This window comes from Oncorhynchus kisutch, linkage group LG16 (genome assembly GCF_002021735.2).
Source record: "Oncorhynchus kisutch isolate 150728-3 linkage group LG16, Okis_V2, whole genome shotgun sequence".
Taxonomy (NCBI): domain Eukaryota; kingdom Metazoa; phylum Chordata; class Actinopteri; order Salmoniformes; family Salmonidae; genus Oncorhynchus; species Oncorhynchus kisutch.
In genome coordinates, this window is record NC_034189.2 from 40,487,273 (window position 1) to 40,558,643 (window position 71,371).

Genomic DNA, 71,371 nt, shown 5'->3' on the forward strand with positions numbered 1-71,371 from the left:
CAATTTTAAATCATTTATAAACATTTTGAAAAACGTGATTCCATTTTAAAATGATGGGGTCTTGTGTGTAGGCCAGGGACACAAAATCTAAACTTAATCACTTTTAAAGTCAGACTGCATCACAACAAAATGTGTAAAAAGTCAAGGGTTGTGAATATTTTCTGAACACAATGTATATCCCCAAAGCAAAGGGCCAAACGTACAACCATGCTAAATGTTGTTCCATTCTTGCAATTACATTTATATCCACTGGAGGGCACCATCAACACACTAATATTCACTGAGAATGACAGAGACAGACAGTCTTCTGTGTCATAATTATGGTTTTATTAAAATGTGAAAAAACATATAATAGAACACAAAATGTATTAACACACATTTATTACTTTGCTTACAAATGTTTTCTTCCTTCAATTTCTTAGTTAAGCTCTGTGCTTTGTGCTCTCTGGAGTAGCCATGTACTAATGATAACACAGCTATAAATGACTTATGTAAAATAAATAGTGAATAAATAGTAGCAAAGCAAACTAATATTCAAATGTGAAAATTAGATTTCATCGTCTAGGCCACAACATATCCAGGGCACTCATGCACACACAAACACACACACACCACAATTGTGTGTTTAAAGTGTTTTGAGAAGTACACAACTACATCCAGTGAGCACTAATAAGCCAAAATTGTCAAGGTTCATAAATGTACATTCAAATAAGACATTTGGTGCATTCAATAAGCTACAATGCAGTTATATAACAGTCTTGTTCAGAGATTATAAAGACATTCTCCCTGTATAAGCTATGGGGCTACACATTGGCAGCCTCCCAGGCTTTGACACAATGTCTGGAGTCCCTTTGCCAGCTGCTATGCATTTGGAATCTCTCTTTCTCTCTCTGTATCTCTTTCCTCACTTTCCCTTCTTCTCTCTGTTGTCTGACAGGCCCACTGATTCCAACACAAACAGATACATCCTCTCCCCTCCTCTCACTCCCCTCTCTACTATACTCCCCCTCGCTGGGGAAAGCTCTCTGTTTCCTCCCTCTTTCCAGTGCTTTACTCAATGGCCTCCATCTTAATGAAAACATGGACCAAGTTTCAAAGACCTACCTCTTGGTAAAACGATGTTTAAACTTCTACCTCTTGGTAAAACAATGTTTAAAGGCCTACCTCTTGGTAAAACGATGTTTAAACTTCTACCTCTTGGTAAAACGATGTTTAAACGCCTACCTCTTGGTAAAACGATGTTTAAACGCCTACCTCTTAGTAAAACAATGTTTAAACGCCTACCTCTTGGTAAAACAATGTTTAAAGGCCTACCTCTTAGTAAAACAATGTTTAAAGGCCTACCTCTTAGCAAAACAATGTTTAAAGGCCTACCTCTTAGTAAAACAATGTTTAAAGTCCTACCTCTTAGTAAAACAATGTTTAAAGTCCTACCTCTTAGTAAAACAATGTTTAAAGGCCTACCTCTTAGTAAAACAATGTTTAAAGGCCTACCTCTTAGTAAAACGATGTTTAAACGCCTACCTCTTAGTAAAACAATGTTTAAAGGCCTACCTCTTAGTAAAACAATGTTTAAAGGCCTACCTCTTAGTAAAACAATGTTTAAAGGCCTACTTCTTAGTAAAACTTACGGTATGTCTAATTATTTACATATTATCTTTGTGAGCCAATATGACCAGTTTCTCTGTCAAAGATCTTCATTGGTAGATAAAGGCAGTAATGCTAAAGTGATGCCACTTTATCTCCATGTTGTTGAGTAAGTTAGTGCACATCCCCAGAAGAGCTGTAAATTATTCCACTGGTCCTTTTAGGGCGAGTCAGTCACATCCCATGTCTGGGCAACTCCCTACTAACTAACTCATGTGCCAGGGTAGAGGGTACAAACTGCCTCCTGGCACTCTGTATAGAGAGTAAACACTCCTAAATGTAATCATCTTCCCGCTGTCCTGTAGGGAGCAGCTGTACAAGTAAAAACCATCATAGGACAACACAGTGCAGTCGGTGGGAGACAGTGGACCTGTCGGCCCGCCACTTGGTTTTCCTCTTCGTCTTCTGGCTCCTCTCTGGAATCTGTTGCCTGGGTGTGTGTGTGAGAGAGAGAGAGAGAGAGAGAGAGAGAGAGAGAGAGAGAGAGAGAGAGAGAGAGAGAGAGAGAGAGAGAGAGAGACTCTCATAGCATTTGTATCAAACAGACAAACCTTCTCTAAATAATCTGTGGCGGCAACATACCTGATTACCCTAACTAACTCGTGGAACGCCTTGTCAACATTCATGGCTGTGTCCTTAGCACTTGTTTCAATGTAAGCTATCTGTAAATGAAAAATCTCCGAATTTAGTATGGAGATCAAAACAATATCTGAAGATGATATACAGTATTTGTAAAGTTCACACATTCACTCACACTGTGTTTACTAGCCATCTCCCTCCCCTGATCACTGGGTATTTTACGTAAATGCAGCAGGTCCACTTTGTTGGCCACAAGAACCATAGGAAAGGATTCCCTAAAAAACAAGGAAAAGAATAATGAATGAATGAACGAATGAACGAATGAATGAATGGGCGGACTAATTAATGCACGAATAACTGAATGAATGAATGACTGTTGTCCTGGCCACGGCCACCAGTGGGAAGTTAAGTAGTAAATCCCACCGGTCCTTCACCCTGAGGATGAGTTGATGGAAGCGGTCCACATGTTCAAAGCTGGCCTTGTCTGTGACAGAGAACACGATGAGGAACCCATCCCCAGTCCTCATGTACTGTTCCCTCATGGCACTGAACTCCTCTTGTCCTGCTGTATCCAGAACTGCAGAGACATGCACGATCAGACAGGTCCCACATATAACATCTACACTGAGAACAGTATTATGAATGATCCTGGTTATTCATAAATATGTGTAACTGTGTGCTGATCCCGCAGATCTAACAATGGCTGCACAATAATATGATCCCTTTTTTCTCCTTATAACAGAACATTCCATCTTGTTCTTCAGTACATTGGAAAGATTATTTCGGGGAAAACGATATAGTACTTTGGCCAGGTTAAGAGGTTGGGCTTCTTATTTGTAATGTATGTGCTATCTATAAATCCATTTACCGTCCAATATGGCCCACTGGGCATCAATCTCAGTGTGTTTGAGGTAGGAGTCCTCGATAGTGGGGTCGTAATCAGGGACAAAGATCTTCTGAAAGAACTGAATGGTGAGAGCACTCTTCCCCACTCCCCCATCCCCCACCACTACCAGCTTATACGTGGGGAGATTGTCGCTGGGAACAGCACTCGTTGCCATAGTGACAGCCATGCTATACCTGGAACACAGAGGGAAGAGAGAAGATGGTGTATGTCTAAACTGATGCCATTTAGAATGGGCTTTTTGGCCCTCACTTGCTCTGGACAAAAATACCTGACAAAAATCACAAATGAAATGCCACAGGTAATAGTGTGGTAATAGAATACATCTTAAATGAATATTATAAAAGCAGAGATCCTTCTTTTTCACTGCAATGCATAGAAAACATGGTAATCCTAATGTCTTATCTTCCATTCCTTACATAGTCGCTTACTCACTGGGCATAAAACAGTATCATTCTTATGTTGGAATACCCACACCTTCTCACTGAAAACATCAATCACTCAAACAAGGCTGAGGTCTGTACTGTAGCAGTCTATCCCTCGTCTCCAGGATCTTCACTGACGTACTTAAGTCAGGGAATCACCCACCCACACACACACGCCATGAGTAAGCAAACCCAGCCTGCAGCTCCATACAATGGCACTGGCCTAACAGAATGAGGTCACACTGAGAGTTCTTCCTTCCTGCAGTCAACAATGGCGGGACGTGGATGGTTTCCTTTCTCAGTGGATACTGTAGCCTGTGTCCCTGGGCAAAGCAGGAAAGGGACCCAGATGCCCGTGGAACTTACAGGCCCTCCAGAACAATGTTGTAGCCAGAGAATGGGCCAAGGGCCGACCAACTCAAACAATTCTCAGTCAAACCTGAGGGCTGGGGGAGACCCTATTCTGTAGGGTACTTCTTTGGGTTCCAAGGGGTATCATATTCTCTAGGGCAGGGTTCCCCAACTGGTGGCCTGTGGGACAAATTTGGCCCACATGGGGGGATTTGTCCCCCAAAGTGTTCAGAGAACAACACATGTCTACAAATTATTTGCAATTATGTTCCAGCCTCCCACCCACCCGCTCAAGAAAAACATAGGCCCACGGCTGAATCTAGTTGATGATCCCTGCTCTAGGGTCATTATGAAAATACTGTTGTTGTTTTTTTCCAAAGTGTTCAAGATAGGCCTTTAAGTTCTTTTTCAGTTATATGTCATCAAAGGCTGTTCTAATGGCATATTATGTAGGCTTACCTGCAGAGCACAACCTGTTGATCAAGAGGACTAATGTATGCAGTCTGACATGGGTGATTCCTTATTTCTCAGACACATTTCGCGCACACATTCACCTCATTTGTGATCAGTCAGATCTGTGACTCATAAATCCCCATTCATCTGTGATTCACAAATCCCATAACCCCACTGAACAGTTTAGTTTTTATTGTGCCATATTCGACCCAATAACAAAGTTGAACGATTATTTGCTTAGGCATAACCAGTTAAAGTGGGATCCCGTATTGTAAAATGCCTCGCCATTCCATATTATTCCAAGGTATAATTTGACTTTCACACACATTTCAGTAGGATACAGCTAGTTGTGACTTTACATCTGAAAACACCAGACATCTCTAAGCAACGCAATCTGTCGTAGCCGATTAAATCAAAAAAGCTTACCCCAATATATTTACTGTAAAGTCGCCTGCATGAAGTCACATGTCTTGCCGTCTCATGTTGTAAAGCTTACTTCATTCAGATCTGTACATTTCTATCCAATCAATTTCATATCACAGCTGCTGGAAAGTCCAGCATCTGCCACAAAAATGTAACAGTTACTTTGCGTTGCAACAGCTGATACGATAGGTTTGCTCCAAGCGGGAGAAGGGGGGGGGGGGGGTCAACATTTCTTATCTTTTGAGCAAATAAGCCATTATTTTAATGATTATAGGTCACATTTAGAGATTTGTCGGGCTTAATTTAAGTGCTTAAATGATTGACTTCAATGTGTTAAGGTTTTTAGCCTGCCTGTTTTGGAGGATAAGTAAAACAATATTTGAACAGGAGCCCCCTGATGTAGAAATGGAGCATTCCACAATGTCTCAAGTCCAGATGTGATCATATAAAAAGTAATTTTCAACCAATGTATAGCCTATTGCTTATTTACAAAGTATCTATAAACTATCTACAAAAACGAATAAAGAACCATTTATTAACAACTTACAAACTCTCCATGAATAATTTTAAGTAGGCAACACCTTAATGTTACTTACGATTTACCTACAAGTGGGCAGTTCTAGATGAGGATGTACAATATCAGAGTTTATGCATTTCATTTTGAAACTATAGACGATATACCAGTTATTACCATTCATCTCAAATAGAAGTGGCATGAACATAGAATTGGCCACAAGATGGGAGTATAGGATATTTATTTGCAAAGGTAGATAAATGTTTAATAAGCGTTTAAAACACACAAACTACCTTTATGGAAAAATATTTGAAGTTACGTACAATCTAATAATAATAATAATAGTATTAATATTTGATATTTTTCCCATTTCTGACAATGTAGGCAGCACGCGCGTGCGTGTTGTGAAACTTGCGCCTCAAATGCCACGCCTACTAGTTTGACAGACATCACCCCCGTTCAAAAAAAAATCTGTTGTGGAGTTTACGCCATATTTCGTTGCTGCCCCATGGTTTATGCTGCACGGTTTAAATGATCAACGTCTTCAAACGAGGTTGTATTTGAATTTAAACTGCAGTTTGGGGACCGCGGAAAGGAAGTTCTATTTTTGTGTGGTCATACCTACCTGCTCGTGCTTGCCTTGCTCGCATTACAATGGTTGCGTCCTGTATTGACGTTTGCCTGGGTCCATCATCGCTGTGGTGCTGAAAAGAAACGAACCTGTGCGGCCGAAACGAACCTGTGTGGCCGTAGCGAGTGTATGCTGCTGCAAAGGATGAGGAGGTTTCTGTGGATCTGCAGCGGTTGAATTGCACCACCTCGCCCACTTATTGCTGTGTTCTTGATTTTATCCCTCAAAACCTGGACTCTACCGGCGCAGTTTATGAAGGTAACGTTAAGCAACCTGCATAATAATAACGTCATGCCATGGTTAGCTTGCTAGCTTGCATAGCACAGCTGTTGTAGCAAGTTAGCTAACTAGATGTTAATCTATCCAGAGACAGTATAGCTACACCTCTACGTTAGCTGATGCTAGTCTTAGTGACAGTGACAACTATTTGATGGCCTGGTGGTTGGCTTTCTAGCTAACTAACATCAATGTGTTGTTCTTTTTTCCCTGTCATATGCCAGTTGACAGCCATATGGGCTACACATATGGGCTACAGTTAACTAGAACAGAACAGAATAGAGTGTGCATTTCTAACCTATGGCAGGTTTTGGGAGAGGGAGGAGTAGGGAGTGTAGGCCAGGGGAGAAGGTAGAGGCTAAATATATGTCTTGGTCAATAGATGGATAAACCTGTTTCTTGAATCAGTACACAGAGAGACCCCAGTGATTCTGATTACAGGTAGGCTACACACTGGTTTAGCTGGTTGACATAATAAACTCCACTCGGATTTCATACAAGTCCTGTTTGCCTGTAATGCATTTATGACACGTATTCATGTTGTATTCATGCTGCTGGATGCAAGACCCAGTGCTCGGTTCCTATCACAAGAAATATGGAAGCTCTAGTCTAGTGCACTGAATGACTTCATAGAAACACTCGGCTTCTAATCTACCTGCTGCTACAAAGAAAGACTGAGTGAATAGAGCTTCGCCGAAATGGCATCGTCCCTGGAATCTATAGATTCCCCAGTGATGTCATCATGATATTTCCTTCTCTGCCTCCTTTGCTGACCATAGTGGAATATAGAGCTAGAGGAGCAGCCATTTGCTATCACACAATCTCAACTGTCTCTCTCTCTCTCTCTCTCTCTCTCTCTCGCTCTCTCGCTCTCTCTCTCTCTCTCTCTGATCAAGAGCTGCAGGGCTATAGTGGAAAATCAAGAGAAAGAGCAGAAAGGAGAGGATGATTGTATCCTCCATCTCTCTCTCTGTCTGTCTAAAGCAGCCTCACACTTTTAGAGACTGGGTCAGTTTTTGTTAAGTGCAAGGCTTTTGACAGTGCAGTGAATGAGAGTGATGGAGTACATGGGATTTGTTGGGGGAGAAGGGGGGTGTGTGCTGCAGACAACAGAAAAGTGTGTGGTAAATGACATAAAACACATATGTGCTCATGAAGCTCTAAAACAGGATGAGTCACTAGGGGGTCTACACTGTAGTGTCCCCACCGTGGTTGGGGGTGGTGAGTAAGTAGCTACACTGCTGCTGGGGCTAAATATTAGAATGAATGAGATCGATAGCAACAAACACCTCTGGAGCTTTAAGAATGGGAGAGAGAGGCAGGAAGGAAGGAATCCGGGAGAATGAAAATGGGGTTTTATCAATGGCAAAGTTCTCTAACCTCGAGCTCACAGCACTCGACAACATAATTGTGTTTGTTAGGTTGTTCATCATTATGCACAATTCTGTGTGGACATAATTGATAGCCTATGTTGCACAGGAGTGCAGGTGATTTTAATTTGCGACCCAAAAGCCTTTTCAGAGTAAATCTCTTGTGTCATGAACAATGTTGTTTAGATTTGTGCCCAGGGTTAAATGGCTTGTTAGCTACTGTTGGCTTTAGCCTCACAAAGCTAAGAAGGCTTGCTAGACCACGCACGGAAAAAACTGAGAATAGTGGAAAGAGAGAAAAAAAGAACGCATACGCTCTCTAGTGTCACGCATGAGTGTGTGATCTGTGATGCATGCTTAGCGCTCCACAGTTGATCTAATGATGGCAGCCCACCAAATGGCATCCTATTTCCTACATAGTGCACTACTTTTGACCAGAGCCCTATGGTGAATAGGGTGCCATTTGGGATACATCTGTGGTGACTGAGGTCTGCAGAGTGGAAGATCTGAGAGGAAGGGGAACTCCCTTTGTGTGTGGAACATAACCTATCTGGGTTGTGTTCAGTAGGCCACATTGTAGCAAAACGTGTTGAAACGAAAATGAGTGTTTGTTATAGAGGTCGATCGATTAATCGGAATGGCCGATTAATTAGGGCCGATTTCAAGTTTTCATAACAATCGGAAATCTGTATTTTTGGACACCGATTTGGCCGATTATTATTATTTTTTACACCTTTATTTCATATTTATTTAACTAGGCAAGCCTTATTTTCAATGACGGCCTAGGAACGGTGGGTTAACTGCCTCGTTCAGGGGCAGAACGACAGATTTTCACATTGTCAGCTCGGGGGATCCAATCTTGCAAACTTATAGTTAACTAGTCCAACGCTATAACCACCTGCCTCTCGTTGCACTCCACAAGGAGACTGACTGCCTGTTATGCAAATGCAGTAAGCCAAGTTAAGTTGCTAGCTAGTATTAAACTTATCTTATAAAAAACAATCAATCATAATCACTAGTTAACTACACATGGTTGATGATATTACTAGTTTATCTAGTGTGTCCTGCATTGCATATAATCGATGTGGTGCGTATCGTTGCTCCAATGTGTACCCAACCATGAACATCATTGCCTTTCTTAAAATCAATACACAGAAGTATATATTTTTAAACCTGCATATATAGCTAAAAGAAATCCAGGTTAGCAGGCAATATTAACCAGGTGAAATTGTGTCACTTCTCTTGCGTTCATTGCACGCAGTCAGTGTATATGCAACAGTTTGGGCCGCCTAATTTGCCAGAATTTTACGTAATTATGACATAACATTGAAGGTTGTTCAATGTAACAAGAATATTTAGACTTATGGATGCCACCCGTTAGATAAAATACGGAATGGTTCCGTATTTCACTGAAAGGATAAACGTCTTGTTTTCGAAATGATCGTTTCCGGATTCGACCATATTAATGACCTAAAGCTCATATTTCTGTGTGTTATTATGTTATAACTAAGTCTATGATTTGATAGATCAGTCTGCCTGAGCGGTGGTAGGCAGCAGTAGGCTCGTAAGCATTCATTCAAACAGCACTTTAGTTCGTTTTGCCAGCAGCTCTTCGTTGTGCATCAAGCATTGAGCTGTTTATGACTTCAAGCCTATCAACTCCCGAGATGAGGCTGGTGTAACCAAGGTGAAATGGCTAGCTAGTTAGCGGGGTGCGCGCTAATAGCATTTCAAACATCACTCACTCTGAGACTTGGAGTAGTTGTTCCCCTTGCTCTGCATGGGTAACGCTGCTTCGAGGGTGGCTGTTTTCGTTGTGTTCCTGGTTCGAGCCCAGGGAGGAGCCGAGGAGAGGGACGGAAGCTATACTGTTACACTGGCAATACTAAAGTGCCTATAAGAACATCCAATTCTCAAAGTTTAATGAAATACAAATGGTATAGAGAGAAATAGTCCTATAATTCCTATAATAACTACAACCTAAAACGTCTTACCTGGGAATATTGAAGACTCGTGTTAAAAGGAACCACCAGCTTTCATATGTTCTCATGTTCTGAGCAAGGAACTTAAACGTTAGCTTTCTTACATGGCACATATTGCACTTTTACTTTCTTCTCCAACACTTTGTTTTTGCATTATTTAAACCAAATTGAACATGTTTCATTATTTATTTGAGGCTAAATTGATTTTATTGATGTATTATATTAAGTTAAAATAAGTGTTCATTCAGTATTGTTGTAATTGTCTCTGCTTTCTGTTTTATAACCCATAGTGATTACTGTATCAGATAGGTAATGCTGTCCTGTTGAACTTGGTTTGAAAACACTAAAGACAACGGTAGGCCAATATATCACCTGATGGATCTGTAAAGCAATGTGTATCCTACTTTATTCAGGAGTTAGGTTACTAACTTCGGTCTAGGGCCTAGGAGTTGCATTGGGATTCAAGGTAGGCTAGTTCCTCTGCATTTGGCATGGTGTCTGTCTGGTCTCTGCACCCAGCTCCAGCAATTCAGAGCTGTGGCTCTATTACTGAAAGGTCACTCAGCCCCATAGACTCAGCCTATGATTTGGACTCTGTTATGGAGGGGGGGGGGGGGTGTTGGCAGGCGAGCCAGTTTGGAAGCGGGTTACACTGACACACAGTCTATCTGCTCCCATCCCTCAAGTTCATGGCTATTGGATGGGACCCACCCTCTACTCAAGGCTAACTGCCATGGCCATTCACTGCCAACTTTGTGTGGTTGTCCTGGATGCTATAGTGACAGAAATTGCAGTAAACGAACACAGTGACAGACAGTAAAGGTCAAAGTAGGTATTTATGGATCAGTATGTTAACTAGGATTCTGCTGTGACTGTTCCATGTGTTGACATCTGCACACTGTAGGTGATGTTTTTGGACTGCAACTTTGTTCAAAGGTTGTAAATAACCTTAGTCTTTTTCTTTCTTTCTTTTTACACCCTTTTTTCTCCCCAATTTCATGGTATGCAATTGTTAGTAGTTACAGTCTTGTCTCATCGCTGCAACTCCCGTACGGACTCGGGAGAGGCGAAGGTCGAGAGCCATGCTGTCAGGGCGTTTTATTAAACCAGCTCACAAATCACAGGACACTGGACTACAGCAGTAGCCACAAAACTCCACTCAGACACAGTCCAGGGAAAAAAACACCTGTTAAACATGAACTAAAGAAAACGCAACCCAAACTAACTGATAGTCAAACGAAAACAATCCCGCACAAAAACCCAAAGGAATACCCCCCCCCTAATGAACCAAAATGAAACCAGGTGAAACACAAAACAGACATAACCAAAAGAAAAGGAAAAAGGATCGGTGAATAACCTTAGTCCTGAGACTCGTTGGGACATTTGGCCTTTTTCTGTTGGTAAGCGATAGTAAACAAAAACGGTCATTTCCTGAATAGACTTGAATAGATAATAAGGTATGGTTCAAGCCAGGACAGCTCCACTCCCTAGATATTGTTTAGGCCTAGTTTGACCATTTCATTCAAGCATTCAGAACATGGAAAACATAGACAAAGTGCATGTGAACTGTTAAAAACACGTTTAAATAATGGGAATGATAAACATGATAGAATAATAGCTAGTAGGTTTTTGAAGCGTCTGATCCCTGATCCCCCTGCTTTAACCTCTCTCTAACTGTGAGAAGTTGAGACCCGTGACATGGTATTGACCCTTGTGGGCGTTCTGGGGATGGGGCCAGTGTGACAACACCGTACAGCACCTCAGCGTGTCTTTGTGTGTTGCACTGTGACATTCACAGGAACACCATTGTCACTGACAAAAGCCCTGCTGCTGGTGTGGCCATGGTTTATTTCGGGACCTTTCTGTGTGCAGTCAATGGATGATGTCATGCAGGGAAAAGGTCAAAGGTGATCTAGCCTATCCTAGTTGTTTTAAAACTCTTTCTATGTTTCTGCAGTCACTTTTCTCCCTAATATTTGATATGATTGTGAAATATGATTTTAATAATTATCACACTTCCCCTGTTATTACAACTTTATAACTCAGAATTAGGCCTAACAGCATCCATCCGAGCGTGCGTGTGGACTCTGGTAGGGACGTGAAGACTGCTAACCCTCCTGGGGAAGTCCTCTGTAGTGTGTGTAGCTCTCTTCCTCCCAGCGGTAGTGAACTGGGTCATGCCTCACTGAATCACTGAATCCTTTCATCGTACTGCAGCCTGACTGTGAGAGCGTAGACCATAAAGGATCAAGGGCCTTGGATCTGCTAGGGATCTCTTTCTAGACAATACTAGAATGAAGTATGACATCCTCAGCATCAGTCACAGATTTAAGGAGGAGTGTGTTGTCTTACTTGACTCAAATATGCCATTGCCGACTGTTTAAATAAAAAGTGGTATACTGGTGTTGAGGACGAGGCTAACCATTCGCCATTGCAGAATTTGTATTTTTTATTTAACTAGGCAAGTCAGTTGAGAACAAATTCCTACCCCAGCCAAACTCTCCCCTAACCCGGATGATGCTGGGCCAATTGTGCGCCGCCCTATGGGACTCCCGATCATGGCCGGGTTGTGATACAGCCCGGGATCGAACCAGGGTCTGTAGTGATGCCTCTAGCACTGAGATGCTGTGCTTTAGACCGCTGCACCACTCTGGAACAATGTAATGTATTTAAATGCAGTATAATAAAAGGTCCCTCACCCTGTTGTTTTCTTTCTCTGTGTTGCAGACCCAGTGTGGACAGTAATGACCTCACCCTTCCAGTTGCCAGCTGGCAGTAACTACAATGACCGAGCATCAGAGCTGGCACAAGACAGGCAGCACACAGAGGTGGTCTGTAATGTTCTTCTGCTGGATAACACAGTTCAAGCCTTCAAAGTTAACGTAAGTACTGTACTATACTACTCCCGGCATCTACACTGGCTGTACAGCCCTACATATCACCATAGAGAATGACTGGGTCAGGGCCTGCTCTCTCTTCTCTCAAGACCAGTTGTCTATCAATAGGCTACGCAGTAACCAAGTAGGCCTATAAAGATAAATGAGACTTTGTTTAAAGGGCAATTCTGCCGCTTTTCAACCTGTTGTTCATTACCTCCAGCACCATACCAGTGTCTACGTATGTGAGAACGGCACGATTCTATGATCTGTGGTTAAAAAATATATTTTTTAAATGCTTCTCTGTGACGCCTCAGGGTAGGATTAAAACTAAGAAGAATGGTGAATTTCAAAACCTGCAATGAGTTTCTAGCCAGAGGGAAGCTATTTTCTTGCTCCCCACAAATCTTATAGTGTTTTTTTTTTTTAAATGTAGAACTTTTTTACTTTATATATTTTTCTACATAATGTAGAAAAGCGCACATACAGTGCATTCGGAAAGTAATCAGACCACTTGACTTTTTCCACATTTTGTTACGTTACAGCCTCATTCTAAAATGGATTAAATAGTTTTTTTTTCGTAATCAGTCTACACACAATACCCCATAATGACAAAGAAAAAACAGGTCTTTAGTATTTTTGCATATAAAAAAAAATATAAAAAAATGAAATATCACATTTACATAACTATTCTGACACTTTACTCAGTACTTTGTTGAAGCACCTTTGGCAGCGATTACAGCCTCAATTCTTCTTCGGTATGACGCTACAAGCTCGGCACACCTTTATTTGGGGAAGTCATTAAACAGTCATTCTTCTCTGCAGAACTTCTCAAGCTCTGTCAGGTTGGATGGGTAGCGTTGCTGCACAGCTATTTCCAGGTCTCTCCAGAGATGTTTGATTGGGTTCAAGTCCGGGCTCTGGCTGGGCCACTCAAGAACATTTAGAGACTTATCCCAAAGCCACACCTGTATTGTCTTGGCTGTGTGCTTAGGGTCGTTGTCCTGTTGGAAGGTGAACCTTTGCCTCAGTCTGAGATCCTGAGCGCACTGGAGCAGGTTTTCATCAAGGATCTCTCTGTACCTTGGTGGTTCCAAACTTCTTCCATTTAAGAATGATGGAGGCCACTGTGTTCTTTGGTACCATTTCCCAGATCTGTGCCTTGACACAATCCTGTCTCTGAGCTCTACAGATAATTCCTTTGACCTCATGGCTTGGTTTTTACTCTGACATTCACTGTCAAATGTGGGACCTTATATAGACATGTGTGTGCCTTTCAAAATCATGTCCAATCAATTGAATTTACCAAAGGTTGACTCCAATCAAGTTGTAGAAACAGGATGAACCTGAGCTCAATTTCGAGTCTGATAGCAAAGAGTCTGAATACTTATGTAAATACGGTATTTCTGTTCTTTATTTTTAATAAATGTGACTCACCACCTAGATTTTGTCTGATGTAGCAACATTTGAATTTCATAAAAATAAATAAAAAATGTTTTACATTGGATAAAAATAGACTCAGATCTACAAAATCATACACAGCATTTATGAGGAACAATGGGAAAATAATTCTACTGTGAAAGTTTATCCACTTGTAAAGTCACTTTTGAGAAAAGGGCCTTTGAATGTTTTGATACCTACTGGAGAGCTCTCCTTTGTCTACACCCATTCAGCATTGTTCACACCCTCTTAAGCCAGGCCCACCTATCTCTTTAAGGATTCACATGAGGTCATGTGCTAAACACTAAAAGTGGTAGTATCTTACAACAAGGAAACATTCCAGGTTAACAGAAAGTGTCCAGATAAAAAAATATTTTATAAATATTAGATGATGCTTACCCAGATACACTTGTCTAAATTGATGGGTCGTGTGAAAGAAATGCTATAACCCCCAGCCATGTTCAGTGGTGGAATAAGTACTACATTGTCATACTTGCATGAAAGTGTAAATAATTTCAAATTCCGCATATTAAACCAGACGGCACAAATGTATTATAAGAAATAAATCATTTGACGGATAGTCAGGGGCACAATGTATTTAAGTATCAAAAGTAAAAGTATTTCATTTCAACTTCCTTATGTTAAGAAAACCAGACGGCACAATTGTATTATTTTTTGACAGATAGCCAAGGGGGACACTTCAACACTCAGACATCCATTTACAAACGAAGCATGTGTGTTTAGTGAGTCCTCCAGATCAGAGGCAGTATGATGACCAGGGATGTTCTCTTGATAAGTGTTTGAAATTGACCATTTTCTTGTCAAAATGTAAAGAGTACTTTTGGGTGTCAAGGAAAATGTATGGAGTAAAAAGTACATTATTTTATTCACAAATGTAGTGAAGTAAAAGTTGCCAAAAATACGAATAGTAAAGTAATGTAAAGTAAACTTCTTAAGTAGTGCTTTAATGTATTTTACCTTAAGGACTTTACATCACTGCCCAAATGCTTTCACACCAGTACATTAGAATACTTTATATACTGTTACACATGCACTTATCACATAGTATTCCATACATAAGTTAAGGCCATGCAACCTGAGTTGAAACCTGAGTGAGGTACACATGTACAGTACATATATTTAAGTGGTGGGCACTTAATACGGTCACATGATATTGTTGTGGAATGTCACAAAATCATGTTACGACCACACATACCAACAATATCAGCAACGGATGGCGTGTGTGTGTTAGGAGAGAGTCATGTGAATAGAGGCACTGCAGATAGTGCTGATAACTTGTCCGTCCGAACCATGCATCAACAAGGGAATCTATAGTCGGAGAACCTGTTTCTGTCCTGCCCTTGACTTTGGTGCAGGGCATGTGATGTCCATAGCCTCTTTGTCGCAAAACTCCCCGATCTTGTCAAAAATATAGTTTGTCTAGCTTTGTCCAATCCAGGTAGTGCTTTTACAGGCAGACTATCTATGGGAGGAAGGATGTCAGCGTTGCGCTTCAGCTGAAACCTGGTCCCGACAGTCTGAACGCCCCTTGGCGACAACACCAGGCTCCAGAGCACCGAAGGTGTAAAACAGCGAATAACAAAACAAATCTGAATACATTACAACCCTGCACAACATCAATTCACCTCCCAAGTTTAGAAAATAATAACCTCATACAAATAAGACATATTTTTACCTGAAGTGCTGGTACTGCTTGATCTGTGGCAGTGGCACTGAAGTACGGAGTCAGGTGTTGTTGCCAGCCATAACTTTCCACAAGCACCGTACCATCCTCCAGGCCAACCAGCTGTGGAATGTTGACCCCTGTCACTGTGCTGTCCTTCACAACACCAGCAATCTCAGACAAAGTGTTCACTCTGGCCTTTCTGAAGCGCTGCTTGATGCGGCTGAAGCACAAGTCAGGGGCAAACTTGGTGTGGCCTGTGATCAGGTAGTGAAGGTCCAGATTGTTGTGGAGCTTGTGCATGGTCCACCAGGCACAATAGAAGAGCACAAACTTGTTCTTGTTTTGGCCGCTGCAGTTATCACAATTCAGGTCCACGTGTTTTCCCAACTCCATAACTGGTGAAGAAATGGTGCATGTAGTTGATGACTGCGCTGCTGCCTTTGCTTGCTTGGGCCAGCTCTCGTTTTGATTACTGTACTGACTGGTGTGTTCTACTGAGGCTGAAAGCCAAATTCCAGATACAAATATTTTAGCATTATTATACAATAGATACGAAATGGCATTCTGAGAACATCACAGTTCATACAGGTAATGTTAGCTACTGTAGTTGCCCAGCCATCTAACGTCAGCTGGCTAGCTAACAGGAATGCGAAATGGCATTCTGAGAACATCACTACACACAGTTCATACAGGTAATGTTAGCTACTGTAGTTGCCCAGCCATCTAACGTCAGCTGGCTAGCTAACAGGAATGCGAAATGGCATTCTGAGAAAACATCACTAATGTTAAACACACTTCATATACGTACAGCTGAAGTCTGAAGTTTTACATACACCTTAGCCAAATACATTTAAACTCAGTTTTTCACAATTCCTGACATTTAATCCTAGTAAAAATTCCCTGTTTTAGATCAGTTAGAATCACCAATTTATTTTAAGAATGTGAAATGTCAGAATAATTATTTATTTTAGTTTTTATTTCTTTCATCATATTCCCAGTGGGTTAGACGTTTACATACACTCAATTAGTATTTGGTAGCATTTCCTTTAAATTGTTTAACTTGGGTGAAAGTCTTCCACAAGCTTCCCACAATAAGTTAGGTGAATTTTGTCCCATTCCTCCTGACAGAGCTGAGTCAGGTTTGTAGGCCTCCTTGCTCGCACACGCTTTTTCAGTTCTGCCCACAAATTTTCTATGGGATTGGGGTCAGAGCTTTGTGATGGCCAATCCAATACCTTGACTTTGTTGTCCTTAAGCCATTTTGCCACAACTTTGGAAGTATGCTTGGGGTCATTGTCCATTTGGAAGACCCATTTGTGACCAAGCTTTAACTTCCTGACTGATGTCTTGAGATGTTGCTTCAATATATCCACATAATTTTTCACCCTCATGATGCCATCTATTTTGTGAAGTGCACCAGTCTCTCCTGCAGCAAAGCACCCCCAGAATTTTTTTTAACCTTTATTTAACTAGGCAAGTCAGTTAAGAACAAATTCTTATTTTCTATGACGGCCTAGGAACAGTGGATTAACTGCCTGTTCAGGGGCAGAACGACAGATTTGTACCTTGTCAGCTCGGGATGAACTTGCAACCTTTTAGTTAGTAGTCCAACGCTCTAACCACTAGGCTACCCTGCCGCCCCAACATGATGCTGCCTCCCCTGTGCTTCACGGTTGGGATGGTGTGGTTTTAGTTGGGATGGTGTGCTGAGCGGCCTTTCAGGTTATGTCGATATAGGACTCGTTTTACTGTGGATATAGATACTTTTGTACCTGTTTCCTCCAGCATCTTCACAAGGTCCTTTGCTGTTGTTCTGGGATTGATTAGCACTTTTCGCACCAAAGTACGTTCGTCTCTAGGAGACAAAATGCGTCTCCTTCCTGAGCGGTATGACGGCTGCGTGGTCCCATGGTGTTTATACTTGCGTACTATTGTTTGTACAGATGAACGTGGTAGCATCAGGCATTTGGAAATTGCTCCCAAGGATGAACCAGACTTGTGGAGGTCTACAATTTTTGGTCTGAGGTCTTGGCTGATTTCCCCATGATATCAAGCAAAGAGGCTCTGAGTTAGGTAGGCCTTAAAATACATCCACAGGTACACCTCCATTTGACTCAAATTATGTAAATCAGAAGCTTCTAAGGCCAGGACATAATTTTCTGGAATTTTCCAAGCTGTTTAAATGCACAGTCAACTTAATGTATGTAAACTTCTGACCTACTGGAATTGTGATACAGTGAATTATAAGTGAAATAATCTGGCTGTAAACAATTGTTGGAAAAGTTACTTTTGACATGCACCAAGTAGATGTCCTAACCGACTTGACAAAACTATAGTATGTTAACAATGCATTTTTGGAGTGGTTGAAAAACTAGTTTAAATGACTCCAACCTAAGTGTATGTAAACTTCCAACTTCAACTCTAAGTTAATGTTAGCTAGCAAGCCAGCCACCTAACCTCAGCTAATGTTAGCTAGCAAGCCAGCCACCTAACCTCAGCTAATGTTAGCTAGCAAGCCAGCCACCTAACCTCAGCTAATGTTAGCTAGCAAGCCAGCCACCTAACCTCAGCTAATGTTAGCTAGCAAGCCAGCCACCTAACCTCAGCTAATGTTAGCTAGCAAGCCAGCCACCTAACCTCAGCTAATGTTAGCTAGCAAGCCAGCCACCTAACCTCAGCTAATGTTAGCTAGCAAGCCAGCCACCTAACCTCAGCTAATGTTAGCTAGGTAACAGCAAGCTGTAACTTGGGATCTTTTGTTTAGACATGTCACATTAACGTTAGCTAGCTAAAAAATTAACTATAGGGCCTCCCGGGTGGCGCAGTGGTCTAGGGCACTGCATCGCAGTGCTAGCTGTGCCACCAGAGGTTCTGGGTTTGTGCCCAGGCTCTGTCGCAGCCGGCCGCAACCGGGAGGTCCATGGGGCGATGCACAAATGGCCTAGCGTCACACAGCATTTCTTCTGACTGTTGGATGCGCGCTGTTAAGAAGCTGGTTGGGTTGTGTTTCGGAGGACACATGGCTTTCGATCTTTGTCTCTCCCGAGACCGTACGGGAGTTGTAGCGATGAGACAAGATAGTAACTACTAACAATTGCATACCACAAAATTGGGGATTAAAAAGGGGGTAAAAAAAAATATATATTAAATAAATAAATTACAAAAGGAACAACAGAGAGAGGAGGAGATGGAAACGCACTGTGGTGAGATATTCTGTATCTCACCACAGTGCTAAAGGTAATGTCACCCAATTTAATTATGAATATAAAAAATGAGAAAAGGGGGTAAAATAAGAAAAAAAAATAACTATAATCCCAATTCCATAGAGTAACGTTACTTGCAATACAAACCGATTGTCATAGAAAGCTAAAGTTAACCAAATACCATTAGGTTCAAACTCGAGCTGGCTAACTAACAGCAAGCCTAGCTTGCAATGAAAACAACTTTTGGACAAAATTAGAAACGTATAATATCTGAATCTGTAGCTAGATTCTTACCTGTATACATGGGTGAAAGCTTAATTTGCACAGCTTGTTTTGCCCATTGTGTTTCACACCGCCTGGGCAACGAAAGAGTGGCTTCGTAAGAAGCATTTCAAGGTCCTGGAGTGGCCTAGCCAGTCTCCAGATCTCAACCCCATAGAAAATCTTTGGAGGGAGTTGAAAGTCCGTGTTGCCCAGCAACAGCCCCAAAACATCACTGCTCTAGAGGAGATCTGCATGGAGGAATGGGCCAAAATACCAGCAACAGTGTGTGAAAACCTTGTGAAGATTGCCAACAAAGGCTATATAACAAAGTATTAAGATAAACTTTTGTTATCGACCAAATACTTATTTTCCACCATAATTTGCAAATCAATTCATTAAAAATCCTACAATGTGATTTTGTGGATGTTTTTTCTCATTTTGTCTGTCATAGTTGAAGTGTACCTATGATGAAAATTACAGGCCTCTCTCATCTTTTTAAGTGGGAGAACTTGCACAATTGGTGGCTGACTAAATACTTTTTTGCCCCACTGTATATCCAGTGCAGCAATGTTATTGGGAGCAGTAGCAACATAACATAAGAAAAAACTACAGTAGAAACTATTATTTACACATTACGAGCAGTTCATTTTATAGACCCAACATGCAACAGGTGGCTCCCTTTTTCTGTGGCTAAACCAACTAGGCTCATAATTTAACAATTGTATTCGTATTTACAGTTAACATGCACGTTTGATATTAAGGCACATGAAAGTTCACATATTTGAGAAGGCATTTCTGCCCAAAAAAATGCATTTTGATAAAAATAAAAAAAAAATCGTGTTCAAAAGGCTCTCCTGGGAAGTCGTGACTTGCGACATACGCCTAGTTTCCTGAATCGGGTCACAAATGTGCAAACATTTCTAAAAACCTGTTTTCACTCTGTCATTATCGGGTATTGTGTTTAGATTGATGAGGAAAAACATTTAATTTAATCCATTTTAGAATAAGGCTGTAACGTAACAAAATATGGAAAAAGTTAAGGCGTCTGAATACCTTCCGAATGCACCGTATATAGACACTGGTATTGTGCTGGAGATAATGAAAATTTGGCTGAAAAGTGATGGAGTTTCACTTTAAAATACAGATGCATTGTAGTAGTTGGGACCAAAGGAGCCTGGGTCATTTTAGATATCTGTCATTAATAGCAGCATAGCAGAGACATAGCAGAATGTCTGGCATTCTGGTTTAAACAGAGACTCCAGGGGTTACTAGCCAATGGAGTAAACACTTACACCAGGACTGAACTGCACACATCACAATGGCTTTTCCGAGCCAAGCGTGGGGGATATCTGGCCCGTGTGGTGTACTGTGGGGAACGGGGGCAGAGAGGCACAATGTTAATGCATTCCCCTCTGTGAGGTACTCTAATTACAACACACACACACACACACACACACATAGGACCTCAGTCTAACCCCCCGACCATCTCTGTTGCCCCGATACTCTTTGTTCTGTTATGGTTCAAATAAGTCTGCTCAGCTGCTGACCACTAATCCCCTGGTCATGAATTAAGATGAGTTCATTTCAGGGACTACAGAGTTGTCGTTATGGAGTCCTCTGTCTTTACTAGTGCCATGCGGGGCCGAACCAGGTCAGGGCTTCACTGCCAGTTAGGTGAATACAGGCCCTCATGTTTATGTGCATATGTGTTTGATTTACTTTGTTGGCGTTGATGTGGGTTCTATCCTCTGGGAACCATCCAGTGTGCACAGACACACATCATGTATAAACAGGTGAAGTCAGTACTGAATGACAACTGACAGCTCCATTATCATGTCCTCTGGCATTCTACCGCCATGCGGGTGCCACCTCCAATACTTGCACTGCACAGGGGATCTACAAGATAGGCATCTGTTTAACTTTTAGAGCTGGAGAATTTCAGTTAAGCCCCTTGTTAGCTGGTAGTTTGGTTCCCAACGTGGCTGCTGTGCATTAGCCTAGTGGCTGGACAGAGTATGACCTGATAGCTGCTGAACGCTATGGTTAGAGCTCATCTCCAGGTTGACACACAGCACTCTGATTTCACCCGTTGGCGCCACATAGACTTGTGTGTGGTGTTTAGGGCTGTTGCGGTTACCGTATATCCGCCACACAGGCAGTCATGAGTCATGACCGTTGTAAAATTCCATGTGACTCGTAATCTCCTCTCATGCACTCTGGACATGTTGTGGTAGTACCTAACTCGCTAACGGTCACATCAAACACTTATCATCAAAACAGCATGTGCTTTTAAAACTCGCCTCACTGTGATGATCAATTTGAAGAAAAGAGTTCAGCAGCAGGTTGAAACTGAGTGTGAAACATGGTCCTTGTGGATGTTCTTTCAAAGCCTAACAACGAAATGGACAGCACTTTCTAAGGTGATGATTCATTCAAAACACCCATATGCATATTAGAGCTTATGAATCAAAATAATAATTGTGCCGTTATACAATATAGCCTTCTGCATATTACGCATGGCAAAAAAACTAAACAGATTGAAGATGTCTTTGGTTTCATAATCGGTCTAGTCTTTACTGCAGAATTAAACACATTTGAGTAATCGCCTTTGAGTGTATCATTATGCATTCTGGGTGGTCTGGTTACCTTATGCTACACTCCAAAATTTCTATCCACGAGTCTGGGAGAGAACTTATAGCCCTAGGCGATGCTGTTGGTTCATTGATTGTGCAAACAGTTGTCGTGAATTTTGATTTTGAATGGCCTAGTAATAGGGCTTTAAAAAATAAAATAATAATTGGGTGACAAATTACCTTTTAGCTAGAGGTCGACCGATTAATCGGAATGGCCGATTAATTAGGGCCGATTTCAAGTTTTCACAACAATCGGAAATCGGTATTTTTAGACACCGATTTGGCAAAAAAAAAAAAGTTGTGTGTGTGTGTAAATCTTTTTTTTACATCTTTATTTAACTAGGCAAGTCAGTTAAGAACACGTTCTTATTTTAAATGACGGCCTAGGAACGGTTGGTTAACTGCCTTGTTCAGTGGCAGAACGACAGATATGTACCTTGTCAGCTCGGGGATTCAATCTTGCAACCTTACAGTTAACTAGTCCAACACTCTAACCACCTGCCTCTCATTGCACTCCACGAGGAGCCTGCCTGTTATGCGAATGCAGTAAGATGCCACGGTAAGTTGCTAGCTAGCATTAAACTTATCTTATAAAAAACAATCAATCAATTAATCATAATCACTAGTTAACTACACATGGTTGATGATATTACTAGTTAACCTCCAGGTTGCGGCAGGTTACGACAGATCCTGGGCGTGAACTCAGAGTCTGGTGGCACAGCTGGCGCTGCAGTACAGCGCCCTTAACCACTGCGCCACCTGGGAGGCCCTATTTCACTTAGTTTCCCAAATGAAGTACAGGGTAGCGGCAGGAACAGGGTTGGAAAGCCCAGGGCGGAATATCACCTGTCTCGCAGCGAGTGAAATAAGTGTTGTATTTATTTCTCAGCTGCTCATATTAAGCACAGCTCCGCTATAAAACCGAAGTAGCCTATCTGCGTGCATACGGATGCCCCCCCCCCCCCCACCTGTTCCTGCTCATTTGATAATGGGACAATCTAAATCAAAACTAATTTGACATATTTGTCAAAGGACAGGATAAAAAAATAGGATCACTCGATGAGAGAACAGCTGTGCAGCCTGAGGCAAGGAAAAGTGTGCAAGCTTCTTTTTTTTGCGACTTTGTGAAATCATCAATAGCCTATAGTCGCATCATATATGTTTTGATTTCTAAAACATTGAGGTTTGTATCATTCATAACTAAAGTTGCCAAATAACTCTAAATCTAGCATATAGGACTTTCAAATGATCTTTCAAATGATCACTTTTACACTCGACATAGCCACTTCATATGCGCACTCGCTCTGTAATGGGAATTACATCCTTCTTACTATTGCACGACAATAACCGTCTGACATCTTACTATTGCACGACAATAACCGTCTGACAAAATGTCATGACTGCCACAGCCCTAGTGGTATTTACAAATTTATGCAGATACTTAAAGGTTATTCATTTCCTCTACATTATTGATCACTTAATGCCAGTTACACAGTCAAACACAGTCATGGAAGTACTTCCGTTTCAGTGCATGGGGGCATAGTGAAGCTCACTGTTTCACTGAACAAGCCAGTCAACTGGTTGGTCCGGTTTCTTTACATTACTGAGAGATTGGCGTATGTAGTTAGGTGATTGAAACGTGCTCTTTCTGCTTTCCTGCCTGGTTGGCATTACAAGGTAGACTGTGATTGTGGAGCCTCAGTTGAGATTGAGAAGTATGGTGATCCTCAAGGCTCCATGTTCGGACCAATGGCCTTCCTACTACTAGTAGGGCGTCTGTTTGTCTTGTCCCGTCCCATGTATATGTCTCTTTCTTCGTATATATTTCGTATATATTTTTTCAAATCTCAATTTCCATCTACGGACTGAACATACTCTCCTGCAACCCGCCTCACCCAATGTGGTACAGATCTGCTATTTTCTACACTTTAGAACCGGAACCCCCATCAGAAGTTAGCCATCTAACTAGCTAGTAGTCAGTTAGCCACTCGTAGCAGTCATCACTGTTAACTCGGACATCAGCCAGCCTCAGCCCGGTCAATTCCTACCAGTCTGCACAGCGCGATATCAACCCAGAGCATATCGGACTGCTTTTTCTCTACCACATCTCCGGATTCCTACCGCAAGCTCTGAACCTTTACACCGGATCATAGCAGCTAGCTAGCTGCTATCCGAGTGGCTACTCCTGGCTAATGTCTCTATCCTGAAGCAAGCACCAGTTAGCCTGGAGCTAGCCTCGAGCTACGCCCATCTCCCTGCTAGCTGAACAGGTCCATCAGACAATTCTTGGGCTACAATACGTATTTTGCCAGTTGGCCTGGATCCCTTTTACTGCCGACACAGAGCCCCGCCGATCCATCACGACTGGTCTGCCGACGTAACCGTCCGACGGGGTTTCAACAGGCTCTTCCGTTGCGACGTCCCCAGAAGGACCATCTGCTTGCCTGCTATCCCCAGCCCGCTAGCTGTCTGAATCGCCGTGTGTCCAGCTCGCCTAGCTACTCACTGGAGCCTATGATCACTCAGCTACACATGCCTCTCCCTAATGTCAATATGCCTTGTCTATTGCTGTTTTGGTTAGTGAGTATTGTCTTATTTCACTGTAGAGCCTCCAGCCCTGCTCAATATGCCTTACCTAGCCATTTTGTTCCAGCCCCCACACATGCGGTGACCTCACCTGGCTTAAATGGTGCCTCTAGAGACAAAACTTCTCTCATCGTCACTCAATGCCTAGGTTTACCTCCACTGTATTCACATCCTAACATACCCTTATCTGTACATTATGCCTTGAATCTATTCTTCCACGACCAGAAATCTGCTCCTTTTACTCTCTGTTCCGAACGCACTAGACGACCAGTTCTTATAGCCTTTAGCCGTACCCTTATCCTACTCCTCCCCCAGCACTACTCCCATTCCCCAGGCGCTCTCATTTGTTAACTTCTGTAACTGTAAAAGCCTTGGTTTCATGCATGTTAACATGAGAAGCCTCCTCCCTAAGTTTGTTTTATTCACTGATTTAGCTGCTTTAGCACACTCCGCCAACCCCGGATGTCCTAGCCGTGTCTGAATCCTGGCTTAGGAAGGCCACCAAAAATCCTGAAATGTTCAACCCTAACTATAACATTTTCCGACAAAATAGAACTGCCGAAGGGGGCGGAGATAGCCTGCAGAGTTCTGTCATACTATCCAGGTCTGTGCCCAAACAATTCGAGCTTCTACTTTTAAAAATCCACCTTTCCAGAAACAAGTCTCTCACCGTTGCCGCTTGTTATAGACCCCCTTCAGCCCCCAGCTGTGCCCTGGAGACCATATGTGAATTGATTTCCCCCCACCTATCTTCAGAGTTTGTACTGTTAGGTGACCTAAACGGGGACATGCTTAACACCCCGGCCATCCTACAACCTAAGCCAACTTGCCATCTAAATACAACTCTGCTGTCTTCAACCAGGATCTCAGCAATCATTGCCTCATTGCCTGCATGCGTAATGGGTCCAGGGTCAAACGACCACCCCGCATCACTGTCAAACGCTCCCTAAAACACTTCAGCGAGCAGGCCTTTCTAATCGACCTGGCCCGGGTATCCTGGGAGGATATTGACCTCATCACATCAGTAGAGGATGCCTGGTTTCTCTTTAAAAGTGCTTTCCTCATTGTCTTAAATAAGCATGCCCTGTTCAAAAACTGTAGAACTAAGAACAGATATAGCCCTTGGTTCACCCCAGACTTGACTGCCCTTGACCAGCACAAAAACATCCTGTGGTGTTCTGCATTAGCATCAAATAAAGTCCATGGAGAATAAGAGCACCTCCTCCCAGCTTCCCACTGCACTGAGGATAGGAAACATTGTCACCACCGATAAATCTACGATAATCGATCATTTCAATAAGCATTTTTCTACGGCTGGCCATGCTTTCCACCTGGCTACCCCGACCCCAGCCAACATCTGAGCACCTTCTGCAGCAACTTGCCCAAGCCCCCCCCCCCCCCCGCTTCTCCATCACCCAAATCCAGACAGCTGATGTTCTGAAAGAGCTGCAAAATCTGGCTCCCTACAAATCAGCTGGGCTGGACAATTTGGATCCTCTCTTTCTAAAATTATCAGCCGAAATTGTTGCAACCCCTATTACTAGCCTATTCAACCTCTCTTTCTTATCGTCTGAGATCCCCAAAGATAGGAAAGCTGCGGCTGTCATCCCCATCTTCAAAGGTGGTGACACTCTAGATCCGAATTGTTATAGATCTATATCCATCCTGCCCTGCCTTTCTAAATTCTTCGAATTTACAGTACTGTGCAGCCGTCTTCATCGACCTGGCCAATGCTTTTGACTCTTTCAATCACCGCATTCTTATCGGCAGACTCAATAGCCTTGGCTTCTCAAATGACTGCCTCGCCTGGTTCACCAACTACTTATCAGATAGAGTTCAGTGTGTCAAATCGGAGGGCCTGTTGTCCGGACCTCTGGCAGTCTCTATGGGGGTGCCACAGGGTTCAATTCTCGGGCCGACTCTTTTCTCTGGATATATCAATGATGTCGCTCTTGCTGCTGGTGATTCTCTGATCCACCTCTACGCAGACGACACCATTCTGTATACATCTGGCCCTTCTTTGGACACTGTGCTAACAAACCTCCAAACGAGCTTCAATGCCATACAACACTCAATCCGAGTCCTCCAACTGCTTTTAAATGTAAGTAAAACTAAGTGCATGCTCTTCAACCGATTGCTGCCTGCACCCTCCCGCCCGACTAGCATCACTACTCTGGACGGTTCTAACTTAGAATATGTGGACATCTACAAATACCTAGGTGTCTGGTGAGACTGTAAACTCTCCTTCCAGACACATTAAGCATCTCCAATCCAAAATTAAATCTAGAATCGGCTTCCTATTTCGCAACAAAGCCTCCTTCACTCATGCCACCAAACATACCCTCGTAAAACTGACTATCCTACCGATCCTTAACTTCAGCGATGTCATTTATAAAATAGCCTCCAACACTCTACTCAGCAAACTGGATGTAGTCAATCACAGTGCCATCCGTTTTGTCACCAAAGCCCCATATACTACCCACCACTGCGACCTGTATGCTCTCGTTGGCTGGCCCTCACTACATATTCGTCGCCAAACCCACTGGCTCCAGGTCATCTATAAGTCTATGCTAGGTAAAGCCCCGCCTTATCTCAGCTCACTGGTCACCATAGCAACACCCACCCTTAGCACGTGCTCCAGCAGGTATATTTCACTGGTCACCCCCAAAGCCAACACTTACTTTGCCCGCCATTCCTTCCAGTTCTCTGCTGCCAATGACTGGAACGAATTGCAAAGATGACTGAAGCTGGAGTCTTATAGCTTACCGATCACACCCAACTACCTCATCCCCATATTGTTACTTATCCTCTTGCTCTTTTGCACCCCTATATCTCTACTTGCACATCTATCACTCCAGTGTTAATGCTAAATTGTCATTCTTTCACCTCCATGGCCTATTTATTGCCTTTATTGCCTCCCTAGTCTTCTACATTTGCACACACTGTACATATATGTTTCTATTGTGTTATTGACTGTACGTTTGTTTATGTGTAACTCTGTGTTGTTGTTTTTGTCGCACTGCTTTGCTTTAACTTGTTCTCAAATGGCCTACCTGGTTAATTTTTTTCATTTTATTTTTTACCTTTTATTTTTTACCTTTATTTAACTAGGCAAGTCAGTTAAGAACAAATTCTTATTTTCAATGACGGCTTAGGAACAGTGGGTTAACTGCCTTGTTCAGGGGCAGAACGACAGATTTTTTAACTTGTCAGCTCGGGGATTCAATCTTGAAACCTTTCGGATACAAGTCCAGCGCTCTAACCACTAGGCTACCTGCCGCCCCAATAAATAAATGAATAAATAAAGGTGAAATAAAAAATTACAAAAATAGTAGCCTAGTGGGTAGCCTATATGACATGGGCCAATCAAATCAGGCAAAGAGAAGTCACTGTGTGTAGTATAATTTGTGTTCCTTCCTTCTCCCAGCTCTCTGTAAATAATACATGGTCTGGTTCTGTGTTCCGGAAGCCTGTGGCTGCACATTGCCCTGACACTTCTAGAAAGCAGGCTGTGAGGCCTTGTTGTGAAACCCTTACAATGCCCAACCTCCAGTTAGAAACCCAGTAGGGTAAGCATTACACATACTTGCCCAACCTCCAGTTAGAAACCCAGTAGGGTAAGCATTACACGTACTTGCCCAACCTCCAGTTAGAAACCCAGTAGGGTAAGCATTACACATACTTGCCCAACCTCCAGTTAGAATCCCAGTAGGGTAGGCATTACGCATACTTGCCCAACCTCCAGTTAGAAACCCAGTAGGGTAAGCATTACACATACTTGCCCAACCTCCAGTTAGAAACCCAGTAGGGTAAGCATTACACATACTTGCCCAACCTCCAGTTAGAAACCCAGTAGGGTAAGCATTACACATACTTGCCCAACCTCCAGTTAGAATCCCAGTAGGGTAGGCATTACGCATACTTGCCCAACCTCCAGTTAGAAACCCAGTAGGGTAAGCATTACACATACTTGCCCAACCTCCAGTTAGAAACCCAGTAGGGTAAGCATTACACATACTTGCCCAACCTCCAGTTAGAAACCCAGTAGGGTAAGCATTACACATACTTGCCCAACCTCCAGTTAGAAACCCAGTAGGGTAAGCATTAAACATACTTGCCCAACCTCCAGTTAGAAACCCAGTAGGGTAAGCATTACACATACTTGTCCAACCTCCAGTTAGAAACCCAGTAGGGTAAGCATTACACATACTTGTCCAACCTCCAGTTAGAAACCCAGTAGGGTAAGCATTACACACACTTGTCCAACCTCTAGTTAGAAACCCAGTAGGGTAAGCATTACACATACTTGCCCAACCTCCAGTTAGAAACCCAGTAGGGTAAGCATTACACATACTTGCCCAACCTCCAGTTAGAAACCCAGTAGGGTAAGCATTACACATACTTGCCCAACCTCTAGTTAGAAACCCAGTAGGGTAAGCATTACACATACTTGTGTGATAGTTTTGCAATAACCCTCTATCAATTAAGTCTTTTTTTAGGCTACACTGTATTGGAGGTGTCAATCGCTTTGTGGCCAACACACTTCCCAGTCCTATATTGCTTCAGTCATCTGTGTTATGAGATAGTCATATATCTGTACTACAGAATTTTGACGGCCTTGTCTGGTTTCTCTCCCTGCAGAAGCACGATCAAGGACAGGTCCTGCTGGATGTAGTGTTCAAGCACCTGGAGCTGACGGAGAGCGACTACTTCGGCCTACAGCTGGCCAACGACTCCTCAGACAGTCAGGTGAGGCCTCTTATTGGAACCCGGAACCAAATCCTGCGTACGCTAGGTAACTAGCGAGCTGCTCGATTTGACTCGTTTATTTTCGATAGGCTGTCGCAAGAGATCAGGTGAGGCCATGAGATTGTGCACGTTGGACTACATTTGCGGTCGGGCGGCGCAGAATCACTGATCTGCAAATCAACTGGCTTTCGAAATGACTAATTATTATGTGATCAGGACTAGCGGATCTACTCAGAGCCCTGCTCTGGCTGATCCCCTCGAACACTCTGATTGGCAGCATAGCATCATCTCATGAATAGGCTCTCTCCAGCCCCGTCAGCAAACGGTGGCGTTTCTGCAGCAAACAGATTGAGATACTAAGACGATTATGGGTCATGGTCTGCAAACAATGGAGTTGAAACAGCGGCTAGAATAGTGTGTAGAGGCTGCGGATTGTGTTTCTGAAAGTTCACAACTACCAATGCAAATATTCATTTGTGACAGCAGAAATTCAGACTTTTATACATATACATATATATAACAGTTGGATTTCTATTCTGAACTTGCTCTAATGTTTTGAGTAAAAATGTATCTTCATTTTTTCATGGCCTATTTTCCCCCTTGTGTGTGAGGTTGTCTTCATCCATATTTTACAGAGGTGGCTGGATCCAACCAAACCCATAAGAAAGCAGTTAAAAAGTATGTTTGATACATTTGGAGTATTCTCCAGTATTTGCAATATTATATTTATCGCTCGTTTTAGTTCCATTTTAATCTGGTTGTTTGTTTTCCTTCAGGGGGGTCTCCACACAGTTTAAATTTTAGGGTTAAATTCTTTGTAACCGACCCCAATAAACTTCAGGAGGAGTATACAAGGTAAGTGCTTAATGGGTGGCATTGTGACAGAAATAGGCAGTACACAATAGGCCTTCGTCTATGCTACTCTCCATACAGTTTGATTATAAGGGGACTTAAAAGCTCTGTATTGATTTTGCTGTTTTGGGTCCCCTTTAGGTACCAGTACTTTTTGCAGATTAAACAGGACATACTTAGTGGAAGGTGAGTGTGGATTTGTATTTGGTTGGTTTATTCAAACATTTTTAACAATCCTCATGTGGTGAATTTGAGTTATAACTGATTCCTCGGCTCGCAGGCTGCCGTGTCCATACATCACAGCCGCTCTTCTTGCTTCATACGCTGTTCAGTGTAAGTACTTCAATTATTCCTCTCAGCTATTCAACTACAACTATACTACTGACTTATTGTCGCATAAACTCTGCCTGAAACCTGTAACTAACTGTACTAATGATAGAATATGTTCAATAGTGTATTTTCCCTATCACCCTCCTAATAGCCACCATGTGATTTCAAGCATTGAGAGTATGGGGGATCAGACTATTACAGTGGCTTGGAAACCCCAGACCGAAACACAACTCTAATACTACTTCATACTGTACTTGGCTTGTAAGGATGCTGCTTTCATGTAGCCTGGCTGTTTACACATTGACCCCAATACGCCACTGAGGGGGGAGGAGTAACAGCACAATCACCACAACTAGGCTGGCAGCAGGGCAGAAGAACACTGCTCATTGGTTGTTAGCTTAATAGGCTGACTGGCTGGCTGACTGGATGCCTGTGATAATTGGCTGACTGGATGGCTGGGATCACTGGCTGACTGGCTGGCTGACTCCCTCGTGGGGTTGTAGTAAACGTATCACGCTATGTGGGAGGTATAGAGGTCACAGGAGGAAATGGAAAGTGGCCATGGTGGTCTCACCACAATTACTGTAATAACAACAATAGAATGGAGGATATTTCACAAGTGCCAGTCTGTCTGTCAGTCACAATTCTGACCAGGATAGTTAGTGTATACTGGGCTATTACTGTTCATTTTCCCTCTGTGTTCACATACTGATATAGTTTCTATTTAAATGAAAGAGCGAGGCTCTTTATTAATTGATTCACATTATTGTGCTACGTACTTCTTAAAGTGCTTTGGAAATAGAGGCACTTAACCCCCAACTTCCACATGTCTGCTCCCTTTTCATTATGGACGACGGGATGTGTCCCAAATGGCACCCTGTTCCGTATATAGTGCACTATTTCTGACCAAAACCCTATGAGCCCTGGTCAAAAGTAGTGCACTATATAGGGAATAGGGTGCGATTTGGGAAGAGGGCAGACTGTTTATACAGTATGGAAACACTGAGACACTCAGCAGGAGGACTCGTCTCTCTTTCTCTCTTTTCTAAACATTGACATAAAAAAAAAGGCAAGTGTTCGGCTCCTCTCAAGCTGCAAAAGTCCTGCTTCTTTCCGTTTGCACACAAAGGAGAAGGTTGACCAGAAAATGAGTGAATGAATGGGAGCTGTGCAGGAGGGAGAGAAGGAGAGGATTAAAGGCCTCATTGTGCTCTATGTCACACACACACACACACACACTTACACACTCACACACTGTGTGCTTTGTGTTGTGTTGCAGCTGAGCTAGGGGACTACAGTCAGAACGAGAACTTGCCCGGCTACCTCTCCGAATACTCTTTCATCCCCAACGCACCACAAGACTTTGAGAAAGAGATTGCCAAACAGCATCAGCAACACAAGTAAGAAGCAATCTCTCAACTGATATTGTGTGAGTGTGTGGATACATTGGTGTAAAATGGGAAATGCACAGGAAATATCAAATAACTTGTAGATTAAACAGGGATGGACTCTGCTCATTCACTGCAGCTGAGGCTGAGGCGGCTCAGACTTTGTGCCCAGGTCAGAACAAGGGCTGTCATTGTTTATCCTCTCACGTAGATGGTAGGGTGGCCTACTCTCTGCTCTCTGAATGGCCTGTGTGGAGCCAACTAAAGTGTCTCTCGCTCTGTCTCCCTATCTCTCACTCTCACTCTTTTTCCTTTCAGGGGACTGCCTCCTGCCCAGTCAGAGTTCAATTATCTAAACACAGCACGGACGCTAGAGCTCTATGGAGTCGAATTGCACTATGCAAGGGTAAGTGTTCAAGTGTGAAATGGAGTGATGCAGGCATACTATGCTCCCCAATCAACCTCTGTTAAGTAGAACCCATCCATAGGGAGTCAGAAAGCTGGGCACCTTACAATCCTCCTTGTCCCTCTTTCCCCTCCTCCGTGACAGGATCAAAGCAACACAGAGATTTTAATCGGAGTGATGTCAACTGGGATTGTCACCTATAAGAACAGGGTACGAATCAATTGCTTTCCATGGTGAGTCAAATCAATTGAGAATGTTTCCATATTCAGCCACATTCTCCATATAGGGGAGCCATTGGATGGGACACACAGAACCTAAAGAGTATTATAAATTGGGTGGTCCGAGCCCTAAATGCTGATTGGCTGACAGCTGTGGTATATCAGACCGTATACCATGGGTATGACAAACCATGTATTTTTACTGCTCGAATTACATTGGTAACCAGTTTATAATAGCAATAAGGCACCTCGGGGGTTTGTGGTATAAGGTCAATATACCACGGCTAAGGGCTGTTTTCAGGCACTCCGCGTTGCATCGTGTCTAGGAACAGCCCTTAGCCGTGGTATATTGGCCTTACAAACAGTAGTAGCAAACATTGGATGAATAGCGTTTATGATGCTCTTCTTCTTTTCATGGCCCAGATTCAGCCATAACTTACTCTAGCTCTACTGTAAAGTGACAACATGAGCCCACTGTTTGATCTTGCCCTACTCCCTTTGATGGTATAGTACGGGGAGAGTTTATCTTCATGAAAAGAGACTTCTGCAGAAATGAGTAATAGTGTAATTGTGTCAGGTTGCGACAGTGCGGTCTATATTTAGATTCTCTCTCTGAGTCATGCTTTAAGGAACCGGGGAAATAGGCCAGCAGGCACAGTGGAACTTTAGAACACCTGAAAATGATTGGTTTCTGATTGAGGAACGGAGGGGATTCTTATGGATGATCACATGGTTCTCAAAGGGGAATATGTATACTATAAGCTTATCCAGTGGCTTCAGAATACTGGATACGGTCTCTGTTATGTAGGAAATAAAGGAGAGATTCCTTCCTATGGGTGGTAAAAGCTTATTTTTCTTTCTTTCAGGCTACAGATTGTAAAGATCTCGTTTAAATGTAGACAGTTTTTCATTCAACTCCGAAGAGAATTGGTAAGTATGTCCTAGTTTCAACCGTGATTGCATCCCTACTATTCTGCCCTACCAAGAAAAAAGGCAGTAACTGCTCATTTGGTTGAAAATGAGTTAATGTCATTTTTGCTACATGAAATACATGTTTAATCACGTGGACAAGTATCCTGCCTCTATTGTACTGTGTTTAGGAGAAAATGGGGGTCATGTTAGCAGTAAATGGATTAAGTTACTGTGAAACCAAGGTAAATAAAAGCCATTTCTCTCAGTTCCACGCTATGAGCAGCTACGACCTTTTTGCTTGGCAGTATTGTGCGAGCTCAAATTCTCTCTCATCATTATTCATGTTGGAGAATACATAATGCACGTTGTGTGTGTGTGTGCTAGGCTGGTCATATGAAACTAAATCTAAAAGGATTTGATCCCAACTAGGGTGTCTAGCTGCTCATAGCGTGTGGAAGACACACAAAAACACCTGGTTGAATAATGCAAGCCAAGGAGACCTTTGAAAGCAGTTGTACTGTACTTGATATCTAGATTAAATGATGTCATGTGCTATAATTCATGTATCCGAGTAGAGAAGTACTACAGTGCACACCATAGCGTCTGGCCTAGAAGAAGCCATCTCATGGCCACTATGCAAGTCGAAGGGTGATTTCTTCCTCTGTATCCGTGTTCTTTTAGCGAGATCTGTGTGACATCAGTAGATCATGTGTGATAATCACACACACCTACTGTACCATGCTTCATGCTGTACTGTACGCCTAAGTCTGCTGAGCCCACCACTGACCTCTCGCTCTCTCATCCTCTCTTTCTCTCGCTCGCCCTCTCTCTCTTGCCCTCTCCCTCGATCTCTCGCCCTCGCCCTCACCCTCTCTTTTTCTCTCTCTCTCTCCCTCCCTCTCCCTCCCTCTCCAGAATGAGAGCCGTGAGGCGCTGTTAGCCTTTAACATGGTGAACTACCGAGCCTGTAAGAACCTATGGAAGGCCTGTGTAGAGCACCACACCTTCTTCAGACTAGACCGACCCTTACCACCACAGAAGAACTTCTTTGCACATGTCTTCCAACTGGGCTCCAAGTACCGCTACTGGTGAGTGGGCCTGGGGAATGTGTCTCTGTTTCCCAAATGGCAACCTATTCCTTTTATAAAGTGCACTACTACTTTAGACCAGGCTGTGGTCAAACGGAGTGTACTATGTAGGGAATATGGTGCCATTTTGAAGTGCATAGTCTCTGGTGACGTTAGCCTTTAGCCGATTTGGTTCTTGGTGCTGAGGTTGCATATTAAAATGTGTTTTGAAAGAGAGTTAGTTATATAGTTGTGATCCCAGCAGGCAGAACTGGCTGTAATGATGGCGTTTCAACCAGCTTTTCCCGCTAAGATTGTGTTTGTTTGTCAATGTTTACAGGAGTATTGTGAGCGATAGTGTGTGTAACTGTATAGCTGATACCTGAAGGTGTCTAAACCTCACCAGAGAAAACAGTACACTCTTAGAAAAAGGGTTCTGCAGTTGTCCCCATTGAAGAACCCGTTTTGGTTCCATGTAGAACCCTCTGTGGAAAGAGTTCTACATGAAACCCCAAAAGGTTCTACCTAGAACCAAAATAGGTTCTTCAAAGAGTTCTCCTATGGGGAAAGCCGAAGAACCCTTTTTGGTTCTAGGTAGCATCTTTTTTTCTAAGAGTGTAGGCTACACATTACCTAATCCTTTCAATTTCCCCTGATTCACTCAGTTCAGATCCAGTCCTCCTATTTTGTGTTGCCCTCAGGATAACACCATCATAATTTTGCTGAAGCATATTTGCATTTTTGTACCAATCACGACGGTGCCATTTGACCCATTGTGCCGCGTATCACAGAAATCGTGTGGGCTGGTTTGCATAACACAGGAATATGTTTACTGTGCCTCCTACAACTGCCAGTAGAGACCCAAAGCTCCAGTCCACTCAGCTTTCCCAATGCCATGTCACGCCGTATGAGTGACTGACTAATAGTGTGACAGAGTGAAAAGAGCTGTGGTTTCACACACTGGGGCGTGTCCCTCTTAATACGTCCTGCTGGCTCACTACACACGTTTTTAAAATGTCTAAAAAGTAGGTAGTGCGACACTGTTCCCCTCTTACTCCAGGAAATGAAAGTGTGAGAGCAGAGGTTGGTGGTGAATGTTTTCCGTGTTTCTGTGTTATATGCAGTGGTAGGACAGAGGTGCAGTCTGTCCAGTACGGCAAGGAGAAGGGCATCAAGGACAGGGTGTTCGCCAGGTAAGACACATTCTGAAGCCCAAATGAAGTGACACTATTGCTTACTGATACTAAGAGAATGACGTCAGAAATGTGAGAACATGAAGAGACGGGGATGGAGGAATCTAACACTGAATAAGGAGCAAAAGTCTAATGAGTGGTAAACCGTTCTCATCCTGCTAAATTGAAATCTGATGAACATGTTACCTGCTGCAATCCAAACTATCAATAACAATGACCTCCATATCATCAACCCATCAGGTCTCCCAGTAAGCCCTTGGTGAGGAGGCCGATGGGTGGAGGGATGGACTGGGAGTCAGTCAGCCGGAACTCCAGAGCCTCTCTGTCTGACGACCGCCTGGAGACCCAGAGCCTCCCCACACGCTCCCCACCAGGCACCCCCAACCAGTGAGTAGCCCTAACCCGTAGTGTAAGCAAACAGTACATTCCTTAGTGTCAAATCCATGAGCGGGACTGAACAAGTGCACACTTCGGGGAGATGGAGGGGGAAGGAAATTGGGCTAAAGATGTAACCTACTGCTGAGGAGGAGGAGCGATGTCAAGTAACTCTAAATAACCTTGGATGACAGTACACTTGGGTACCTTACATGACCCTCCCTCCTCCTCTGTCCTCTTGTCTTCTGCAGGAACTCCAAGTTTGCACAAGAGCGCCTGCGGCCGTCCTCCGTGGGACACCTGCTGGATCATGTGATCTACTACGACCATGCCTCGCCCTGCCCGACCTTCACCAATCACAAGTCGGCCTCCTCAACCCAGGCCAACTCCATCAGCCTGGATTCTACCCCGTAAGTCTGTCTGCCACACACGCCCACGCACACACAGCCCTGAGGTCATTTCAAACCAAAACATCAGAGAAAAGACGAAACATGGACACCGTATCACTGCTCTTTTAATAAGCTTTAGGTATCGGCCTCGAGGCCTCCGTCAGCGTTGAGGCCGATACCTAAAGCTTATTAAAGAGCAGTGATACTATCAAGAGCAGTGATACTATCAAGAGCAGTGATACTATCAAGAGCAGTGATACTATCAAGAGCAGTGATACTATCAAGAGCAGTGTCCATGTTTCTTCTTCTTCCTCATCTTATTCAACTGTTACCATGCACCTGCAACAAAGATCAGCTCAGATGTGCCTTTTGAATTTTCAAACACAAAGAAAACAGGCCATGAGCATCTCTTTCATCGAGACTTGATCGTGTTGAATGTCCTCATACCGTAAATACACACACACACCGCCTTCTAATTTCTATGTCTTTACAAACCATTTGTTTTTATTATGCAAATACCCCGGGGCTGTAGCAAGCTCCGGCTGCCTGATGACTACAAAATAGGCCTCTTTCATGGCTGTCATTTAAGCGTCCATAATGAGGTCGGTGCTTGGCAGGCAGGCCGAAGCCAAAGCAGTAGGTTGGGGCTGCAGGCACATCACAATGGTGAATGCTTGTTATGTTAATAACACAGACAGAGTGGGCTGAACCATTGCAAATCTTCTCATAACATCAAGGAAATATGCCATTACCCCGTTTCTCTTTCACTCTTGTGAAGGATCATGACATTCTCTGAAAGAGCAGAATTCTTTGAAGTGGTTTGGCGTGTTTGTTTCGACTTGGATCGTTTTTTTTCTCTCTCTCTTCTCTCTCTCCTCTCTCTCGCTCGCTGTTTCCCTCTTTCTTTGGATAGGCACTTCCTCAGTGTACCTGTGCCTGTCGTTTTTGACCTTATCGCTCTCTGTGGTCCTCTGTGTATCTCTTTGTAGACTCCCTTTGAGGAGTCCATAGCGCTAGACGCTGTTTGTTTTGGTGAGTGCTGTCCCAACCAGTTAACCTCCACCAGGGTCAGCTCAGGGCTGCTCCGAAGCAGACAGCAGGCTAGACAACATGGATGCTCTCAAGCTGAGGGTAATATCCTGGTAGGACACACAGCGCCTCTCCAAGGGGCTAGTATGCTGTTCTCGTCCACAGGTTGAGGCTATAGCACTGAGCAATGTTAGGAAATAGGGGGAAGAGTTCCTATGACCTGAGAAAACCCTCTGCTCTGACTGAGCCCTGTAATGATTCAGTGGACACAGAAGATGATCATTGCCTTCTGAGAAATGGGGTCAGGTGAAAGGACCATATTCCATTGAGAGGTTAAGCTCTGGAACGTTGCAGTTTCCACTGTGTAGTTAATGTTGAGTCAGAGAGCTCTCGACTAAGCGTGTGTGTTTCCAGGTTCATATATAACCCTCAGAAAGGGGAAAGCACACGCGATAACACGCCTACACTGGGTTGAGGTTTGAATATATATTCTGGATTCGAATTTTGCCGCAAGGACTCATTTGGATTTGTCTGTGTCCAGGTCACCAGACTCGGCCGTCGACGGCCAGCCGCCCGCTCTTCCCCCTAAGCAGACCAGGAGGCCTCTGTCCAGCCAGTCCCAGTCCCACTCTCAGCAGGAGTTGGACAACCACATCAATGAGCTGTACGACACGCCTCTGTCAGAAGACAAGACTATGGTAGGAGAGAGACCTACGCGCGCACAGACGCACACTCGCGCGCGCACGCTGTCATTTCGTTTGACTAAAAATGTGTTTTGTGCTCTGTGTGTCTTCTCCCTCTCACAGCCCAATGGAGTGCTTCCTCATGACAATCTGGTGTTTATTAAAATGTGCCCCGATGAACAAGGACGATTTGGATTCAATGTGAAGGGTGGGCTGGACCAGAAGATGCCTGTGATCGTGTCCCGAGTAGCCCCGGGAACAGCGGTACGTGTCCTACTACCTGGGCCACCGCCACTGCCAAACCCCTGAACTTCTCAAATGACCTTCACAGGTAATGAATAATGAAAAACACACTGTTCTATTCTGTTTTAATGCCCTCCCCAGGCTGACCTGTGTGTTCCCCGGCTGAACGAGGGAGACCAGGTTGTCCTGATCAACGGTCAGGACATCTCAGAGCACACCCACGACCAGGTGGTCATGTTCATCAAGGCCAGCTGTGAGGAGAGCGACTCAGGAGAGCTGAACCTGCTGGTGAGACCCAACGGTGAGGAGAGAACAGAACAGCCCTATAACAGGCCTTGTGGTCCTTTACGGTCATTTATAATCCTTTGCGGTCCTCTGTAGCTCAGTTGGTAGAGCATGGCAATGCCAGGATAGTGGGTTTAATTCCCAGGACATAAAACATAATACATCAAAAAAATAAATGATGCCTGCATGTCTAAGTCACTTTGGATAAAAATCTTTTGCTAAATGGCACGTATAATTATTCGATTGTTTTACAGCAAAGTTTGTAAAACCATAGCTTGCCTGTCCCTGAAAGAAGAGGGAGTGAGGGACCATAGCTTGACTGTCCCTGAAAGAAGAGGGAGTGAGGGACCATAGCTTGCCTGTCCCTGAAACAAGAGGGAGTGAGGGACCATAGCTTGCCTGTCCCTGAAACAAGAGGGAGTGAGGGACCATAGCTTGCCTGTCCCTGAAACAAGAGGGAGTGAGGGACCATAGCTTGCCTGTCCCTGAAACAAGAGGGAGTGAGGGACCATAGCTTGCCTGTCCCTGAAACAAGAGGGAGTGAGGGACCATAGCTTGCCTGTCCCTGAAACAAGAGGGAGTGAGGGACCATAGCTTGCCTGTCCCTGAAACAAGAGGGAGTGAGGGACCATAGCTTGCCTGTCCTGTATTAGATCAATACAGATCCTCTATACTATAGGCATTGGTTTGATTAAAGCTGGAATCCTTTGCAGTGAAATGGCCACGACCGTGTTGGATATTACAACAACAAAGACATTACTTCAAACAACAAGCACTGTTTCATTCCCTCAGACACGCGTGATAGAGCAGCAGTGTGTTCTACGATTTATTTTTATTACGTTTCTGGACGCTCATCTCCTTTTCAAAACCAAAACAACAACAAATGCGCCTGGGGGCAGCCAGTGGTGCTGTCTCGCCTAATGCGGATCTCAGCTTTAAGGCAGAGCATCAGTCGGACAGTGTAATGTCCTGATGGCTGCTGCCTTTTTGCCGTTCCCTTTTCTCTGTTCTGCTGTCATCGTTGCTTAGTTTGTCTGAGCGCCTGTCACCTGCAATGGTTGTGCAATGTTCAATCACGCTGTCATCCTTCCTGTCGTTCCTCCAGCCATGTATGACCTGGTGGAGGAGGAGAAGCTGGAGGATGGAGATACGGAGTCTAACTACCAGTACTCCCCAGAGAGGGCTCCCCAGGACCAGCCTCAGGACCAGCCCCAGGACCAGCCAGACCACCACCCATCCTGCTGGAGAGACTCCATACTACAGCTGAAAGAAGGCTTGAGCACTGGGGCCGTACAGCAACAGTTTGATGTTAGTTCACATATGCTAGAAAATATAGTTTATGTTTAGCTTAAGTAGGGCTTGAGTACCTGGATGGTTGGTGTTTATTGGGATGAATCTTGTCCTGGAGGCAGAGCTGAGCGATTGGCCAGATGGGCCAGTTGCAGTCAGAATTGGCTATATTGTAAAAAATAAAAAGAAATAAAAAGTTTAAAAAAGGTTAGGCATAAGGTTAGTAGTGTGGCATTATTGTATATATTTTTTTGTAGGTAACGTTAGGTTTAAAATGAAGTTTTATGACTTTGTCGGTGACTTCCCCACAGACCTGCCTCCAATACATGAGTCATCCCAATAAAAGATTTAATTAATGAGGGTTGCAGGTAGCCTAGTGGTTAGAGCGACAAAGTGAAAAATCTGTTGATGTGCCAATGAGCAAGGACATTAACCCTAATTGCTCTGGGGTCGTCGTTGACAATGGCAGACCCTGGTCGTGACCTCACTCTCCGAGGGGTACCTCAAAGGGAGTTGGGATATGCAAGAAAACACATCAAATAGGACAAATATAAGCACCCACCAAATGATATTATAATTAAATGCCAACCTGCGAGTACTGGGTCCATACAGGCACAGTTTGATCAAAGATTTTTATAACTAACCCAAGACTGCTCCATTGGGAGCAAATTAAGCATAGTGGGTAGAACAAACAAGGAGGTGGGCAAAGACAAGCACGAGCTAGTGAGATCCTATTGGTGCATTTTAGCATGTATTTGCATAATTCCACTGGGGAACGCCTACTCTGTGAAGTGCTCATGTGTAATAACTCAATTTGCCTTTGCACTTCTAAACAATGCCATTTTTGGAAACGTTGGCAAAAGGGTAAAGTTCACAAACTTAGCCCTTCCGTAAACAGATTCTTGTTTTGGGAACAGAAAACTGTATGGAGATCAAATTCTTCTTCGATGAGAAAATCTACAGAATCTCACTCCATATTCTCCCACTGCTGGCCACCAGGCTTCCTCTCCTCACCATATTTGGTGGGGAGTGGAAATTACAACTAGATGCTTCAGATTTATACATCCAGTGTAACATCTGGTTCCTTGCTCTATCTGTGGTGTGATGTTAGTCCACTCATCATAACTATAGTAATGTGCTTGTTGTTCACATGGGCCAAATAACTAGCATTACCTCTGTGGCCTCATGGCCCCTGTGACTCCACTTTGATATTATTAAATACAGTTGGTTATTCAAAGTTTCCACTGGTTCGAGAAAGTATTTCACATTGCACATGGCTACTGATCAGATAGCATCTAAGTAATTTACCAGAAAGAGAGCGATGGAAGAGAGTAAAATAGAGAGATGAAAGGAAATATTGAAAGTCTATTGCTTCCTGTTATTGTTCCACACTGTCTTAAACATTTCCTGTTTGTGTTCCATTGATGGGTTATCAGTGAGAATGTGGTTTAGTGTAACGTAGAAACCAAGCTCATGTCAAGGCCCGGTCTGAACTTCAGTTAACTTATATTAATATTAACAAATGTTAACCATTGTTTGTTGTTGTGATGTTTCTCAGCAACTCTACCGGAAAAGGCCTGGATTGACAATGTCATGTGCCAAATTACCGCAGAACATTTCCAAAAATCGATATCGAGACATTTCACCGTGTGAGTATACTGAACCCTCAGAACTGACCTCTTCTGTCACATATGCTGTACTTCCTCATACAGTGACGTAAGTAAATGCCCTCTGTCTCACCTGCCACCCTTTTCTCTCTCTTCCTGTATCTGCTGTCTCAGATGATGCAACCAGGGTTATTCTGAAGGGCGAGGATGGGGACTATATTAATGCAAATTACATCAATGTGAGGGCCTTCTTCTTTTCTTGATACTCAACACTCTTTGATATATACGCCACAATCTTAGATTCTATTACCAAGACCGGACGCCTTCCTTCGACCTAGGTAATGAATATCTCACACAGACAAAAACACCACCCGGAAAGAGACAGACTAACTTTGCTTGATAGATACTCACTTCTTAAAGTGTGTGTACATAGACTGAAACATGGATTATGCTTACATATATGAATTTGCCAATATGCAGCTGTACGTATGTGTATATTTGCCAACCCATGCCATTCTCCTGACCCATAGATGGTGATTGCAGCGTCCAGTGCTGTAAACCGCTACATCGCGTGCCAGGGCCCGCTGCCCGCTACCTGCTCTGACTTCTGGAGGATGACTTGGGAACAGGGCTCCAACATGGTGGTCATGCTCACCACGCAGGTGGAGAGAGGACGGGTATGTCACATCCCCAAAAAGGGCTCGCTCTCTCCATTTTAGCCCCTTCCCAATGCTTGTGGTCTCGTTTTGGAATTTCTTGTGGTAACGTTTGAGGTGAAAATTAAAGACGTTTCCAATCCCCACAAAGACAATAGACAAACTATTCTTCCTCTTATCTCCAATGATCTTTTTGTTTCATTCCCAGGTGAAGTGTCATCAGTATTGGCCCAACTCTGGTGCCATCGCTACCCATGGGGACTTCCAGGTGTCCTGTGTGACAGAAGAAGGGAAAGCAGCATTTCTGGTCAGAGAGATAACTCTCACACACCTGGAGGCAAGGACCATTTCTTATATCGTCTCTCGTGGGCAGACTACGTAAACATCGAGCATCTGACCAAAATGACTTGAGATTTTATTTCTGGGTTAACCGAGATTACTTCTTGCACTTGGTGAAAACTGTATGAAAAAGTATAAAAACATAATCTTAAATTTGATTGATTATATTCAGAGTGAAGAGAGCAGGCCGCTGACTCAGATTCAGTACATGGCCTGGCCTGACCACGGTGTTCCAGACGACTACACTGACTTCCTGGACTTTGTCAGTCTGGTCCGCACAAAGAGGGAGGGCAAGGAGGAGCCGGTGATAGTACACTGCAGGTAAGGTCTAGTTCTTACGCAAAACACTGCATACACTAACAAGTAAGCTCTTATCCCCTCAACTAACATCTGTAAGCCATATCGCTGTTGAAACAGTTTTGAAGTAGGTCTAAGGCATTTTACGCAACATCTTTGAAGAATATAAGCCTTTGTACATCTGCCTCATAACCTGACTTAAAGAAAAACAGGTTCCCTTTTTCTTTGAATCAGACGTTAAGACACTTTGCATGTTGTTGTAGCAACAGTGATTGATGACGGTGTAAGTCGAGGGAATGAGGATTTGAATCCTCTTCTGTCATTGCTGCCATCTTCAGCCTCATCTCGCTCACCTCGTCCTCTGTGTCTCTGTGCAGCGCTGGGATTGGTCGGACTGGGGTGCTCATCACCATGGAAACAGCCATGTGTTTGATTGAGTGCAATCAGCCCGTGTATCCGTTGGATATCGTGAGGACAATGAGAGACCAGAGGGCCATGATGATCCAGACCCCGGTAATCTGATCTGTGATGCATAGAAATGAGACTAAGAGAACAGCGGAGGCTCTTACCGCAATAGACGGGATGGTTGTTTAGCAACAAAGCCGACACATGTGCAACTATGGGGCAAAACAGACGGGGTTGGCTTAGACCAGGGGTCTCCAAACTTTTCTAGCATGAGAGCTACTTTTAAAAGAATTGACATGTCGCGAGCTACACATTTTTTATTTTATAGCTTTCAAATAGGCACATTCTTCTCTACCATGCAACTATTCCCCGGATCCTTGGTGTACAAGATAAACTCAGCAAAAAAAGAAACGTCCCTTTTTCAGGACCCTGTCTTTCAAAGATAATTCGTAAAAATCCAAATAACTTCACAGGTATTCATTGTAAAGGGTTTTAACACTGTTTACCATGTTTGTTCAATGAACCATAAACAATTAATGAACATGCACCTGTGGATCGGTCATTAAGACACTAACAGCTTACAGACGGTATGCAATTAAGGTCACAGTTATGAAAACTTAGGACACTAAAGAAGCCTTTCTAATGACTCTGAAAAACACCAAAAGAAAGATGCCCAGGGTCCCTGCTCATCTACGTGAATGTGCCTTAGGCATGCTGCAAGGAGGCATGAGGACTGCAGATGTGGCCAGGGCAATAAATTGCAATGCCCGTACTGTGAGACGCCTAAGACAGCGCTACAGGGAGACAAGGCGGACAGCTGATCGTCCTCGCAATGGCAGACCACGTGTAACAACACCTGCACAGGATCGATACATCTGAACATCACACCTGCGGGACAGGTACAGGATGGCAACAACAACTGTCCGAGTTACACCAGGAACGCACAATCCCTCCATCAGTGCTCAGACTGTCCGCAATAGGCTGAGAGAGGCTGGACTGAGGGCTTGTAGGCCTGTTGTAAGGCAGGTTCTCACCAGACATCACTGGCAACAATGTCGCCTATGGGCACAAACCCGTCGCTGGACCAGACAGGACTGGCAAAAACTGCTCTTCACTGACAAGTCGCGGTTTTGTCTCACCAGAGATGATGGTCGGATTCGCGTTTATCGTCGAAGGAATGAGCGTTACACCAAGGCCTGTACTCTGGAGCGGGATCGATTTGGTGGAGGGTCCGTCATGGTCTGGTGCGTGGTGTGTCACAGCATCATCGGACTGAGCTTGTTGCGATTGCAAGCAATCTCCACGCTGTGCGTTACAGGGAAGACATCCTCCTCCCTCATGTGGTACCCTTCCTGCAGGCTCATCCTGACATGACCATCCAGCATGACAATGCCACCAGCCATACTGCTCGTTCTGTGCGTGATTTCCTGCAGGACAGGAAGGTCAGTGTTCTGCCATGGCCAGCGAAGAGCCCGGATCTCAATCCCATTGAGCATGTCTGGGACCTGTTGGATCGGAGGGTGAGGGCTAGGGCCATTCCCCCCAGAAATGTCCAGGAGCTTGCAGGTGCCTTGGTGGAAGAGTGGGGTAACATCTCACAGCAAGAACTGGCAAATCTAGTGCAGTCCATGAGGAGGAGATGCACTGCAGTACTTAATGCAGCTGGTGGCCACACCAGATACTGACTGTTACTTTTGATTTTGACCACCCCCCTTTGTTCAGGGACACATTATTCAATTTCTGTTAGTCACATGTCTGTGGAGCTTGTTCAGTTTATGTCTCAGTTGTTGAATCTTGTTATGTTCATACAAATATTTACAGAAAAAAAGTTTGCTGAAAATAAACGCAGTTGACAGTGAGAGGACGTTTCTTTTTTTGCTGAGTTTATGGATTATCTGTCAATATACCTGGTAATATACTGGTACATGAAAAATTCTACGGGGTCTGAATTTCATTTTCTCTGTGAATTTTTTTCTTCAGTTTTTAACTGTCAATATTACAATTATTCATAGACAAACAACAGAAATTCATTTCAATGCCTAAATCACATCCGAAGACAATTTGAGGTCTGGAAAAAAATACTAACAAATTTAGATTTTTGTGTATAATTCTAGCGCATCTATCAAGAGAGGAATGTGTTGGCCTAAGCTATGTTTCTGCTGTTTAGGCTGAATCTAGTTACTCTATGTCGTTGGTGTTATCAGTACTGTTCACTCTTATTTAACCTCGGGCTCTTTGCTCTGTTTGCTTCCAGAGCCAGTACAGGTTTGTCTGTGAGGCGATCCTCAAGGTGTACGAGGAGGAGCTGGTCAAACCCCTGACGCCCACAAAGCTCCTGACACCCGTAGAGTCTCTGACGCCTACAAAGCCCTTGACGACCTTAGAGCCCCTGACGCCCACAAAGCCCCTGACACCCGTAGAGTCTCTGACGCCTACAAAGCCCTTGACGACCTTAGAGCCCCTGACACCCACAAAGCCCCTGACACCCATAGAGTCTCTGACGTCTACAACGCCCTTGACGACCTTAGAGCCCCTGACACCCACAAAGCCCCTGACACCCGTAGAGTCTCTGACGTCTACAAAGCCCTTGACGACCTTAGAGCCCCTGACACCCACAAAGCCCCTGACACCCGTAGAGCCCCTGACACCCACAAAGCCCTTGACGACCTTAGAGCCCCTGACACCCATAAAGCCCCTGAAACCCATAGAGTCTCTGACGCCTACAAAGCCCTTGACGCCCTTAGAGCCCCTGACACCCACAAAGCCCCTGACACCCGTAGAGCCCCTGACACCCACAAAGCCCCTGACACCCACAAAGCCCCTGACACCCACAAAGCCCCTGACACCCACAAAGCCCCTGACACCCATAGAGCCCCTGACACCCGTAGAGCCCCTGACACCCGTAGAGCCCCTGACACCCACAAAGCCCCTGACACCCACAAAGCCAGAGGTAGAGACAGAGACAGAGTTGGCTTTAGACCTCCTGGGACTGACTGACTGACTGACTGATTGACTGACATACGGCTGCATATGGGCCTAAGCACCACCCTCTTCTTCCACAGCCTGTCTGTCTGTCTCCCATTGTCTCAGTCACAATAGTTTCTTCCCACATCTTGAGTCTGGCAAGAGAAACTAGTCACAACCATGGAGACAACTACCGACAACCACTCAAACTGGCCTGGGAGGGGAAACAAAGCACTGTTGCACTTTATGACGACAAAACGTGATACTTTGGAGAATTAACGAAAGAAGAAAAAAAAGAGCAGAAGTTACAATGATCAACTGGAATTTGGGATGTAAAGCAAGTGTGCCGGATCAAGAGAGAAGTGAGAAACAGAACAGTAGCTGGGTTGGATTATATTGCTGTAGTGTCATTACTTTCAGACAAACCTTCATAATGAACAGGACAACTCAATGGAAAGTGGACTGACATTTGTTTTCAGCCCGTCAGTGCGCCATCACCAAGTGTCATATCAGTGGTTTCTTCACAGACTAGTCTTTCTGTCTTTGATTACTCCATAGACTTAAGAGTCCATTTTCTTTTTTAAGTCAAAAACTATTTGTCGTCAACTGAAGATCCGTTCAGAAGTGGGTTGACCCTCTATGTAAGGTCCTGGTAAAGCGCTCTGACTTCTACTCTATGGTACTACTCATCATCTCATTATTCCCCTCATTTGAGGCTATAGGTTGTCTGATTGTTTCGATCAGATGGGCTTTTATATTTATTAGTCTGCAGATTGGAATCATCTCCCGTGCAAGTTATTACAGCTCCAAGTCCTTTGTGAAGGTGTTCCAAACCAGGGTAAAGGCAGGGTAGGTTAGGTGCAATGGATGCTGCTGAGGGGAGGACGGCTCATAATAATGGCTGGAGTGCAGTCACTGGCATGGTATCCACCACATGGAAAACCACATGTTTGATACCATTCCGTTGACTCTATTCCAGTCGTTGTTATGAGCCGTCCTCCACTCAGCAGCCTCCACTGGTTAGGAGAGGCATCCTGCCTCCTTAACCATCTCATTAGCTGATTACCTGTCATTGAGCTCGGCACTACGTGGTGGTGTTGTTGCAGTTTTTTTTTTTGAGGCAGCTATTCAACTTTGATTCAAGATGGCTCATCATGTGATGTTACATCGGTCTCTCCAAGATACTATACGACTAGCCCAAATCTGGGTAGTATTTTTATGCTGGTTTTATTATTGCTTGTAACAGAATGATCTTGCCATGCTGGATTGGGTTGGTACAGTACCTAGGTGGTTTATCAAGTGTCATTGCATCAGATTTTGAAATTTAATATGAGGTATTCAGAGCTCTCTGAATAAGAGTATTGTGGGTTTTGGTACCATGGTACTGTACATCAGGATTTTAGGCTGTTGGTGTACAGTACATACAGACGGTACATACATTACATAATAAGACTGAGCTTTCAGGACCAATAGGTTTTTAGCCTTGTGAGTAAAAAGAAATGTTTTCAAATGAACCATGTGTTGAAAAGGCTCAAGCTATAGATTTGCTTCTGATATTTTTTCTAAGAGACCCTTTTTGCTTCTTGGGAATGGACAGCACTTTTCAACTGAACATGTAGCATATTTGCTGCTATGCATGATTAGATTGTATATAATTTTATCAATTTTCGTTGGATATAGACACCACTATAGGACATGTAAGCTATATGGTGCCATCTAGATTTGTGTAATGTAACTAGTGTAAATGTACTATGTTATAAATTAAGGCTTAATGAAATTAAAATAATGTGAGACAAAGTTATTTTTATAAGAACAGAAAAGTTCAAAACTTTTCCACTGTAAAGTCCTTCTGGATTTAGAAAGTATTGTTATGGGAAAGCATTGCAATAGATGTATGCTGTGTAAAAGTCCTCTACTTAAGTCCAGTGGGGGCGGAAAGAGTTGGGACGGGCAACATGAAGCTCTGTACACTGACTAATAGATTAATGAATCACCATTAATACTGTTATTTTTTTGACAATTCTTCCCATGATTTCTGGTTGAATGAATGTGATTGTGCTTTTGAAATCAGAAAGCTGGCTTGGTTGGCTTGGTCAAACATGTCGCTGATACTTCTGCAGTGGGTTTACGCAGTACCTCGCTGACAATGTTTACAATGGTTCGTGAGTTAGTTTTGTGATTTAAAAAGGATGTGTATCTACTGAAAGTCTGTGTGTTTACAAAAGCTGTTGTGCGTTGGGGAACTTTGGCCCAATCAGATCGCTCACCCTCTGCATCCCAAATGGCACCCTATTCCCTATGTAGTGCACTACTTTTTGACTGGGCTCTGGCCCAAAGTTGTGCACTAGATAGGGAGCCATTTGGGACTTAGACTGTGTCTATCACTTCACCATGAAATAGACTGAGGCACTGGAATGTTTATTTTACCAGGTTGTCCCATTCAAGGTCCAACACCTCTTTTTCAAGGGAAACCTGGATCATATGTTTGGTTTTTAATGCGCAATGCTTTTCTACCTGATCATCGTCATCATCACTTAGTAATAGTACAACATTCTGCACAACTGTGATGTAAATATAAGCTTCATCTGTGAACTAGTGAAATATATTTCAAGATCAATCAGGACGATGTACAAATGTAATGTTTGTGGTGAAGCTGTACAGAAATTGAATGTATCCATATCAGTCTTTTAGTTGCTCGAAAACGTAAGGGATGTACAATTTGACTTTTGAGGGGAAATATTTTTCATACTACTGTGCTTGTAAATGCAGGTAAATATCAGATTCTCAATTGTGTCTCAATGGGCTCTGCCTGGTCTGCGCCATGCTCTGTGTTTTTGTTGTAAATAGGAGCCATATCATGTCAGTGAAGTGCCAATGTACTGTAAGTAAAGTCTCATTTCTGCTGTATTTTTTTGTTGACATGGTCCTTTCTTTCTATGCCTTGACTGTGAATATGTACCCAGCACCAACACTGCCTCGTTTGCCTTTCCACATTCACCATTCTAGATTCAACACTGCAGCAACAACCACCATAGAATCAACAACCATTGAATCAGAATTCTGCCCATTCTATTTCTACTGTATACAGTCTTTTCTATGATGTGGCAATAGTATGTATACAGTAACACTAATAGCCAGGTCAGATTAGGGCAGTCAGCTGGAAGGAGTGGAGTCAGGCTGTATCAGTCACACGCTCAGCACCCCCCTCTCTACTGTTGAGACACACCTAGTTGTCCATGTTCAGCAGAAGGAAACAAAAATTATTCTTGCCTTTCTATCAAGACTCTTTGCCTCCACCTAGTGTTCAGTTTCAGACTGCTATGGCTGATGATCCTGAGGCAAACAACTCAACTAGGCTACAGCAAAGATGTTGTATTGTATTCCTCTCTGACCGCAGGACATTATATTGGAAAAATCCTGACATCTACAGAGGCTATAGGTCTGATGAAGATGTGGCTTGTCTCTTATGCTGTGTTGAGTGACTTGAGTCAGTAGAGGGCTCTCTTGCCAAGCTAGAAGGGTCTTCAGAACTAGTTGAGGTTTCTCAGGCCATAGGTGTTGTAGAGTGTCAGTGAGATAGGATGTACTTGGGGGCGTGGGAAGAGGTTAGCCAGCCGTCAATGGGACATGCCATCCGTGTGCTACTGGATCTAAGGCTGACCTGGATCGTATGCACCAAACGGAAGAAAACAGGCTAAAACAGGGAGGAACTACCTAGACTTGTCCAATAAGAGAGGCTTTAGTTTGGTTTAGTTTTATGCAGCAAAAATGGTTTGCTACAATATGCACTAATGGATATGACCCTGTCCTGCTGCTTTGCAACAGTGTTAACAGACTGAAGGCCACATAAGGCCTCTGTCGGCCATTAATTCAAAGTCAAGTTGAACAGCACTGGAATGGTGTTTTACGACACTCATAAACATAAAACCTTTTGGTGCTCTGCTGCCCTCAAACACAAAGGCACTAGTCAAACCACACCAGCAACATCTGACAAGGACATAATTCCTTACCGCACTCTTTTCAAGCACATTTTGAACAGCACCTTTGACCTTGAATGACTGGCAACTGATAAGACAGACACTCAGGAGATGACAGACCCAGAAGTTGGACAGCAGGGTTGGGGTCAATTCCATTTAAATTTAGGATGTATAGGGGCTACTTTAAAACACTGAGCCCACTGCAAATTCATTACAAAAGAGAACTTTATTTGGCAACAAAAAAACAGTTTGAATATAACCCATAATAAGTGTGCATACAAACAGTAATTTAGGTTAATGCTTCAGTTTCAAGTGTAGAATTAGAAAGGCAACACTGAAACATTGACATTTTTGTGTTGAAAAAGTGCAGTCAACGTGTTCACAAAAAAAAGTACCTGTCTAAAGTTGACACCTACTCATTTCAGGGTTTCTTTATTTTTACTATTTACTACATTGTAGAATAATAATGAAGACATCAAAACTAGGAAATAATATTAACCAAAAAAAGCTGCATGAGGTAGTCACCTGGAATGCATTTCAATTAACAGGTGTGCCTTGTTTAAAAGTTTTTTTGTGGAATTTCCTTCCTTCTTAATGCGTCCTTCTCAGAGTTCAAGTAACCGACATCTCAACATCAACTGTTCAGAGGAGACTGCATGAATCAGGCCTTCATGGTCAAATTGCTGCAAAGAAACCACTACTAAAGGACACCAATAAGAAGAAGAGATTTGCTTGGGCTAAGAAACACGAGCAATGGACATTAGACCAGTGGAAATCAGTCCTTTGGTCTGATGAGGCCAACTTTGAGATTTTAGGTTCCAACCGCCGCGTCTTTGTGAGACGCAGAGTAGGCGAACGGATGATCTCCACATATGTGGTTCCCACCGTGAAGCATGGAGGTGGTGGTGTGATGTGACACTGTCTGATGTATTTCAAATTCAAAACACACTTAACCAGCATGGCTACCACACCATCCCATCTGGTTTGCGCTTAGTGGGACTATCATTTGTTTTTCAACAGGACAATGACCCAACACACCTCCAGGCTGTGTAAGAACTATTACACCAAGGAGAGTGATGAGTGCTGTATCAGATAACCAGGCCTCCATAATCCCCCAACCTCAACTCAATTGAGATGGTTTGGGATAAATTGGACCGCAGAGTGAAGGAAAAGCAGCCAACAAGTGCTCAGCATGTGGAAACTCCTTCAAGACTGTTGGAAAAGCATTCCAGGTGAAGATGGTTGAGAGAATGCCAAGAGTGTGCAAAGCTGTCATCAAGGCAAAGGGTGGCTACTTTGAAGAATCTAAAATATATTTGGATTTGTTTAACACTTTTTGGGTTACTACATGAATGAATGTGTCATTTCATAGTTTTGATGTCTTCACTATTATTCTACAATGTAGAAAATATGAAAAAGAAAGAAAAACCCTTGAATGAGTAGGTGTGTCCAAACTTTTGACTGGTTCTATATATCATGTGGATATAGTACATGTTGGATTGTACATGTGGATAATATGTTGGATTATGAATAAAGTGACTTAATAATCTGACTGATTTTCATGCAGTGGACCATAAATAAAAAAAATAGTGTAGTAGTGGAAGTAGGAATATAAAATTGATTGCAATGCAAACAGTAAGACATCAAACAGCATAGCCAATTTATCTTGGTGATGAGGCTACTTATTCCTACAAGTGAGTATCAAACCAAGGCCATATTTAAGTAGTGTGCGCGTGAGTGATTGTCTGCGATCATAACCTATATATTCACGATCAATGTTGAGGCACTTCATCTAAACAGTCCCCAACAGTGGCACAAAGGATGGTTTGCATAACTAACATAGGTTAGTGATAAGGCCACCCCTCTGACTGCCACAATGTGAGAGGTATTGTACATGGATTTGATATGCGTGTGTTAAAGGCAGAAGGCTCAGTTCAGTGGGAAGGATCTGTAGATCTGGGTTGTGTTCAGTAGACAAGAAACTGTAGAAAATGCTCCAAAGGGAGACATAAAATATTGTCCAATAAGAAACGCACCCCCCCCCCCCCCCCATTGCAAAAGGTTTCAAAACATTTTGTTACAGTATGTCCTAATGCCACTGTGCTGCGGAGGCTCTGGTCTGGTTTGGCTCTGTGTGTCTGACTGAAAGGTTTGGTCTAGATCAAAGCAGACAACATTTGAAAGCCTTCTTGATCTTGCCTTCTTTTCCACCCTTGTCTTTACTCTCTGACATTTTCTTTTTTCGCACCTCCCTCATAAGATCAAAGAACACCTGAAAAGAATGAAGTTATTATTTCAGCCATATAGTTATATTGAAAGTTGATTTACTGTAAAGGTTGTTTTTAAATCATGCTTGCTTGTCATTTCTGATATCCCATGTCTTGAAACATTTCCCCCCCCCCCCCCCCATCTAAAAATGTAGAAATCCTAAGTAAGAAATTACATGGTGTATTGTTTCTAGTCCTACTGTAGCGAAGTGCACCATATGTTTAAGTTTGGTTACATACCTTGTCAACGTTGGCTCGTGTCTTGGCTGAGGTCTCCACGTACTGCACCCCCCACTCCTCTGCCTTGGCCCGGACCTCGTCCAACGACACCTGCCTGCGGTCCTCCAGATCAGACTTGTTCCCCACCACCAACAGAGGGATGGTATCGTTCTCTGCTTTCACCCGCATAATCTGCTCCCTAGGAAGACCCGTATAATACATTAGTCCTGATGAAGAACCAGTTGGATCTAAACACTGTTGGGGTGTAATTAGCAGTGTGGAGCTGTATTTTTAGGTCTGGGCATTTACATCTAAAAAAGACCCACGAGCACCAACATGAAGTACATAGGAGCATATCAAATGAGGTGTCAAATGAAAGCTTAGGGTCTACTTTTTTATTTTATGGCATAAGTAAAGGCCTTGATTTCTGGATAAACAGATGGGGGAAAAGTATCAGAAATACATCAAAACACAATGTTGCCGTAAAGACGCCTGCCAACTAATATTAACACGTTTATTGCCTTGTGATTACATGACCAAAAACACATCTTTACACACCACTTGACTTACAGCCTGAATTGAACATTTATTTAATTGAGATTTAATGTCACTGGCCTACACACAATACCCCCTAAATGTCAACGTGGAATTGTTTTTAGAAATTAACAAATTAATAAAAAATGAAAAGCTAAAAAGTGTGGAATACTTATTGACTCAATCCCTTTGTTATGGCAAGTCTAAATAAGTTCAGGAGTAAACATGTGCTTAACAAGTCCCAAAATAATTTGCATGGACTCACTCTGTGTGCAATAGTGTTTAACGGGATTTCTGAATGACTACCTCATCTCTATACCCCACACATACAATTATCTGTAAGATCACTAAGTCAAGCAGTGAATTTCAAACACTGAATCAACCAACGGCCAGGGTGAATAGAAGGAAGCCTGTACAAAATACAAATATTCTAAAACATGCATTCGGTTTGCAACAAGGCACTAAAGTAAAACGGCAAAGAATGTGGCAAAGCAATTCACTTTTTGTCCTGAATACAAAGTGTCATATTTGGGGCAAATCCAATACAACACATTACAGAGTACCATTTTCAAGCATAGTGGTGGCTGCATCATTTTAATGGGTATGCTTGTAACATTAAGAGGTTGTTCAGGATTAAAGAAATACATGGAATGGAGCTAAGCACAGGGCAAAAGCCTAGAGGAAAACCTGGTTCAGTCTGCTTTCCACCAAACACTGGGAGATGAATTCACCTTTTAGCAGGACAATAACTTAAAACACAAGGCCAAATCTACACTGGAGTTGCTTATCAAGAAGACAGTGAATGTTCCTGAATGGCTTAAAGTTTATATAAAGCACTAAATGTTCTAACTATATACAAGTATATAGCCAGAATATGTCCTGGTCAGGTCATGTGGTCCTGGCCTTATATTGTACATGGGTAAGGCATAGCCTGTTATTTGTCAGTTGATCATGCGTTTGATGTACTATAAATCGGCCTATCAGAGTGGACGTACCGGAACTCTGAGGTGGCGGTGAACGACTCATGTTCGGTGATGGAGAAGACTAGCAGGAAGCCCTCTCCGCTCCGGAAGTAGTTGTCTCTGATGGCAGCATAGTCCTCCTGTCCAGCTGTGTCGAGGATGTCGATCTGGACCTCCTCTCCATCCAGCACCACCTTCTTCCTGTAGCTGTCTGCCTTGGTGGGCTCGTAATCCTCCACAAACTAGGAGAAGGGAAGGAGTGAGGAAGGGAATTATTTTATTTACAGAATCGTAAACTCTTTTCAATGGAAAAGCAGCATTGGAGGTTTGAGTGGTGGCTTGCCCAAGTCTCTTTAGCCTGGGCATCCAGACCACATTCTACAAAGGGAGCAATGTACGGAGTCTGGTAAGGACCAGACTTATCGCGCTTACCTCATCATACATGAACTGCAGAGTGAGGGCTGACTTGCCGACACCGCCACTTCCCACCATGATCACCTTGTGCAGCACCAGAGAGCTCTGGTTCTTACTCTTTCCGGTAGACATCTTTGGATTTGGACACTGTCTGCAGCTACTATACTAACAGAAACCACCTCCACCAGAACTTCCTACAGTTGGACACAAACATGTCAATTAGCCAATAAAACTAACACATTAAAACATATTTTAAAAGTTGCAAAAAAAAGTGTCCAGAAAAAGAAGGCATGGTTTTGTATATGCATGTACATCTAATGTCAAAACAGATCCACATGGACCTAAAAGGTTGACAAAAACAGCCCATCTCAAAATGGCAGCTGACTGAAACATAGGCTGACCCCTATAATTTCATTAATGAGTTCAGTAGTGGTGTGGCAGCCTTCTAGGGCAAAATGATGTAGGCCTAGCCTACTGCATTCAGTACACACCTTCACAGCCAATAGGTTGGGAAATGAAGCAAACATGTGCCTAGCCAAGTACCTCCTCCACAGAGTTGAGTGCGGACAGCATTTTTTAAATGAGCCTCCGACTCGCTATGCAGTCGCTACGTAAAAAAAGTGTGTTTGTCCTCTGTTGAAGCGTGTCTTTGTTTGCTGAGCACCCCCCCCCCCCCCCCCAACATTTAACATTTTTATGGAGCAACATTTAAAATGTTTATAGAGTAGAGACATCCCAAGGACCCCAGATAGCAAGGACCATAGTTAAAATAATCTGAAGGAATGATATCAGTAGATCATGAAATTGATGTATAAATCAAGCATACAACAACAAGAGTGGAAAGCAGAAGAAGAAAAGTGTGTGAGAACCTCATGTCATCAACTGAATGAAGGCATCATGTCTAGTGTAGCTGCTGCAAAATGTAATGAGGATCCAAATATGAATTATAAAAAATATATATATAAACAATGTATTCCTACAAGACCAGAGAAAACTTTCCCACAATGTAATAGGCCTTATTGTTATTAGTTCCAAAACAGAAACTAAAAGCATAATAAAACACTGTTCTCCGGAACTATAAGACCAGAACTTCCCCATAGCCAAAAGTTATTTTAAATACAATGCAGCTAAATACATGCCTCTTTTAAGTGCCCTAACTACTGCCCCAAAATCCAACTTTGGCAGAACTTATGTTTGGGGGGGGACATTATACCGTTGCCGTGTTTTGTATCACATTCCAAAGATAAAACTGTCATGTCTCCCCTTTCCCCAGTGAAAATTGCACCCCTGCCAAAATCAAAATAGATTTATTTTTAATTTGATTTTAGAGTTCTGATACTTTCTTCCTGCTACTTTTCTAGACCCGCCACTTTCTCTCAAGGAGCAGCTCTCGATTGGATATATACAAATTAGAACACTGTGGTCAACCGAATATTGGATGAGAATCTGTCAATCAAAAGACGTTAGCGCAAACTTCGGTATGTTTGACCAAGATCAAATATAAATCAAACCCCGCTTTCTGATATCGATTTCCACTTGAACATACTTCTACAAAAGTGCATTGAGATAGCAAACGTCTCACCTCGTAATGCGTTTGGTGTATTTCTTGGCTGTTATCCGGTATACACCATGGGAACGCTGAAGTAGAGGACAAGATTCACTTACCAGCCGCAAATGCGGATATTTTGACCACTCCCGGACGTCGTGTGAAAAAAACGTTCTATGAACAGGATGTGATGTCATATGGAATTGTGCCATCAAAGACAGTACAATATGAACAAGATGGGCTAAGACGGTTTCTCTCCGATAACACTTGTAGGCGATGTCATGGCGACGTTGAATAACTGATGCCGAGGTAAAAACCAAATCATGGTGTCAGTGATTTTCACATCGGAAAGTCGGAGCTCTAGAAAGAGGCCCGAGTTCCCGAGTTGGAAATCCAAGTAGTATGACTGTTCGAATGGCATGCGCCATTTTTGAAGACTGCATGTAAAAAAACAACAACTAATATTTAGAAACTTGGCGCTCACCATACATATGCATTTTTCCCTTTATAAAATCAAACCGGCCCCGAAACTGTGCGCAGGTGAACTAGCATTAAAACTCTGCCTGAAAAACGCCCATCATTCAACTTTTATTGTGACAATTATGCCTTTGTTTGCTGCATGCTTTTGATGTATAGAGTAGAGGAGACGGGATGGTTGTAACACTTTTCACCTTTTCGTCAGTTTCTCAGAGATTGTTTATGGAGGTCTATTTGAAACTTGACACAAACAACCTTCAGCTGTCCTTTACAAATTGGTGTGGTTATTATATATGTCAATCAAATTACAAATGCACGGTGTTGTCTTAAATACAAATCGTGAAGTGTTACAATTTACCCAATGGTCTAGGTTAGTAACAGTGCTTGGGGTGAATTGTAACAGAATGAAAAGTGCATAAATCATGACATGCGACTAATTATTAAACACCTTTATTGAGAACATGAGAGCAACGTTGCCATGTTTAACATTTTGTATGGCAGAGATAATAATACACTTAAATAATCAAATGTATTATTTTACCCTCTAAATTGTATTTCTCAACCGTACAACAACTAGGCTAAACTAAACACCTACACCTGAATGTTTGTGGTGTGTGTCTGTGAGACTTTTTTAACCAGTGCCTGCTTGATGGGTGTATCTGTCAAAATCACAGTTTTTCTCCTCTTCCTACCCCTTGTTGTAATTTTCCGGGGCCCTGTTTTTGGGAAGGGGCGTACATCAACTGGATTGATATTAGAAGGGTAACAAGGTGTTTCCCAGCCACAGCCTGATACATGTGGGGAGTTGTCCTCTGAGGTGACTGGAGAGGTGGCCTGGAAGGCAGCTGGAGAGGTGGCCTGGAAGGCAGCTGGAGAGGTGGCCTGGAAGGCAGTTGGAGAAGTGGCCTGGAAGGCAGTTGGAGAAGTGGCCTGGAAGGCAGTTGGAGAAGTGGCCTGGAAGGCAGTTGGAGAAGTGGCCTGGAAGGCAGTTGGAGAAGTGGCCTGGAAGGCAGTTGGAGAAGTGGCCTGGAAGGCAGTTGGAGAAGTGGCCTGGAAGACAGTTGGAGAAGTGGCCTGGAAGGCAGTTGGAGAAGTGGCCTGGAAGGCAGTTGGAGAAGTGGCCTGGAAGGCAGTTGGAGAAGTGGCCTGGAAGGCAGTTGGAGAAGTGGCCTGGAAAGCAGTTGGAGAAGTGGCCTGGAAAGCAGTTGGAGAAGTGGCCTGGAAGGCTGTTGGAGAAGTGGCCTGGAAGACAGTTGGAGAAGTGGCCTGGAAAGCAGTTGGAGAAGTGGCCTGGAAGGCTGTTGGAGAAGTGGCCTGGAAGACAGTTGGAGAAGTGGCCTGGAAGGCTGTTGGAGAAGTGGCCTGGAAGGCAGTTTGAGAGGTAGCCTGGAATGCAGCTGGAGAGGTGGCCTGGATGTCCGCTGAAGAGGTGGCCTGGAAGTCAGGTGGCAAGACCAGTGTGTCAGCTGGAGCAGGACGACCAGTGATAAGTGAGTGTGCAAAGTCACATTCCTGAAATATATCAGGGTTGTATGGCCAAATGCCAGTGCACCTGAACCCAGCCAGTACATTGGTGGGTGTTGTGGCACCTGTTATGACAAGGTCTGGAATGTTATATATGGTCAGTTGGAGAGCTGGCCTGGAAGGCAGTTGGAGAGGTGGCCTGGAAAGCAGTAGGAGAGTTGAACAGGGAGGCAGCTGGAGGGGTGACCTGGGAGGCAGCTGAAGAGGTAACCTGGGAGGCAGCTGAAGAGGTAACCTGGGAGGCAGCTGGAGAGGTGACTTGGGAGGCAGCTGGAGAGGTGACCTGGGAGGCAGCTGGAGAGGTGGCCTGGATAGTTGTGGGCACAGTGGGAAAATTGGCCTGAGGTGAGCTGGGAGGCAGCTGGCAAAAACCAGTGTGTCAGCTGGAGCAGGACGGTCAGTGATAAGTGAGGGTGCAAAGTCACATTCCTGAAATAGTCACATTCCTGAAATATATCAGGGTTGTATGGCCAAATGCCAGTGCATCTGAACCCAGCCAGTATATAGGAGAGTGTTGTGTCACCTGTTTTGACAAGGCCTGGAATGTCACATATGGTCAGTTGGAGAACTGGCCTGGAAGACAGTTGGAGAGGTGGCCTGGAAAGCAGTTGGAGAGATGAACTGGAAAGCAGTTGGGGAGAGGTGTCCTGGCAGTCAGCCGGAGAGGTGGCCTGGCAGTCAGCCGGAGAGGTGGCCTGGCAGTCAGCCGGAGAGGTGGCCTGGCAGTCAGCCGGAGAGGTGGCCTGGCAGTCAGCCGGAGAGGTGGCCTGGCAGTCAGCCGGAGAGGTGGCCTGGCAGTCAGCCGGAGAGGTGGCCTGGCAGTCAGCCGGAGAGGTGGCCTGGCAGTCAGCCGGAGAGGTGCCCTGGAAGGCAGATGGAGAGCAGGCCTGGGAGGCATCTGGAGGTGTGGCCTGGGAGGCAGTTGGAGAGGGGCCTGGAAGGCAGTAGTAGAGGTGTCCTGGAAGGCAGCTGGAGAGGTGGGTGGGAAGGCAGCTGGAGAGTTGGCCAGGAAGGTAGCTGGAGAGGTGGCTTGGATAGCTGTGGGTACAGTGGGCACAGTAGCCTGAGAGGTCTCTGAAGAGGTGACCTGGGAGGCAGCTGGCAAGACCAACTTGTCAGCTGGAGCAGTTCTATCAGTGACAAGTGAGGGTGCAAAGTCACATTCCTGAAATATATCAGGGTTGTATGGCCAAATGCCAGTGCACCTGAACCCAGCCAGTACATCGGTGGGTGTTGTGGCACCTGTTTTGACAAGGCCTGGAATGTTATATATGGTCAGTTGGAGAGGTGGCCTGGAAAGCTGTGGGCACAGTGGGCAAATTGGCCTAAGGGGTGTCTGAAGAGGTGAGCTGGGAGGCAGCTGGCAAAACCAGTGTGTCAGCTGGAGCAGGACGGTCAGTGATAAGTGAGGGTGCACAGTCACATTCCTGAAATAGTCACATTCCTGAAATATATCAGGGTTGTATGGCCAAATGCCAGTGCATCTGAACCCAGCCAGTATATAGGTGAGTGTTGTGTCACCTGTTTTGACAAGGCCTGGAATGTCACATATGGTCAGTTGGACAGCTGGCCTGGAAGACAGTTGGAGAGGTGGCCTGGAAAGCAGTTGGAGAGATGAACTCGAAAGCAGTTGGAGAGGTGGCCTGGCAGTCAGCTCGAGAGGTGGCCTGGCAGTCAGCTGGAGAGGTGGCCTGGAAGGCAGCTGGAGAGGAGGCCTGGAAGGCAGCTGGAAAGGTGGCCTGGAAGGCAGCTGGAGAAGTGGCCTGGAAAGCAGTTGGAGAGATGAACTGGAAAGCAGTTGGAGAGATGAACTGGAAAGCAGTTGGAGAGGTGGCCTGGCAGTCAGCTCGAGAGGTGGCCTGGCAGTCAGCTCGAGAGGTGGCCTGGAAGGCAGCTGGAGAGGAGGCCTGGAAGGCAGCTGGAGAGGTGGCCTGGAAGGCAGCTGGAGAGGTGGCCTGGAAGGCAGCTGGAGAGGTGGCCTGGCAGTCAGCTCGAGAGGTGGCCTGGAAGGCAGCTGGAGAGGAGGCCTGGAAGGCAGCTGGAGAGGTGGCCTGGAAGGCAGCTGGAGAGGTGGCCTGGAAGGCGGGTGGAGAGATGGCCTGGAAGGCAGCTGGAGAACAAATCAAATGTATTTATATAGCCCTTCTTACATCAGCTGATATCTCAAAGTGCTGTACAGAAACCCAGCCTAAAACCCCAAACAGCAAGCAATGCAGGTGTAGAAGCACGGTGGCTAGGAAAAACTCCCTAGAAAGGCCAGAACCTAGGAAGAAACCTAGAGAGGAACCAGGCTATGAGGGGTGGCCAGTCCTCTTTTGGCTGTGCCGGGTGGAGATTATAACAGAACATGACCAAGATGGTAAAATGTTCATAAATGACCAGCATGGTCAAATAATAATAATCATAGTAGTTGCCGAGGGTGCAGCAAGTCAGCACCTCAGGAGTAAATGTCAGTTGGCTTTTCATAGCCGATCATTAAGAGTATCTCTACCGGTACTGCTGTCTCTAGAGAGTTGAAAACAGCAGGTCTGGGTCAGGTAGCACGTCCGGTGAACAGGTCAGGGTTCCATAGCCGCAGGCAGAACAGTTGAAACTGGAGCAGCAGCACGGCCAGGAGGACTGGGGACAGCAAGGAGTCATCATGCCAGGTAGTCCTGAGGCATGGTCCTAGGGCTCAGGTCCCCCGAGAGAGAGAAAGAGAGAATTAGAGAGAGCATAGTTAAATTCACACAGGACACCGGATAAGACAGGAGAAGTACTCCAGATATAACAAACTGACCGCTTCAAAAAGAAGAAAAAAACAATTGCAAAATGTTGTGGACCTGTAAACAGATCGTTTGAATTCAAACTTATCTTCCATTTACTTTTCCCCAAACCTAAATATCCTGCACTGCCGCGAATTCTGAAACGTTGTCTAGCATGCTCGATAAAATGTAAAACCTACTAGGCCGACTTACAGTGGTATCTTACACTCTTCAAAGCAAAATATCAACTGCCTGTTCATCTGTTAGATTCCACTGTAGGCTATATTATAAACCACGCTCCCTTTTGGATGCATAGAGCAAAATACTGGAAATAATAGTCTACCTAATAGGCCCAATTAAATGAGAGATGCGCATTGTAATTTGTTGTAGGTTAAAACTTCTTCTGTAACATGAACCTATCATGGCCAGGAAAGGTGGGGTGGAATTTATTCTGCATGAAAATATGTATTATGTTTATAAATTAAATGTTTACTTGAGGCATTTGAAATTACAGTAGGATTTTCAGATATACAGTAGCCTAGCCTAAAAAAAACGTACATGGAAAAGGTGAACCGCCTGTTCTACCATTAAACTGCGCTCCGAATCGGATCGCATGGAGTAAAATTGGCTACTTGAAATCGAATTACTACTATAAAGTGGGTCCACGTTGTTGGCTAAGGGGGAACGTCCCTCCCACATTCTGAAATTGCATTTTTGTCCCCAGGTTTTATCATTGGAATGTAATACAAAACGAGGCAGCAGGGTGCTTTAGGACCATGCGGACGCCTCAGAGCGGTCGGTAGGGTGTTTGGAGTGTTAATCAGACTGTCTGTGGGGTACTTCGTGACTATGAAACTGTCAGTCAGAAAATGTGAGGAATTTATTCTGCAATGATCATTGGAAATACCTATTTTAGAATGCAAAGTTGCAGAAAAATTGATCTTCACTCTTCGAAATACTCGGCTGCTTGCTTGCAAGGCAATACTTCATCCATCCACTAGAAACTGTGCGTACGCATGGTCTAACTTTGCGAAAGCTAAGAACATTCGCAGATCAAGTTCAGTTTCTTTTGGCGCACACATGTTTTTGGGAGCCTATATATTTGGTATATAGGCCTACGCAACGTTTATAAATTAGGCCTCATGGGTAATTGCAATTAACTACAGGTAGAAACAGAATCCAAAAGTGTTTCTGCCCTCCAGGACCTTAATTGCACAGACTTGCGTTTGACAAATACATCGGCTTATATATTATTATTGTTATTATTACAGATATTATTATCTATAGGCCTATAGGCCTATGACAATTAGAAACGGATGAAAAAGTTTTAATTTATCACACATAATTACCTAATTAATTACCTAATTACACAGTCATTGTGCATTGTTTTCCCTCAATAAATCAAATTTCATGATTTATGCTGTAAATTAATGTTTTATTGTTCAACTGTTAGATAGATATGCCTATATAGGCTATGGCTCAGGCCTATCGGTTTATTGCCTTGCCTGGCTGCAGATTGTTAAAAAAAAATGTGTACGATTCATGCAATGTGTAGTTGCAATATTTAGAAGAAGGGTGGCAGCATTTAACAACTTTCAACTTGATCTTTTTGTTATAGTGTTGGGAGAGCGCACATAAAACAATTGCTGGGCATTCACAAATGACTGTGTTGCCAATGTTCGGTAAAACGTATTATGTGATATATGTATTAGACTTATATTTCACTCATATTTGAGTGACGACAAAACAGAGCTCTGACTTGAATTGGTCAATGTTTTTGTATCACTTAACATAATAAAAGTGATGCCTTGGCAGGGTCACCTTTTGGCGCTTTAATTTTTATTACCTTGGTGTTGTTTCCAATTCACCCAGTGTTTGGGAGATGCTTATGGTCGCCATGCTGTCATGCGTAAGCCACAACAAGAAAGGCTTGTCAAAAATCTGTCGGTACCATTTTTATTTTATTTTTTTCGTTTGGAGCATCTATAGGGAACGCGTTTCATATTTGTTTGATGCATGAAAAGGCAACAACAACTAAAAACAGTACATTTGGATAGCATGTGTTGATGGTCATGTTTATATTAAAACATGGTCTTGTCTAGGCTATTAGACATACAGGCTTCATAAGGAACATATCAAATGTTAATTCATTATATAATTGAAGTTTATTGATGTAATCCTGGTTCTTATTTCTAAAGTAGATAGTTTCCACTGTAAAGATAGCCTATGCTAATGATTCTATATATTGTGCGCAAATCAATCCATTATGTATATTCTATGTATTGTGCGCAAGTCATCAGGCAGTCTGGTAAACAATTGGTTACTTCAATTCGTATTATAATTTTTTTTAAATCTCTCCTAATTCGTTTTGCATGGGCCATAAGCATTTTCTCTGGACAGGAGAGCTAAGGAGGATAGTTTACCTTAAACCTACGCATAATCTCCTACCAAATACTAGGAGTCTGTCTAGTTGGTGGGACGTCCCACGTGGTTTCAACTCCCTGTATAAAAACTTTCAGTCTATGGAGGACTCCTAAATCGACATAGCAAGAGAAAGGTTCGTACGATCGTTAGACCTCTTTGTGCTCAAGTATACCAGGGCAATTTCATATCGGGAATTCGAATCCAATTAAGGTGCATTTTAACAAGGATACACAGGAACAAAAACTGAAGGAATAAGTCCAAAGCAAATGACAAACTGGATGCTACAATATGCGATAAGTTATTATTTGACCGACCCTTCAGCTTTTTCCATTTATGGAATATCCTGATTTGTGTTTATCAACCAATGGGTGATTTTCCTTTCGTTTAGTTTGTCCTCTTCTATTCGTTTCTAAATGATGATTATTGCGAATTGCAGTTCAATTAAACCATGGCATGATACGTCAGGCATTGAACTGAAACTCAATTGACGGATAATGGTAGCCTACTGATTTTTAAATTGTGTTACCTTGAAAGGGTGAAGCAAAGGCATTGAGACAAGCAGAACGGACTTGACTCCCAATGTGCCCCTGAAGTGAAGTCAACTGAGTGACAGACACCGGGAATGAAAACAGACACGAAATAAGGGGAATATTTCAAAGTTACGGTGAATGGAATAGTTAATTCCATCAAAATGCGTCTGAATTGAGTGAAATATTTATTATTGCTTGGACTCCTTACAAAGTATACGGACCAACGGGATTCTACAACATTATCTTTTCATTCGAAATCGTATTTTCTTAAAAACGCCAAGTGAATAGCCTACATTTGACAGAAATATTGTGCATACATTTTTATAGTAGAAAACGAATTATTGCACTACAAATATCACGACTTTTCTTCTTCATAAAGAAAATGATTAACTGTATAATCAAAGTGGCATTATTTGTGGTTTGCGTGCTGTCTGTCCGCTGCAAAGAAGCGGCGCCGGGATCCTTGAACCCTTTGCAGGGAATGGAGACGCAAACCGTAGCTCAGGAAACGTGTTCTTCGTGTGGCATCGGTCAGCCCGAAGAATCGGGACAGGTGGACATTGACTTTCTGGAGACGGTGAAAAGGCATATCTTGAGCAGGTTACAGATGAGGGTAAGACCCAACATCACCCATCCTATCCCGAAGGCGGCGATGGTGACTGCGCTTCGGAAACTACACGCGGGTAAAGTGCGCGAGGATGGGAGAGTAGAAATCCCGAATCTGGATGGACACGCGACCAGCAATGCCAATGACGTGCTGGAGGAAAGCTCGGAGATAATCAGTTTCGCAGAGACAGGTGTGTAATTATTGTATATTACAGGCAAGCTACCGTTTACTCTATTGTATTAGGGAAAAAATGAACAAATAAAACCACTTTTACGCAAAGACCAAGCTGGGTATGGTGCCTAAGGTTTGGACTAAACATTAGACCAAGGTGATGCATCATTCCCGGCCCCGCTAAGAGCAGAACTGCTCTGTGATTTGAAAATACATTCACAAATTCCTCACAGTAGGCATAGTAGTTCCCTACTTTCTAAATATTGTATATTTATATTTAAAGGGTAGGGAGCATGAAACCAGAAATCAACTGATGCGGGTTCCATGCATACAGGAAAAGTCAGTCAAATAGCTTGAAATATAAAACTAAACAAAACCAAATGTTGTTTCTGTTTATCATTTATAGATGTTTTAAATTATTATTTTTCCCAATCTATTCTGCAAACACTTTGGGTTATTTGGTAACCCAGCGCTGGTTAACTAGTGGACAGAACACATGTTTGGTTATTTTGACCCAGCCAGTTGGGTTGGGTGAATAACCCAACATGTTGGTTTGTTGGGATTACCCAAACATGGGTTAATTTAACCATCAGTTGGGTATTTTTTACTCGCATGCTGGGTGGACCAAGCAGCTTGGCCTTTTTGAATGTAATCCTTAGGTCATTTTCAGGAGGCGTGTCTTATTAGGGGCGTGGCTTTCAGCTACATCTTATTGGCCACCCATGAGTTTAGATTATTAGGATCCCCATTAGCTATTGTCATGGCTAGAAGGATCCAGATTTTTGTCAAATTAACAGTTGACATTTTTTGGTGTTTGTTTGTGTTTGTTATATTTGATAACATCACAACTATGCTACTCCAGCCATTACCACGAGCCCATCCTCCCTGATTATTGTGCCACCAACTTCTTGTGGTCCACATAGAAACCTACAAATACATGACAAAGTATAGAACAGTAATAGACAAGAACAACATAAAATATTACATGAAATAAATAAAAAAAATAGTTGTGTGTGTATATATAGGAAAGCAAACCAAGATTCAACAAAAACACTATTTACATATACATATCAATATTCTTATGTACAGTACAGTTAAATTAGATCTTTAGAAATAGGAGAAGTGTTGTGATACAATTATGTTTTTTAAATCTGTTTTTAAAGTTAGACTTGCTTTTTGCCTGTGTAACCTCTGGTGGAAGAGCATTCCATGATGACATGGCTCTAAACATACTGTAACTGACCGATGCATTCAATCTGTTTTTGGTTTGGGTACTGTAAGAGACCAATAGTTGCGTGTCTGGTGCGGTACAGTTGAAGTCTGAAGTTTACATACACCTTAGCCAAATACATTTAAACTCAGTTTTCACCATTCCTGATATTTAATCCAAGTAAAAATTCCCTGTCTTAAGGTCAGTTAGGATCACCACTTTATTTTAAGAATGTGAAATGTCAGAATAATAGGAGAGAGAATGATTTATTTCAGCTTTTATTTCTTTCATCACATTCCCAGTGGGTCAGAAGTTTACATGCACTCAATTAGTATTTGGTAGCATTGCCTTTAAATTGTTTAACTTGGGTCAAATGTTTTGGGTAGCCTTCTACAAGCTTCCCACAATAATTTGGGTGAATTTTGGCCCATTCCTCCTGACACAGCTGGTGTAACTGAGTCAGGTTTGTAGGCCTCCTTGCTCGCACACGCTTTTTCAGTTTTGCCCACACATTTTCTATGGGATTGAGGTCAGGGCTTTGTGATAGCCACTCCAATATGCTTGGGGTCATTGTCCATTTGGAAGATGCATTTGCGACCATGCTTTAACTTCCTGATTGATGTCTTGAGATGTTGCTTCAATATATCCACATAATTCTCCGTCCTCATGATGCCATCTATTTTGTGAAGTGCACCAGTCCCTCCTGCAGCAAAGCACCCCCACAACATGATGCTGCCACCCCCGTGCTTCATGTTTGGGATGGTGTTCTTCGGCTTGCAACCCTCCCCCCTTTTTCTTCAAACATTATGATGGTCATTATGGCCAAACAGTTCTATTTTTGTTTCATCATACCAGAGGACATTTCTCCAAAAAGTACAGTCTTTCTCCCCATGTGTAGTTACAAAGTGTAGTTTGGCTTTTTTAATGGCGGTTTTGGAGCAGTGGCTTCTTCCTTGCTGAGCGGCCTTTCAGGTTATGTCGATATAGGACTCATTTTACTGTGGATATAGATACTTTTGTACCTGTTTCCTCCAGCATCTTCACAAGGTCCTTTGCTGTTGTTCTGGGATTGATTTGCACTTTTCACACCAAAGTATGTTCATCTCGAGGAGACCGAACGCGTCTCCTTCCTGAGCAGTATGACGGCTGCGTGGTACCATGGTGTTTATACTGGCCTACTATTGTTTGTACAGATGAACGTGGTACCTTCAGGCGTTTGGAAATTGCTCCCAAGAATGAACCAGACTTGTGGAGGTCTATCATTTTTTTTCTGAGGTCTTGGATGATTTCTTTAGATTTTCCAATGATGTCAAGCAAAGAGGCACTGAGTTTGAAGGTAGGCCTTGAAATACATCCACAGGTACACCTCCAATTGACTCAAATGATATCAATTAGCCTATCAGATGCTTCTAAAGCCATGACATAATTTTCTGGAATTTTCCAAGCTGTTTAAAGGCTCAGTCAACTTAGTGTATGTAAACTTCAGACTCACTGGAATTGTGAAACGGTGAATTATAAGTGAAATAATCTGTCTGTAAACAATTGTTGGAAAAAATACTTGTGTCATACATAAAGTAGATGTCCTAACCGACTTGCCAAAACTATAGTTTGTTAACAATACATTTTTGGAGTGGTTGAAAAACAAGTTTTAATGACTCCAACCTAAGTGTATGTAAACTTCAGACATCAACTGTAGTCACAGTAAGATGCTTCATCTTGAGAGGACAACTGTTAGTATCAGAGACCTTATCTAACATCATAAATGACATTCCTGTTCATCATACTGCAAATATATATATATTTCTAGATTTTTTAAATATATTTATTTTTATTTTTTATTATTATATATTATAATAAGGTATACCACCTTATTGTGTCCCAACAATGGGATTTACAGTGGCTTTTAGGGAACACTTCTATAAGCATCATTAAAGCTACAAAGAAGTCCATGTTTAACCATAGCATGTGATAGCTATTCAACAGAACAGATGAACAAGAATGACATTTGCTCAGGTGGCTAAAAATAACTATCTGAATGCCACGCCCCCTACTAAACTATGCCTCCAGTCTTCTGATCCTCTGGGTCATATCTCAATAACCCAGCATCAATAACCCAGCAGTTTTAAAAGAAAACAACCCAACTAAGTGACCCAACACCTGCAACCCAGCAGTTAGGTCAACCAAACAACCAAGCATTTGTTAGTGTGAGCACAGAAAAAGTGTGTCCTCGGGCTGAGGTTCATAAAAAGACTAATAAAAAATGTCACTATAACAGCCTCATAGCACTCATCTTCAAAACAACAGAATAGATTAAGGGTAGGTATAATATCACATTCACATTCAAAGGAATGATATGGACAATCCCAAAAAGATTTGAAGCCCCATAATATTTTCACATTATTCACAAAATCTCTGTAACTTTGTACTGTATACTTGTGTAGATTCAGTTGGGTTGCCTTCCTTGTGCCTCTTTGCCCTCCTTGCCAGTTGGCAGTATTACCCAGGGTAGTAGCTGCTACCAGCTGGTCGTGGCACTGAGAAGAGCTCACAGAACAATTTGCTTAGAGATGATTAAAGGGGGACTGGAAATGATCAATGATGCCACCTGCTTGGGCCCACGTGTATTCAAATCAAACTTTTCATTGCCTCTTATTCTTATAACAGTTTAAGTCACCCCAGATTTTCTCTAACCGGCTGCGCATCTCTCCAACACAATTAGTGTCAGTGATTTGGTTAGCTGATCAGAGACATGTTCAAAACCAACCCTGTTTGGTGCTTCTCAAATACACTTAGCACAATTTCTTCTATCTAGTACCTAAAAGGGTTATTTGGGCTGTCCCCATAGGAGAACCATTTTTGGTTCCAGGTAGAACCCCTTTGGGTTCCAGGTAGAACTCTTTTCACAGAGGGTTCTATATGGAACCCAAAAGGGTTATTTTACCTGGAACCAAAAATGGTTCTCCTATGGGGACAGCTGAATAATTATTTTGGAAGCCTTTTCTCTAAGATTGTACAGTCAATCTAAGACACCTGATAAAAATCTTAATGTTCACCCATGCTGAGCGTTTCATCTGAATGCCGCCCACATAATATGATTCTACTATGATCTTCTGTTGAGAGTCCTGGTACCAGCTATAAGCTGACCTGAAAGAAGGGCTGCTGTAGAATGGCTGTACATCTACATAAGGTCAGCGCTTTGTGCCAGAACCATGCATGCTGAATGTAGAGTGAACTGGAATGGTGAACTCACTGCCACTGACTGTTCCATATTAGAATGCATGGTGTGAGGGACCATCTCCCTTATATAGTCCTAGCGTGGGACTTGGTTCCTGCCTGCACAGTACTCATTGACTTCATCATGCTTGTATGTTAGACCTTGTATTTGCCGTTGTTGTGTACGGTTACTACAGCAGTCGCCTGACAAAGATGCAACAATGTCAGCTATAGTGATAGCATCTGAAGACGCTTTCTCTGCAACTCTGTTTCTGTCCCTGAGAAGGATAAAGAAAGAATGCTGTATACTGCATTGGCGCTCTCATAAGTTCACCTGACAAACCCCTTTCTGATTGGATGTGTCTTTTTGGGGAGTATCCCGTTCTTGAGTATCCTGTTCCATCTGAGACAATTTCCCTCTTTAGTCACCGAGTGAAAAATTGACCCCTTAGGTTTGTTTCACAAAGCCCCCCTCTTCCTGCCTCCCCTGTTGAAAGAAGAAATAACTGATACAGTAATATATCAAAGTCATCCATTGGTAAACAGAAGATAAATAGAACCTCCATTTCAAATCAGGAGACACTTGGACTTAGCTTTTTGCTTATTGTTGGTCACGTCTTGATAGCTGTGCTGCCACCCATGGCCTGGTGCTAGTACAGTCAGAGTGTGGTCTTTAGCTGTCTGTTGACTAAGTCTTTAAGTTGAGTAATAACAAGGAGATTACCTGTCTTGTGTTGTGTGAGGCAGTGCAGATGGAGACTGGCTGAGCAGGCCAGGGCAGCCTCCATTATAGCTGATGCCTGATGATGGGGCCCAGGCCCGCCCAGGTCGGGTCCCCTCGCTTTGGGCGGCAAGCAAACAGGCAGGCAGCACAGCTCACTGTTCAGGCTGGAGAGGTGACCCTTGACATGTGTGCGTTTTCCAACTTTCCTTCACCTGACAGCATGTTGCTCAGTCAGTCACAGAGTATCTATGTAGAGTGTTGCTGATGGTCTCTCAGGTTAGAGGTTTTCACTCTCACTGGAGGCCTGGGGAGAAACCATCTATTTCAGTTACTGCCTTAGCTACTGAAGATGTCACTGTCTCTTGGGTTTTTTAGGTAGTTCAAGGTTCAGATCTTCTCTTGATCAGCTGCACGGTGGTGCAGGGAGCCTGACCAGGCAAAGTCAGTGAGTGTGGACGAGTAGGAGTTGTTTTGGTCATGTCATGTGACAAGTGCAAGTTAGATTTGAAATTGACTTTGGACCCTGACCCTACCCAAACCCGAACCTGAACCTACCCACACATGAAAACAATATGGCACAAACCTGAACCTAACCACACATGAAAACAATATGGCACAAACCTAAAACGAGTAAACATTGGCACACACTGTGCAACCAGAAAAGGTTTCTGTGGTGATAGTTGGGTTGTTGGGAAGGCCAGCTAGTTTCATGTAAATTCCTTTTTTCCTTCATCATTAATCCACAGTGAAGCTGTGCTCCTCTTCACTCAATGTGCCTGGCTTTACCATGCATTTGCTTCCTTTACATCACATTACTGTGCATTGTGTAAGCAGTTAGGCTCAGTAAGCTCTCGTTCTTCTGCAGTATTCACAGCAAAGCCTTTGAGCCTTTGTACTTGGCTCTGATAAACCCTCTTCTCCATACCCAGCCTGACTCGGGGCCAGGGGCAACTTCAAGTGGGCCTGATCCCAGAGCTATACTGTCATGTCACTCACAATCAAGGCTCCCTATAAGCAAGGGCCAGCTGGAACTGATTCCAGACCTGCTGATGCTGCACTGCCGTTGCAGACCTCATGTAGGCCTATGTTTTTTTTATTCACCTTTATTTAACCAGGTAGGCTAGTTGAGAACACCTTTATTTAACCAGGTAGGCTAGTTGAGAACAAGTTCTCATTTGCAACTGCGACCTGGCCAAGATAAAGCATAGCAGTGTGAACAGACAACAAAGAGTTACACATGGAGTAAACAATTAACAAGTCAATAACACAGTAGAAACCAAAGGGGGAGTCTATATACAATGTGTGCAAAAGGCATGAGGAGGTAGGCAAATAATTACAATTTTGCAGATTAACACTGGAGTGATGAATGATCAGATGGTCATGTACAGGTAGAGATATTGGTGTGCAAAAGAGCAGAAAAGTAAATAAATAAAAACAGTATGGGGATGAGGTAGGTGAAAAAGGTTGGGCTATTTACCAATAGACTATGTACAGCTGCAGCGATCGGTTAGCTGCTCAGATAGCTGATGTTTGAAGTTGGTGAGGGAGATAAAAGTCTCCAACTTCAGCGATTTTTGCAATTCGTTCCAGTCACAGGCAGCAGAGTACTGGAACGAAAGGCGGCCAAATGAGGTGTTGGCTTTAGGGATGATCAGTGAGATACACCTGCTGGAGCGCGTGCTACGGATGGGTGTTGCCATCGTGACCAGTGAGCTGAGATAAGGCGGAGCTTTACCTAGCATGGACTTGTAGATGACCTGGAGCCAGTGGGTCTGGCGACGAATATGTAGCGAGGGCCAGTGACAAGACCAGGGCCTGTATTCATAAAGCGTCTCAGAGTAGGAGTGCTGATCTAGGAACAGGTCCCCCCTCTTTTGCACGATGATCTAAAATACAAAACTGATCCT

The 71,371-nt window shown here is 43.4% G+C and overlaps 4 protein-coding genes across 6 annotated transcripts in view; 2 read left to right on the top strand and 2 right to left on the bottom strand.

Annotated features, from left to right (window-relative positions):
• Nucleotides 1-303: 303 nt before the first annotated feature.
• LOC109906698 (ras-related protein M-Ras-like) lies at nt 304-4,944 on the bottom strand. 2 transcript variants are annotated; one of them, XR_002257444.2, is made up of 7 exons: nt 4,786-4,944; nt 3,095-3,306; nt 2,650-2,803; nt 2,402-2,501; nt 2,230-2,309; nt 1,615-2,077; nt 304-1,584 (listed from the first exon to the last, which is right to left on the bottom strand). XR_002257444.2 is itself a non-coding variant. In XM_020504547.2 (6 exons), exons 2-6 carry the CDS (start codon nt 3,297-3,299, stop codon nt 1,978-1,980), a joined length of 639 nt encoding a protein of 212 aa, XP_020360136.1. In that variant the 5' UTR covers nt 3,300-3,306; nt 4,786-4,944; the 3' UTR covers nt 304-1,977. The 2 variants fall into 2 exon arrangements, 1 of the variants encoding a protein (XP_020360136.1); XM_020504547.2 differs by having other exon boundaries at nt 304-2,077.
• Nucleotides 4,945-5,754: 810 nt separating this feature from the next.
• Nucleotides 5,755-48,828, top strand: LOC109906697 (tyrosine-protein phosphatase non-receptor type 4). Its single transcript, XM_020504546.2, has 26 exons — nt 5,755-6,185; nt 12,283-12,437; nt 28,886-28,993; nt 29,629-29,671; nt 29,770-29,848; nt 29,987-30,031; nt 30,126-30,178; nt 31,455-31,575; nt 31,882-31,969; nt 32,114-32,202; nt 33,054-33,117; nt 34,015-34,187; nt 35,291-35,359; nt 35,600-35,746; nt 35,986-36,144; nt 37,694-37,850; nt 37,959-38,099; nt 38,220-38,379; nt 39,469-39,671; nt 41,212-41,302; nt 41,435-41,499; nt 41,791-41,937; nt 42,125-42,253; nt 42,428-42,576; nt 42,930-43,065; nt 45,212-48,828. The coding sequence occupies exons 2-26, from the start codon at nt 12,300-12,302 to the stop codon at nt 45,956-45,958; spliced, it is 3,501 nt and encodes a 1,166-aa protein (XP_020360135.2). The 5' UTR covers nt 5,755-6,185; nt 12,283-12,299; the 3' UTR covers nt 45,959-48,828.
• Nucleotides 48,829-50,105: 1,277 nt separating this feature from the next.
• Nucleotides 50,106-56,007, bottom strand: LOC109906700 (ras-related protein ralB-B-like). Of its 2 annotated transcripts, none has more exons than XM_020504549.2 (5): nt 55,877-56,007; nt 54,313-54,488; nt 53,914-54,122; nt 52,406-52,583; nt 50,106-52,170 (listed from the first exon to the last, which is right to left on the bottom strand). In XM_020504549.2, exons 2-5 carry the CDS (start codon nt 54,424-54,426, stop codon nt 52,060-52,062), a joined length of 612 nt encoding a protein of 203 aa, XP_020360138.1. In that variant the 5' UTR covers nt 54,427-54,488; nt 55,877-56,007; the 3' UTR covers nt 50,106-52,059. The 2 variants fall into 2 exon arrangements, with proteins under 2 accessions (XP_020360138.1, XP_031648241.1); XM_031792381.1 differs by having other exon boundaries at nt 55,960-56,005.
• Nucleotides 56,008-62,764: 6,757 nt separating this feature from the next.
• LOC109906699 (inhibin beta B chain) overlaps nt 62,765-71,371 on the top strand; it is an 11,481-nt gene continuing 2,874 nt past the window's right edge. The window contains exon 1 of the mRNA XM_020504548.2: nt 62,765-64,336. Within this exon, the coding sequence (XP_020360137.1) occupies nt 63,922-64,336 (415 nt within the window). The 5' untranslated portion in view covers nt 62,765-63,921. The remainder of the gene's footprint in view (nt 64,337-71,371) is intronic.

Coding starts and splice junctions, on each gene's coding strand:
- LOC109906698 (XM_020504547.2), bottom strand. CDS start 3,299: ATGGCTGTCACTATGGCAACGAGTGCTGTTCCCAGCGACAATCTCCCC. Junction 2,502..2,649: donor ATCCTCAGGGTGAAGGACCG/GTGGGATTTACT, acceptor CTTGTTTTTTAG/GGAATCCTTTCCTATGGTTC. Junction 2,310..2,401: donor AGATGGCTAGTAAACACAGT/GTGAGTGAATGT, acceptor TTTCATTTACAG/ATAGCTTACATTGAAACAAG.
- LOC109906697 (XM_020504546.2), top strand. CDS start 12,300: ATGACCTCACCCTTCCAGTTGCCAGCTGGCAGTAACTACAATGACCGA. Junction 12,438..28,885: donor TTCAAGCCTTCAAAGTTAAC/GTAAGTACTGTA, acceptor CTCTCCCTGCAG/AAGCACGATCAAGGACAGGT. Junction 41,938..42,124: donor CGCAGGTGGAGAGAGGACGG/GTATGTCACATC, acceptor TTTCATTCCCAG/GTGAAGTGTCATCAGTATTG.
- LOC109906700 (XM_020504549.2), bottom strand. CDS start 54,426: ATGTCTACCGGAAAGAGTAAGAACCAGAGCTCTCTGGTGCTGCACAAG. Junction 54,123..54,312: donor TGCAGTTCATGTATGATGAG/GTAAGCGCGATA, acceptor CCCTTCTCCTAG/TTTGTGGAGGATTACGAGCC. Junction 52,584..53,913: donor ACCGCCACCTCAGAGTTCCG/GTACGTCCACTC, acceptor GGGTCTTCCTAG/GGAGCAGATTATGCGGGTGA.